The sequence below is a fragment of the Crotalus tigris genome, unplaced genomic scaffold (assembly GCF_016545835.1).
Source record: "Crotalus tigris isolate CLP2741 ecotype Arizona unplaced genomic scaffold, ASM1654583v1 scf7180000017973.899353, whole genome shotgun sequence".
Lineage (NCBI taxonomy): Eukaryota > Metazoa > Chordata > Lepidosauria > Squamata > Viperidae > Crotalus > Crotalus tigris.
The window spans coordinates 794536-866624 of NW_024096753.1; the positions used below are offsets into that span (position 1 = coordinate 794536).

The window sequence follows — 72089 nt, forward strand, 5'->3', positions numbered from 1 at the left end:
GCTTCATTAGCTATTTTAAAGGAATATTTGTGTATTTTCTCAATTCTTTGGTAAAGCTACTGATAAACCATGAGATTAACAAGGCATATCATCAGCTTATTGCTATTGTCCACTAATGGTACTTCTGGAGAAGTAGTCTAACCAAATCCAAGCTTTAATTATCACCATTTGGTATTTGTTTTCTACTTAATTATCATATTCCTTGCACAACCCTACCAGTCACATAACCTCTTCCAAGAAAACCAACGTCTTTCTTTACAAAAGGAAAAGAGAAAATGCTTTGAGATTCCACGGGTGACCCTTGGTTGACATAAAATATTGGAGGCTAAAGATATTTGCCACTTAAACTGGTTCTAGGTTAGAGATATATATTAATTCTCAATATAAATGTTAAGTCCTTTGTAATTTACTTTTGTTTGTAAAACTTGGTTTGTATGGCTTATAACTTTACCAGCACAGAGAAAGCAATAGAATACAGGTAGTCCTCAACTTATGACCACAATTGAACTCAAAATCTCTGCTGCTAAGTGAGACATTTGTTAAGTGAATTTTGCCCCATTTTATAATTTTCTTGCCAGAGTTGTTAAGTGACTCATGCAGTTGCTAAGTTAGTAACATGGTTGTTAAGTAAATCTGGTTTTCCCCATTGACTTTGCTTGTCAGAAGGTCACAAAGGATGATCACATGACTCTGGGACACTGCAACCGTCATAAACGTGAGTCAATTGCCAAGTGTCTGAATTTTCATCACCTGACCACAGAGATGCTGCAACAGTCATAAGTCTTTTTTTCAGTGACATTGTAACTTCAAACAGTCACTAAATGAACTGTTGTAAATTGAGGACTACATGTACTTCCAAGTAGGTGCTGATCATCATATACAATATACATATTCAGATAAATGAATAAAAGTTAATATTAAGCTATGGTTAATTGCAGCCAAAGGCTTGAACAGATATAAAAGAGTATAGTCTATAGCAGTGGTTCTTAACCTGGGCAATATTGCACCCGCAGGGGGGCGATGGAACGAAAAGGGGGTGATGGAGCAAGAAGTTTTGGGGACACTTTTGAAACTTTTTCGTGCAGTGAATCGCTGTATATCTGTCATACAAAAACATCAGATCGCTCGCTATTATTGGATTTAATTGTGTTTTCAAATGTTCCTCCAGCTAGCTTCAGTACAGAACGCCATACATATGTGAAGACACATCGCTTATCTTCATGTGCATTGCACAGCAGTATCTACCCATACAGTGGCGCACCATTGGCCAGAATATGGGAGATATGGGAAAAAGACTGGAAATAAATATTTGCATTGATATGTCGTGATGACAATTTTAAAGAAAACAAAAAAAGTGTTTGCATAAATTGAAGAATTATTTCCTATGTTGTGATTGAGAGGTTATGTTGGGGGAGGGGGGCGATGACAACTTCCTCATTGGCTCAAGGGGGCGATTCGTTCAAAAAGGTTAAGAACCACTGGACTATAGCATAAGTTTAGCTAAAACTTTTAGGACAATCTGTATGACATTAGCATTATTTAATACATTCATTACTTTAAAAAGGCATTTTAAAGCAGTATTTTTTAAGACACCTAAAAGTCCATAATTGGAAACCAAGTAGATATAGTTCCACTGTTTCAGAATTTTTTTTTATCCAGTGCAGTCTTGACATTTCTTTTCATTTTGCCTAAATTAAAAAGAACAGATAGATTAAAGAAGTGCAGTAATACCATCTGATTCAAAGTAGTATTCCTTTCAGGTGCTGGTTAAAGCTGATAGTTGTTCAAACTCTAAGTCAAGTCTCAACTATCCCACTTCCCATTTTAGCAGCCACCAGCATTTTTTTTTTTAATGTATGCAGAGCTATAAAAAAACAGAACACTTGCTCACCTGCACAGTTGTCTGATAGAAGCCACAGTGGCATCAGGACAGCTGTGATGTCATTTCCCCTCTTTGCTTGTCTTGGCAACACTCACGCACAGCTGCACATTAAAGCAGTATTTGATATGCCTTTCATAGACTAATCAAAAGTCCTTCACTTGGTGATAATTCCTTTTAACGGCTCCCAATCAACATTCCAACTGAGATGACAAATGTTACTTTCTTATATATAACCTGCGCTTTGGACAGACAGCCATCTCCAAATCTGATGTTGTTCAGATGTTTCTGACTAATTCCCACCACACTTTTTCTCCAGCATGAATACAGCTGCTGCTGGTGTGTGTATGTGTGGGGGGGGGGGGTGTAAGAAGTGGGATAAGAAGATAAAAAGGGAGTTTTTCATATATTCAAAAAGAAAATCAGTAGGGGGCTTCTTCTCTCCATGCATGTCTCTGCCCCAGTTTTTCTTGTTGCATACAGTTCATTTAGTGACGGTTCAAAGTTACATCACTGAAAAAAGTGACTTATGACCATTTTTCACTTACAACCATTACAGCATCCCCATGATCATGTGATTAAAATTTAGCCGCTTGGCAACTGACATGTTTATGATGGTTGCAGTGTCCTGGGGTCATGTGATAACCTTTTACGACCTTCTGGCAAGCAATCAATGGGGAATCCAGAGTCACTTAACAACTATGTTACTAATTTAACAACTGCAGTGATTCACTTAACAACTGTGGCAAGAAAGGTTGTAAAATAAGGAAAAACTCAATAAATGTCTCACTTAGCGACAGAAATTTTGGGTTTAATTGTGGTCATAAATTGAGGACTATTTGTATATGGAAAAACTCCCTTTTTATCTTCTTACCTCACTGTCTTTCCTTTTTCAAGGTTTATCTGGTAGTCATTTGTAATTCAATACAATGAGCATCCGTGGGGCAACTGATAAAATCCTATTCTTCCTATGTCCAAAAAAAAAAAAAAAAAAAAACCAACATCCCATAAACAACCCCTATCCATCCTACTGAGGATGGCAGTCTGAACTGAGTTAAACTGTTTCATAAACTAAAATGGGAATAGTTCTGTAGCAAGAAAATACATATCTTGGGGCACGAAGCTAGGTTATTTCACTCATTGTCTCTACCTGACCCTTCAATCTGGCAAAACAGCATTCTCTGATTCCCATCTACAGAACTAGTGTCATCTAGAGCAGGGGTCCCCAACCCCCGGTCCATGGACTGGTACCAGTCCATAGAAAAACTTTTCTCCATGGAACTGGTCCCTGGTGCCCAAAAGGTTGGGGACCTCTGATCTAGAGGGACGATGGAAGTTTGCCTTTTCTATCACTGTGCCTGCTCCCTGGAACACCATTCCCTCCACCTCCAATATTAGTATGGCCCTATCTCTGCTAATCTTTTGGAGAGTCCTTAAAACCTGGCCGATTAGGTAAGCCATTTTTTTCATTTTATTCCAGTCCAACCTCATTTTTAATTTTCAGCTTGTATTCTTACATCAATGTTTTTGATGATGATCTATGTCTGGCACCCAAAGCTGCCTGTGTGAGATGGGTGCAAATAAATTGAATAAAATAAATAAGTACCAGAACATTCCTTTAATGTTTGTTCAGCCTTTTCAAATCGGACAGTCCCAAAATGAGCTGGAACTCTTTATTTCAACAACCCAGCCACTAATAGGTACAGGATCTCTCAGATTTACCTTCTAACTTACCAGTTTTCCACAAGGGATTTAGACTTTTCTGTGTCGGGTACTACTAGTCTCCATACCATTGCTGTCTTCTGATTTCCTGTACAGAATAAAAAAGGGTGGGTTCAGGTTTTTTCCACCATGGATTTTTTTTTTTTTAAGTTCAATATGGGCTTTCATCTTTACATGGGTTTTTCCATTGTTAACTCTTGCTTGGCTAAACTTTTCCAGCAATAGAGCAGAATAGAGACATGAGAGGTGGTTTAAAAAGTAGAGACTAGCCATCCGTGAGGAGGCTTCATATCTTCTAGAAATACACTATATAATTGAGACCATATCTGTACATATCTGTAAAGGAATAAAGCAATCTTCACATCTCCTTCTATAAAAGTGCAAGTGAGGGAGCAAAATTCTAAGCTTCAAACTGTAGGTGATCTTTTTCAGCCTAGGGGGGGAACAGAAAATGAGAGCTTCTTCAATGTTCTTAACAAGTAAGCACAGCTAGTCCCGTGTGGTTACATAACAATGCATATGAGGCATTGACAAGATCTAGTGGGATTTCCTAGAGTACTTTTTTGATGTATTCGTGTTCTATTTTAATTTGGTTGTTTGTGGCATATTTCTCTTTAATGCATTGATTTGAAATAAAGCCGGTTGAAGGCTGAATTAGAAATTTTCTCAACATCAGCTATCAAGTTGAGGATCAAGATATGGGACTGACAGAAGTACACTGTATTTGGTTAAAGAGGTTTGTTGAAGGTCAAGATGTAAACAACATCTGGAATGGAAAGTTATATTCAAATTTGTTGAAGGTCAAGATGTAAACAACATCTGGAATGGAAAGTTATATTCAAATTTCTAGATTGGATGGATTTAATGCCTCTAATAAGCTTACACAAGACCTCTACCAAAGTCAAGAAATAGACTGTAAAAGTAGGCTGGTTATAGTCTAGTTGGATCTTGTAGATAAGAATCAATCAGGAAGTCTGATCCCACAGATGTGGGACCAAAACCCTGGACCTCAATATAAAAAGTATATAAAGGACTGGTTTTTGAAATGAGAGTCACAAGATCTCCTACATAGATTGTCCAAGTCATAATAATTTAAAATTTAGACCTTATAGGATAAGTTAGAACAAATTATAAACTTAATGTGGTGCATCTGTATTCTACTTTTATAAAATAATCATCTGATGTAAGCATTAGATTTGCATTTAGATTTCTCTGGTTTCTCAGGTTCCATGTTATCTTTGGCCTGTCACTTTGCCAGAAAAAAGAGAACCCAGGAAGGGCTTCAAAATATGGCATGAATTTTCTCTTCAGAGACAACATGGGACTGAGAACTGAAGATACAGTTGCTGCCCTAGAAACATGCTTGACAATGAATGAAACTCTGCACATTCAATACTCTTGAGACTCTGACAGTTGTCAGAGTCAGAACTTTGCAGAAGAATCTCTAAGTCAGAAGTCAGAATTAGAACTTTGTTTGTTATTTATACGCTAGAATGGTTTCAAAATGACAACTAGTTTGGTGATATTTAAAAGGATGGTTTTTGTGTGCGTGCTGACTAGCTATCCAGGCTTGTAGGATTAAATTTTTCTGGGAAGACAGTTGGTTCACTGGGTTGTTCATCCTAGCAACTAACTAGTTCACAATCACAGGAAATTAAACCCTAAGAATTATTAGGCTTTGTATTTAGTAGGTTGCCTGAGTGAGTGGTTGAGCATAGTATAACAAGAGAACAAGAAGAAAAGCCACCATTTCCTGTAACAGTTTTGCTCTAAGCAAGTCTCTGGTCTCTTGCAAATATGTATATGCAAATATGACTTTGCAGCATGGAAGCAAAGTGTATTTTGCCTATTCAACTGCTTTGTTCATTAAAAAAAAATCTCCTTTTTTTGGATGATAGGGAGAAACAGTCTGATACTACTAGTACTATTTTTAAGCAAAATAACATTTCAAGTGAATGCCTCTTAAATGTGAAAAAAGATCAAGCTTAGATTAAATTAGAAGAAGCTTGCAGTAGATTTTTTTTCCTATTTGGCAAGTAGAGTCAGTAATGTTCAAACGTGACTGTTTGTACTCAACTTTCATTAGCAGACAAATAAACAACTTGGTATTTTTACATTTAATAAGACTCGGCATATGTTTGAGGCTCAGTGAGTTTCCTACTAACCCTCCTCCCACTCCATTACTACACAAATGAGACAGAATTAATACTTGAAGTCCAACCCCCATTAAAATTGAATTGTAATGGTGTTGGTTGTCATCTGTTAGTGTTTCAACTTATTGCTTTAACTTTACAACAAGAACATTATTATTACTTACAATGTTTCTACTTGTTCAAATTCTTTTTCAACTTCTGTAAAAAGAAAGAAATCAATGTGATTTGTACTTTCTGTTGGTATATTTTACTCACTTACTTATTTAATATTTCAAGCCTGACCCAAACCTTTGAGTCAGTCTTGACCCCTGGTGACTGTCTAGACTAAATGTTTTCATTTTTTGGAAGTAGTTTGCCATTGCCTTTTTCTTAGGATTGAGAGAGAATAACTGGCCCAAGACACACAGTCGATTTTCAAGACTAAGGTGGAACTAGAACTCACAACGTCCCAGTTTCTATCCTGATGCCTTAACCACTAGACCAAACTGTGCATAATTTTATTCCTTTTATTTATTTATGAATTTAAGGGATTTTATAGTCAGTTGTATAGTTAATATAATGGATTAAAATGACTGCTTACAAAATCTTTCTACAAAAGGAATCATGCCTCAAGATAACAAAAGATATTGACTAGAAAGGGCAAATTTCCAAAAATGGAATGTTACAGGTGCAAGCATGTTACATTATGTGAAATACTTCTCCCACTAATCCTGCAAGATAAAAAGAGCTGCTATTTCTTCCTTTAGTGTGCAGAAGACCTTTGCCCATTTAATTACCGGTATAGTTAACAACCACATTAGTTTAATATTAATACCTTTCCTCTCTATAGTTTGACTAGGTGATTTTACTGTGTATTGACTTAAATATTGTTAATTTTTTTAATACAGCCAACTATTGAAATCTCTCGGCTTTATATAATAAAGATGTAATAATATAATAAAACATAAAATAAGAATTGGAGAAGTAATAAAACTAAAGCAACAAATTAAAACCCTTGATAAGTGATAACTCTTATAAAAAGGGGGTAGGTATTGAATATTTTTTGGAAAAAAATCATTGTGACAAGTAGGCTTTTGGTCTAAGCTACAAGGACATCATGCATGTCATGACATCATCTCATAAATGGCACAAAGTATGCAGTTCTTATGCAGGATGATGTCATGATATACATGGGATTACTGCCTATCCCCTCACCCATATCCATAGGAGTGTATTCCAGCCATCAGGCACAATTATAAAAGAAGGTGCCTGAAGGTGAATCTCTTCAGGTGATATCAATGAACATGAAGTAGGAATGAAGAATAAAGTGTTCTTCTGCACTATAATCTGCAACCAAGGTAATTTGTATTTTCATATATACCAATTTTATGGCATGAGTTTCCCTTTTCAATGGCCACAGATATTATTTTAGGATTTGCAACATTTTTCTCCCAGTCCACCATATCCCTTTCTGATATGCAACAAAACCCCAAAATGAAAATGCAACTCAACTCCTTGCCCAGTTCAATTCTAAAACATGAAATATTTAAGCACATACAAAACCTTTATCTTGTTCAAAAATATAGCATCTTCATGATTCTACTCATCATCTGATTTTCTACTGAATAACACTAAACCCAGATATTTTGAAATAAGTACCATTTCCTTAGAGATGTTTTGAGAGGCAGATATGTCCAGTTACTTGTGCCCTGACTATGAATGGCTTTCAAAAGAAGAAGAAAATCATCTGGTAAAGCAGGAGTGGCAGTCAAGGACTTAAGGGCATAATGTACTGTCTGATGTTTTTCCTGCAATAATTGCTGAACCCCCCCCCCCAGCAAATTCAGCAATACAATTCGCTAGCGACATATGCTAGAATTTCACACATGGACAAAATAAATCATTTGCTTGCTGGCTCAAAATTGAAAATACTTTTTTATGGAGAAATCATTTTGTCCAGCTTCTTCCCACTGAAAGCAACCCTGTCAGCAACATCTGCGATGCCAAAATGATAACATGCATACAGATGACACTCTTTTACATTGATGTTTTGATGTCTGATATATGTACCTAAGTCATGCCATTTGTGTCATGGTGTAGTCACATTTTATTGTGTGGGCCACTCTTGCTTGCAAGAACTCTGTTCATTTTTTAAATGTAGCACTGGACCATTACATGAAAGTAAAGTACAGTCATCCACCAAGAAAAAGTTGCCTAATGTTATGGTTTACTGCAATCTTTCCTAACTTTGCATGCTCCATTCTGTTGGACCTAAGTTCCTACAATTCCTCTTACATTATGTATCCTGTCTCAGGAATTATAGACATTATGGGAACATATCAGCTCAGACTTCTGGTAGAGGCCATATTAATGTTCCACATGTCATTATACATCATGACACAAATTATACCTCTGCAAATTATTTTATCTGCATAATTTGTGTGATGACATAACACATAGCCCCTGAGATCCCCAAGAAGCTCTAGTCATAAGCATAAGTTTACCATTCATGTCATCCTCTGTTCTTATCACACACAATATACCAAATAAAAGAAACATACTTGAATATGTTATTCCTCCATATCTTACCAGTATTCACTTCTTTCTTTTTGGAGAACACTTCATAGATAAAAATAAGTGCTACTAAAACAATAACTTCAGCAGCTATCACAAGAAATGGTTTGAGAGGTGTCAGATAGGTCAGGACTTTGAGAGATACTTTTCCTTTGCTTTCACCTAGTAGAAATCCAGCTTTGCACCAGTAAGACATGCTATCTAATTCAGAAAGATCAAAGATCTTCAGTTTGGTAATGTTCTTATGTGTCTTGATAAAGCTGTACTTCTCTGGCATCAGGGTAGAATTAATAACAACCTGACAGGAGAAAAAAGAGTGAAGAAACTTCATCATAAAGTCATACATCACTAGAAATTCTAATATATAGATATTTAAATATATAAATGAAGATTTTAGGAGGAAAATTATAACAGTGAAATATTAGAGATGTGAAAGGGAAATTAAAAAAAACCCAACAAAATCTATGAACATTTGATTCACAGTCTAGCTTGGGCAAATGACTTAGGCTTGGGCAAAATGGCTATATTACAAAAGCATGTCTTGAAAAATATCTTGAAATAATGGGGGTTGGATTCCTCCTGTAAAGGAAACAGAACTTTACCTCTCCACTTCCATTATTTGAATACCAGGTCCAAAAATGTGGGTTAATGTGGATTTTCCCATTTCCAACAACACAAGTCAAGACCACGGAGTCACCCACATAACTGATTATATGCTCAGACTTTACATGGACTTGAGGCACTAAGGAAAAACAAAAAAGAATTGTGATGTCGTATGAGAAGAGCACTCTTTCTTCCCCTATCCTTACCTCTTTCTAGATAGGGACAATTGAAAGGATCCTGTTGTATCGTATTACTGTGTGGTTTGGAAGCATTACTGTTTCAGACAGGAAGGCTGTGCAGAAGATAGTGAGGATGGCAGGAAAGATTAATGAAAGTTCACTTCCTTCTATCCATATAAGTGACGCATGCTAGGGTCCTCAGTATTGCCAGGGACACTACACATCCTCTTTGTTACCTTCTTAGAGAAGACTTCATGGTTCCTGAAGCAGAACAACTATATTCTGTAATAGCTTTATATCATATAGAATCAACCTTGTTGACTCTCAAGATTCTTTTTTCTGCTAAGTATTCAAAATGGACTGTTTAATACAAACACACACACACACACACACACAATTTTTGAGAGTGGGCATCAGAATTACATTTTTTTTAAAATATATTTTATTGGTTTTTTAATTTTAATAAAAAGTTCTTAAGACACAGCGTGGTGTTTGGGTAAACAAACATTCCAAAGTAAAAAACATAGATAAACCGCTCAACTTAATACATTCACTGTCATCTCTCTATTTCCCACAGATAACATAATAAATTTAATATATTCCATTTCTAGCTTAGATTCCTATTACTACTCAACCTGTTTTAAAATTTTATCAATTTACAATTACTATAATCAAATATTGTTTTACATCAACAAATTATTACTTCAAATATCTCTACCAGATATGTTAAGTTCTTAATCTCTTTCATCCCTCTTTTTATAACCAATCTCATTCATTTCTTCTTCCAATAATAACTAACTTAATTAAGAAAAAATAATGTTAAACCTTAATTCCTTTCAATTCATTACACAAACTTCAAATTCCATCCAATTAATTATCATACCTTATCAGATATTGTTATACACAAAAATTACCTAATCAATTTAAGCACTTCAAAATTCCATTCTCATAACTAAACGTTTTTTCAATTCCAGAACATACATACATACATACATACATACATACATACATACATACATATATGATTATATATTTTTTATCCTTAATACAATCCATAAAGCCAAGGTTCTTTTTTGTTTTGTTTTTTTCCACCCCAATTTTAACTTTCATATTTCTATACCAAGCAAATTTCCATAAAGCAAAAAAATCATCTAACTAATTTAAATACACATGTATATAATTGAATTTTTCTTACTTCTAACTCTAGATCATTATCCTTAAAACAATCCATAAAACCAGCATTGCCTTTTAATCCATTAAACAGTTTTAGATTTCTTTTTCAGTCTAATTCTGGGTTTTTTTCTATGCCACACAGGCTTCCATAAAAGTGCTTCCCTTTCAACCAATAAATCCATTCTTGTTGCTTGTAATAATCTTTGAGAAAATATAAATCCCTTCTTCTGCAGTAAACGTCTTTTTTCCCTTTCAACCAATAAATCCATCCTTGTTGCTTGTAGTAATCTTTGAAGAAATATAAATCCCTTCCTCTGCAGTAAACGTTTTTTTTTTGTTCTCTTTGCAGCGCCATTGCTTTGTAGTTTGAGATCTTAGTCTTTGCTTCTTCTGATTCCCTAAGTTGCTGAAGAGAGAGTTGTCAGATGAAATAAATTCCTCTTCTATCTCTGTAGATAGAGTGCTGGCTTAGTTACTGTAGGAAGGTTGGTTGGCTGTGTTGGAGTTATTGTTTGTGGATTGTTCAGCTGTTTCATAACATCTTGAGTAGCTGAGGTGCTGGCTGTGTGCCCATTAGTCTTTTGTGTTGTAACGACCTGGGTAATGTGTTGTGTGATGACATCCTGAGATCTAGTGTAGTGATATCCTGAGTTCTGTGTTGCACCATCCTGGGTGGTAGGCTGTGTTGTAACATCCTCAGCTTTAGCACTGTAACCTCCTGAGTTCTGTGGTGTGATGTCCAGGGCAGAAGGCTGTGAAGTAACATACTGGGCTTTGGTTTGGCTCCGAGTTTGCAGTCTAGCTCTGGGTTCATGGTGTGTGTCCGTTTGCTTTGTGTGGGGTCTTTGGTTATTCGGGTTTTCTCCCGCGTCAAATTGGAAGTGTCTTGGCGACGTTTCAACGAAGTCTCATTCATCATCTTCAGGCTGGTGTTTTCAGCTTCGTGCTTCTAGGAGCAATGTGTGATCGCAGCTGTTTCTTCCTTTTAACTGCCAGTGGGGGTATGAACTGATTGGATGAGAGCTTGGCTGTGCTCTGATTGGATGGGGGGGTTGGCTGTCTCTGATTGGATGGGGGGTTGACTGTGCTCTGATTGGTTGGGGGAATGTTCTCTTTGGGTGGGGGCTTTGTTGTGCTCAGGTTAGTCTGATTTGCACGGGGATGTGAGATGGTGCACTGCATTGCTATTGTTTAGTTTCTGGTTTGTGGTCATGCCTCATCATCGGTGTGGGTTTGGGTTTGCTTTTTGCATGGACGTGTGGTGGTGACATCCTGTGTGGCTTTTGTGAGTGTGGGTCTGGTGTCATTCTTTGTGTTAGGGACTCGTTTGTCAATAAGGGCGGGTTTCCAAATGGCTGGTAGGCAGGAGGTATCATCTCGTTTGTTCATGCTGTGTGGGTGTTTTTCTATCTCGATGGCTTCTCTGATTATTCTGTTATTAAAGTGCTCAGTTTTGGCGATAGTTCTGGTCTTTTTAAAGTCAATTTCATGTCCTGTGATTTTAAGGTGTTGGACCAGGGAAGAAGTTGGTTCCTCTTTTTTGACTGAGTTCTTATGTTCTTCAATGCGTGCACTTATTCTTCTGTTGGTTTGTCCAATGTATGTGGTGGGACAAGCGGTGCATGGGATTTCGTATACTCCTTGATTTTCTAATTTAGTTTTGTCTTTGGGGTTTCTTAGGATGGTGGATATTTTTCTGTTTGTGCAGAATGCTGTCTTAATGTTGTGTTTGTGGAGGATCTTGCTGATTCTGTCTGTGGTGCCTTTTACGTAAGGGAGGAGGGCTTTGCTGTTTTCTTGTTCTCTCTTGGATTTTAGTGGGGGTTTCTTTTTGGATTAGTTTGGTAATCTTATTTCTTTGGAATCCATTGGATGTAAGTACATTAGTGAGAGTGTGTAGTTCAGTTTTTAGGTGTTGTTCATCAGCTAAGCATTTTGTTCTAGAGATGAGTGTCTTGGCTACGGAGTTGATCTGTGCTGGGTGGTGGTGTGAGAGAGCGTGCAGATAGCGGTTTGTGTGTGTTTTGTTCTGGTGGCCTGAATATTTTCCCTGTTATGCAGATAATCTAATTTAACATGACCCAGGCTTTTTGTACCAGCAGCCAATAACTGTGGAAACCTAGTTTCTGCTATTTTTCTCATTCAAAAAACAACAAGCCAGCAAAACCAAAAAGCAGTTTTTGCAAACTAATTGTTAAAATTCCTGACCAAGAGAAAACAAAAACTTGAGCTTGCCAGAGCCAAGTATGAGGAGCTATTTAGAACATCCTGGTTCGAGCAAATTTATTTTGCTCACACCATTACCCAGCCACAAAATATAGCAGTGTGAAATATATTGCTCGTATCTCACTGATAGATTAGAGCTGAACAAATACAGCATAAAATAAAATGTATCTGATCATTACCACTTTCCAGTCTGATTAACATTCGGCTGCAGAGAATAATATTGCTGGCTATGATTTTTTTTTTTATCCTAATGAAATTTTCCTTCTTAGCATGCATTGTTTTATGATTCACACTAAGCAATGAAACAAATGCCTATGAAACACTTAGTTATGATTATGTGAGGATGATAGATACACAACAACCCATTACATTGTTCTTGATTTAGCACTTTTGCAGCAGTTCTACTGCCGAAACTACAGTATATGGATTAGTATACAAACAGACAATTTTAAACATCCTTGACTATCAGTGTTGATCTTTAATCCTTCCATACTCAATTTTTTATTTCCAAATGTCCATGCTATCATGAAAAAGCAATTTTCTTATCAAAATGATAGAGCTTTTCCTATCAGAATATTGCAAATCGGTCTGGAAATGCATAGCTATTTCTGCAAATGAATAGGGCTTTGCAGGAAACTACCCATATCAGAAATTCCCTTGAGGTTGTAACATCAGACTTCAAGAACTGACCCAACTAAAAGAACAGTGAAGTCGAATTCTTTTGGTGTCTGATGCTTGATTAGGGCTTAAATTCACATTTAAACTGTACAGTGTCCAAACTCTAATCCTATAAAACATCATTTTGCAAAGAGACAAGTAGAATAATTTCAATAGCATTGAAAGTGAATATATTTACAGCCCCAGCAGTGATTCTTCAAAATGCATTTGCTCAGTTTTAAAAATCAGTGGCTGTATATAAAAAAACAAGGAATTATTAATGTTTAATGGATAGAGTCCATTAATCTGCATCACTGTTCTATATTTAGTCATCTCAATAATTCATTAAGTTACATCTTCAGTGAAATATCATTTTACATCAGATGATATTGTATTATCGGTAAAAAGGAACAGCAACAGTAAAAACTGCTGCGACATTCCACGCAGACTGAAGAGAGGGAGGAATAATCTTAAAATGAAGAACAAAAAGAAATTAGATTTAAAGGAACCAGTCTTGATATGTTTTAAGTTATGTCTTAAAAGAACTTAGTATTTTGATGGTGTATAGCAAAATTACTCCTTCACGTTAATGAGAAAAATATATCTTTTGAGTTTGATTTCCAATTGCTTCATATTCATTACAAGCAACGTTTTGTTAGCCTTGTTTTTTAAAAAAAAATTGTGCACGTTGCTGGTAGCACTGAGGACTTCTGTGGTTGGTCCAGTTTTTTTCCAAGTTTTCATGGATTTTTCAATTGGGATGGTGGAGAGCTTATAATATTAATACAGATAATCCTTGACTTATGACCACAATTTTCTATTGGTGAGACATTTGTTAAGTGATTTTTGCCCCATTTTACTCCCCTTCTTGCCTCAGTTGTTAAGTGAATCATTGTAGTTGATAAGTTAGTAACCCAGTTGTTAAGTGAATCTGGCTTCCCCATTGACTGCTTGTCAGAAGGTCGCAAAAAGTGACTACATGACCCTGGGACACAGCAATGGTCATACATATAAATCAGTTGCCAAGCATCTGAATTTTGATCACTGGTCATGTGGATGCTGCAAAGGTCATAATTGTGAAAAATGGTCCTAAGTCAATATTTTTCAGTGCTGTTGTAACTTTGAACAGTTACTAAATGAACTGTTGTAAGTTGAGGATTGCCTGTATGACAATCTATGGAGATTCTCAATCATCCAGGTCATGGTTATCCAAAAGGTGCTTTTTCCAAAAGGAAACCGGACTTTCTTTCTTTTTCTTTTGAAAAATTTTTGCTTCTCATTCAAGAAGCCTCTTCAGCTCATGAAGCTTCAGAAAAACTAAAGAAGCCTCTTGGATGAGAAGCAAAATGTTTTCAAAGGAAAAAAAAAATAAGAAACTCCAGTTGCCTTTTGGAAAAAGCACGTCTGGAACTTTAATATGGCAGAGCAGAAAACATGGGGGCCAATTCTCTGGTTTGCTGATAAACGGTGTGTTTTGGGAAGGGTAAATTCTTGGATCTTACCTTGTAAAACAAAGGTAGCATTTATCTCTGGTTTAGTTTTATAAATGCATGTGTAATTCCTCATCTGGTCTTGGTTTCTGACTTTTACCCTTAAAAATAGTTAAGCAATTGATACTTAATAAGTAAAAAAGTAAAAACAAAGAAAATAAATATGAAAACAGTAATTGAAAAATAGTACAACAGCAATGTTCTGGATTGATAAATGCTGACATGCAAGCAGTTTGTTGAAACAAATGCAGATTTATGATGGCTGAAATATTTAGTCCAAACAGATCATAGTTCAGATAACTACAGGTGGAAAGGACCTCAGTCATCCTCTAATCCAGGGGTAGTCAACCTTGGCTCTTTTATGACTCGTGGACTTCAACTCCCAGAATTCCTGAGCCAGCCTTTAAGAAAGCCGTTAAAACTCTCCTGTTCCGGCAGGCCTGGGGCTGATGTCCCCGGGGGGACGGGATATGATCGGACTCGTGGTATGACTGTATTATTTTATTGTTTTATGATTGTTTTAACTTTGTACGCCGCCCTGAGTCCTTTGGGATTGGGCGGCATATAAATATTTGAAAATAAATAAATAAATAAATCATCTTAGTTGCTCTTCTCTGTGCTTTTTTTTTTCAAAGTCTCAACATCTTTTTTATAATGTGGTGACCAAAGCTGAATGCAGTATTCCGGGTATGGCCTTATTAAGGATTTTTAAAGCGGTTCTGCATGACAGTCTTTTAGCCACTTCAGGTGACCCTCCTAGGGTGACCCTCCATGCTAAGAGATTGTTCCTCTCTACTTTAAACAATATCAATGTGTAACATAAAAGCCACTTACGTGTATCGAGTGCACCATTTGGAGTGAGTTTCGTTCCTCCTGATGGTCTCCGAACTGATAGTTGCATTTCCTAAGTTCCAAATAGTCTCCATTTTTTCCACGTTTGTGGTGTTGCTGATGACCAAACTACACATTAGTTCAAGTTCAGCTGGACTCTCTAATGTGATACTTTTTGTTTGAGAAACTTTGGGAAATTCTATGGAGAAGAGTTAAGAGATAACACTTCCTGATTAAAACAAAAGAATTGCAAAAAAAATGAGTGTATTATTCAAAGAACTTTTCAAAACAATTAGCACATTCAGATGAATTTGGCAATTAAAAGCTTTAGCTTTCTAAAATATTGCAGTCCCACATGCCACACTGAAACTTTGTTTCAGATACTCTACAACACGGGTGTCAAACTCGCCTCGTCACATGATGTGTTGCAACATACCATGACTCTTTTTGCATTGCCAGCAATGGGGTTGGCATGGCTTCGGTATGATGAAACTGGCCAGCAATTTGACACCTCTGCTCTAGAAGAAGTTGAATGGCTCCTAAAAAGGCCTTAGTAAGACAATGACAGGAAAATATTGTATACCTAACATTTCACTCATAAAACAATTGCCATGGTCTCTCACTAGATCTTGAGTTATTATCCTATCTTTTAGCCTGTGCTTAACAGTGGGCATAAACTATGCTGTCATCAGAATCCATATGCACCAGAATTTGCTATTGACTTTGAATTTGGAAGCCTGTCACAACTTCAAGGAGAACCAGTTCCAGATGAATCCAATCTAATTCTTCACTCCTGATACCCAAATTTAGGAGAATGCTAAATTGCCACATCAGTATATCTAGTTTTACAAAATGAATGATAGCTGAAAAAAATCTAATTGTTCACCAATTATTTTTTAAAGATGTACTTACTTTCAGAAATTCAAATCACAATCCTGTAATTATTGCTTTCGTTTGAGGAAAAAAAACAACCAAGCTCAGAGAGAAACAAGGACCCCACAATTCAACTCTGAGCTACAAATATTCCCTTCTATTAGTTCAGATAATGCACTAAAATGAACAGGACTTTGGTTTAGCCATAGATCTTTTTCACTTGGAATGCACCCTGCACAGAACTATTAATCCCTAGCAGACTACGAAGGAGATGAATGATGCATACCATGAACTCATTGCTCAAATTACATCAAATTACATAATTTGCATAATTTTATGATAATCTAATGACATGCATTATGGTTTCTATCAGATGTCTACATGTCTACCACCAGGAAAGCACTACTTTATCCACAGCCACATCTTTCCCACCTTCCATCATTGAACAGAAAATGATGGCATTTTGGGGGGGAGAGTTCTCTTACAATGTGAATCAACAGATCATATATTGGTGCGATATGTCAAAATAGTGCTAGAAAATGATCATGGTGAATCATGAGCAGTCAGAAGTGGGAAGCTGATGCAGTAGAAGACATGGAAGGCAAAAAGGCTGTAGTGGAGTCTATGAAGACAATGGGAAAGATTAAATTCTGACAATGGAATCCAAGAAGGCCGAGCTGGGGATATGTCATTTAAAGGAAAGGAGGAGACAGAAAAGGGGAGAAGTCAGTTATGCTAAGAAAACTATTTCAGAGAGTCATTGTAAGATTGCATTGATGTAGTGGCTAAGTGGGACTTACCAATAAAATCAGCTACAGAATAGTAGCAGTCAATATGGCTCTGATCTGCAAAAGATCTACTGGGAAGCTGTAACTTAGAATCTTGAAGATTAACTGGTGCAAGCAATGTGATGTTAATCTGCTTTTGCTATTTTGGGCTTTGCTAAATCCTAATACCGTGAAAAACAAAAGGCTGAGTAGGAATCATTTCAAATCTGAAAACGCTGTCTTCCAAGTTCTAAAATAGCTTCCTCAGTCAGAGTGTTGGCCCCAAATAACTTCCAGTGTAAATGAAAACAGGGCTCTGAGCACCAGGCAAGAAATGTCAGATTCAAGATGATCTGTATTCAAGATACTATGCACCAACCTGCTAAATTCCATCTTTATCAACATCTTTATCTAATCTATATCATCTGTATATGCGTATGTACAGTATATGCATACATGTATGCGTATGCATTTGAATATGTATCTAATTCAATCAAATAAGAGCTGGAAGTCTTCTAGTCCAACCCCTTGCTCTAGCAGAAGATCCTATAGTACAATTTGAGACAAGTAGCTGTCCAGTTTCTTCTTTAAAACCTTCAGTGATGAAGCACCCGCAACTTCGGAAGGCAAGCTGTTCCATTGGTTAATTGTTCTCACTGTTAGGAAGTTTCTCCTTAATTTCAAGTTGCTTCTCTCTTTGATTAGTTTCCATCATTTCTTGTCTTGCCTTTTGGAGGTTTGGAAAATAAGTATAGGCATCTATATCTATATGTCTATCTCTATATCTCCTTATCTCTATATATCTATATCTATCTATATCTATACGTCTGCTGTTCAGGACAACATGGAGGATGTGGGTTTGTACATTTTCTGAAATCTAAAAGAAAAATATGTAAGAAACAGGCTACTTGCTCAGAGAAATTATGCTTTTTAAAAAAATATTCTCCCCAAAAATAACCCATCTGGCTACATGATTATTTAGTTGTAGTTCTTTGATGAAAATATGTGACCTATGATGCAATATCTGAGGACGGGGCAATTCATTTACTTTTTACTAGTTTATCTGTAAAATGTAACCCTTTGTAATTTCATTGTTGCTAATCGTTTTGACCTTTCTTTACAGGAAAAGATTGAAAAATAGTTTCTATTAATCAGATATTTTCCATATAGCTCATCCTTTTGGCCTGTAAAATCCATTTGCAAATATTCAACATGAGAAACTGGAGACTGAAATTCTTTTTGAATCTGCTCTGGCAAAAAAAAAAACCTGGAAACTTAACAAAGTTAACAAAAAGATATTGACCATTTTGAAGTGACTCAGAAAATCAAAGCAATTTAAATTCTTATGAATACAACTACCATATTAGGAGTACAGAATTCCAGATTACCTCTAGATGGAAACAAATATAAAGAAAACTCAAAATCATGATGTCATCTGATCTGGAAGTTCAATATCAAATAAACGAATTGCCTCAGACCTTTTGGTAGCCACACTAGACTAGGAGGAGAGCAAGCTGAGCTGGAAGTCAGGTTTAAATGTGTCATTGGTTTAGAGTTACTACATTGCCACAAGAGACCTAAGTCCGGTTTCCCATGAATTCTGTTGACCCTTATCTAGCACCAAGTTAGTTTCGATCATTAGTTGACTAGATTCTTGTATTAGTAGCAATGATAAACTCTTTTGTGCTTTGAACTCCAGAAATGTTCCTGGTTATTTGCGACTGATTATTATACAGTGAAAAATTCCATGCAAAATTTAAAGTTACAACCATGAAATGGAATGTTGCATGCTGATTTGACAACCTCTTGTGTAAAAAAAAAGCACCTAACAACCTACATAATGAAATGCTCACCCTTGCATAGGAACTGTTTTTTTTTTCCTCATCAATTTCTGCCCAAGCTTTCAGCTAGTTAAACAAATTGAATCAAACATTCTTACTGTATTTTAACCACTGCATGGTGGCACAGTGGTTAGAATTGCAGGCTAGTTCTGTCAACTGCCAGCAGTTCAATTCTCACCGGCTCAAAGTTAATTCAGCCTTCCAGCCTTCAAGGTCGGTAAAATGAGGACCCAGATTGTTGGGGGCAATATGCGGAGTCTATAAACTGCTTAGAGAGGGCTGTGAAGCACTGTGAAATGGTATATAATGCTAGTATTAAATTACCTCAAATTTTACTGCTGATTCAAAAATACAATAACTAAACATCTCCTTTCCCCCTTGGGTCATCATTTCAGAGATATTTCCTTACGTAGACAGAGAAATAAAATGACCAAGAATACACAAAAAAGCAATGGAGTGGGATCACTTCAGACTCCCTACTGGCGTCCCCTGTGAGTTTCCTTGTGGGAAGCTGACAGGGAGTATCAGAAAGCTCCCTCCCTCCCTTGAATTCCTGCCAACTTCTACATTTACTTTGCTTTGCAAGGAGGAAGTCCATGTAGCCAGCAGCAGGTAATTGGCTGCTGCTGGATGGTAGAGATGGAGGAGGAAGTGAGAGGGTGCAAATCAGGAATGGTACATAAGGATGTGAGAGAGGCACAAGCATGGGATGGGAAGAGCATGTGGGCGTGGCCAGAGATGTCACAGAGAAAGGCAAGAGTGAGTGGGAAGGCAGTAAAGGTCAGTAGGGTGAAGAGGTGCTGCACAGGTAAGATAAGGCACATAGGGAGGCAGTGGGGGTCAGAGAAATCATGCAGAAGCTAGCCTAGGTTGAGGGAGTACATGGGGGGAAGGTGGCATGGGTCAGGGAGTAAGCATGGAGGATTCCTTCCTCCCTATTTCTCCCTTCATTCCTTGCAGATAAGTGGCTGCTGTTGTTGGGGGAGGGTTGTTGTTGGAGGAGGATGTGAAAGATTGTGAGACTGGTTGGGGAATTGTCACAGAATATTAAAGATGAAGATCACATGACTGCAGCAGAAGCCTGGGAGTGCAACTGCAGCCAGTAGCACTGGAATACCCACAACCTTTCAAATTTCATTCCCTCAGGGTCATAGATCCCAGATTTTGGACACATTCTGTAAGTTATCCCATTTGAGGTACCTTGGTTCAAAAATTGTTGCCTTATGATGCATGGTTTCACCCAGATAAAGGTTATGAAAACATGGTCATAACATTAAGTAGTACATACTGTAGGTTAGCCTACATCTCTCTTATCAGCCAATATTCAAGTTGAAGGTTAAGAAAAACATACCCTGTATGATAATGGTATCATTCAAAAAAGGGAGCTTCTCGGCTTGACCAAAGGTTTCCATAGTGGAAGAAGGACCTGTTTTAAGAAAAAAGTGACTAGATTTATTTCAAAGCAACATCACTGAAGACATGTCATGCTCATCAGCTTATACTATGTGTTATCCTCTATTTAAGTCTATTGCTAATGAGGTTAGGGTTTACACATATTAAACCATTACTTACCATTACAAAGAGAGTAACAAAGGACCTTTTGCTGTGAAAATGCCATATAAATCTCTTATTTATAAAAAAAATTCTAATAATTCTAATAAGCCCTTTTCTAACAAATATTCCTTGGAAATAAGCAATAATCTAAATTATGAGAAAATATTGATTTAACAGAACAATAAAGTGTAGGGGAGGTGGAGAATCTGTTAAATCTATAAATCTACTAATGTTTAATTTATATTATTTGTGTCAATTTATATCATTTGTGGTCTTACATTAATTGATGTAAATAGCATACCCTCAATTTAGTGGACAAACCTTCTATTTAACAGATATTAGCCCATTGAAATATATCTGTTGTATCTGAAGTCTTCTAAATTAAAGTCCACTAAACTGAGGATTTATCATACATCAGACTTTTACTATTTTTCCTTTTGTAAGCCGTAAAACACACTTACCATATCACAAAATAATAATAATTACAACAATAACAGCAATAAAAATATATTAAACTTATATGCCACCTGATTCTAAATGACTCTAGGTGACTCACATCAATTGAACAAATTATAATCAAATTAATGAAAGATAAAAAATGGCAAGCACAATGAAGTAGGATTGAATCTAGATGATTCCCATTCCAACCTACCCAACCTCTAGGTACTGGGGCATTAATAGTCTCACTTGGCTGACAAAGGATCAAAAAATATAATTGAGTATCATCAGCTTCTTGAGGAATCTGAACCCCAAACCAACCAATGGCATCACCAGATGATCTCACTCAACAGTTTCATGTAGATGTTGAAAAGCAGGAGGGAGAGAATAGAACCTGCATAACTTCACAAAAGAGGGGCCTAGAAAGTGATCTCTCTGTCCCACAACAAATAACAACTGGAACTAACCCCAGAGAAGAGAACTTCCATAAAATGGTAAAGCCAATCCAAAGAGCTAGCTAAGAAAAATGCCAAGGTTAACAGTACCAAAAGTTACTGAGAAACCAAGCAGCACAAAAATGGATGCACTACTGCCATTGGAAGAGCCATGGTGGGGCAGTGGTTAGAATGCAATACTGCAGGCTAATTCTGCCAACTGCCAGCAGTTCGATTCTCAATAGCTCAAGATTGACTCAGCCTTCCATCCTTCCGAGGTCAGTGAAATGAGAACCTAAATTGTTGGGGACAATAGGCTGACGCTGTAAACCACTTAGAGAAGGCTGTAAAGCACTGTGAAATGGTGTATAAATCTAAATGCTATTGCTATTCCTTTTGCTTCCTGGCTAAGGTCATCAACAAGCACAACCAAGGCCGTCTCAATGTTAATCCCCGCCTAAAACTCAAATGATGCATTCGAGCAGGGGTGTCAAACTGCTGGCCCGCGGTCTGAATGTGTCATCCAGAAGCTGCACCCACCCTATTGCCAGCAATGGCAAAACCGTCCTGATTCGTCACGCGACATCATGTGATGTTGCGAGTTTGACATGTCTTCATTAGAGGCATGGCAAATTTGTGAGAGAGAGTTTGAGAGGTGCAATGCAGGCCAGGGATGGCGTGCAAAGGTACAGGTCAAGGAGAATGCATGAGTGTTCACAGGGATGAATTATCTTGCTATCCCCACTTCCCAGGCAGTGTATCAATTGGTTGTGATTACTTGTTAATTGTTTTACTTGATTGTTGTTTTTATATTGCTCTTTCTGGATTATTGTAAGGCCTTCAGAATCTCTAAAAATGAAACAGTATATACATTAGAGCAAGTTTCTCCCACCTTGACCTACACATTGAAAACAGGAATAACCTTATTTAGGAACAATAACAGCATTAGTTCTTTAAAAGTTTTAACAAGTCTTCTGATTCTGCAGAAGTTGGACTCTTTTTAGTAACATATTGTCTATAGTATTTGCTAGCTGTTCTATATTCTCCACCCTTCCTGTAGGTGAGGTAAAATTAATGTGAACAAATGTGTTTTATTTTAGAATACACATCTTTGCTTAGCTACATGGAAAGAGAAGTCCAACAGAGTTGAAGGGTTTCAAAAGAACCCTGCTGGGTCTAAAGGAAGACCTGTCTTCAGGACCAATATCCTGTCTCACCCAGTGCCCATCTAGATGCTTTCAGGAAGCCTTTAAACAATGTTTGAAAACAAGGTGCCTGCCAACTGACAGGAAATCTGTTCAGGAAACCATTCAGAGACATAAACATCTAAACTTCCCTTAAGTTTAGTACTCAGAACCACATTATAAAATGAGCACCAATGAATCTGAGCCACTTCAGTGAAATCACTTGCCCATGTGTTCACATTCTTTCTATCATGCTACAATAATCTTTTGCAACTTTTTTGTACAACTTGATCACAAAGTGGTAAAAGAGCTTATGCACTGATTCTGTTTGTCAGTGAACAATCGTATTCCTTACAATCATATCTCTTAACTTCAATTATATCTCAAAGGAAGTCAACACAAGGAAATTCCTCCCATGTAGCCTTTCAAGATTTATTTGAAAAAAGGGACATCCACAGAAGTGACAAATGATGGAGAAATATGTAACGGAAAACAACAAATAACAGAAAAAGAACCTCAACCCAGGAGCAACAACATCTTAGTCATTATGTGCCACCATCTAGAGAAATTATTTTTTAAAAAAACCCTAGAAGCTCCCTTTATAGAGAAGTTGGACAGCAGATTTTGTAAGTTAAACTATACTAAACATGGATTGGCCAGAACTTTAAGGACAATAAGCTTTCTGAAGAATACACACTCTCTGGAATCTTAGCACAGACTCCTTCAGAATACTTTAAAACCTAAAAACCTGTAAATCCATTCATCACATCCATTCAGCATTGATTGGCATTTCTACATTCCATCAAGATGATGAGAGAAATAAGGAGAGGCAAAAGTTGGGGGTCCTCCTTCACATCACCGAGGGTGTGTTATAGCCTAGAAACATCCAAATCAGTAATTATCCAGCTAATACATCTGGTTTATGTACACTAAGATGGGAGACAGCCAGCAGAGTAATATTTCTATCAATCTAAATACTGTATATTCTGCAGCCTTCAGAATTTTGCTACGTGATATTTTCAGCTCACCAGAGGCTAATTCCCATGCTGCTTATATCTAGCAACAAAGCTGTTTCATATACCTGTCTGGATTGAAAAATGTAGCCCACCCATACATGACAAACAGCATACTTTAGCTGACAATGTTTTAAGATACATCAATCTTAAAGTGTTTCTTTCCGGGAAAAAAAGAGTCCAAATTCCCAAGGATGAAGGTCAGTTAACAGGAGTGTGCTTGAGTCCAGTCACAGGCAGGCATAATAAGAAGTGAAGTTCAGCCACATTTGGAAAGTCACAGGTTCTTTGACCTTTACCTTACAACTATCACTACAATTTGAAATAATACATGAGTGAAAACTGAAAAGTTCAGGAAGAAAGTTATGGGTTTTACCTGTGCTCGAATATTCCCAAGTTGTATGTCTAGAAATTTCTGACGTTTTCTGACTGATATTTTCTGATGGAGTAGAAGTCTCTATTTTTAAATAAAAAATAAAATCCATAATTAGTTACAGCAATACAGATTGTGTATTTCTTTTAACAGATTTATGGTAAAGAATAGGTGAGAACAACATGGTGGTAACTCTTGCTATTCCTTTTATCAATTTCTTGCAATGTTTTATTAATATTTGGTTGGTTGCTTAACAACTTTCAAATATGTTTTAGTGGACATGGCAATCTTTAAGTCAATTTAAAAGTCCCTGTTATGATGGGTAATGGATTTGTGTTACCAGAAAAAAAGCATTCACCTGATCTTAGGTAATTTATTCAGGTTTGGGAAGCATTACTTTAGACCAGTGTTTCTCAACCTTGACAATTTTAAGACATGTGGACTTCAACTCCCAGAATTCCACAGCCAGCAATGCTGGCTGTGGAATTCTGGGAGTTGAAGTCCACATGCCTTAAAATTGTCAAGGTTGAGAAACACTGCTTTAGACCAACTTCCATAATGGTTCCATAATCACTAATTAAATATCTCTATCCAACTTTACAGAGCCTAACTAAATCAGTTTTTCAACCATATTTATGTGTGATATTTTTTCCATCATGGAAAGGAAATAATTTTGAAAGATTTCTGCTGTTCCTTCTCTAAGTTGCTTTTTTGGCAACTGTATTCCAGGGTTCTTAAAATTTATTTGTAAAGTTGAAAAGTAAAACAATTAATGTGCATTAGTTATTACTCACAATATAAAAAATACAATATTGATGCAATGACTGGCTAGGTGGGTGGGTATATATGTATTTTCCTCTTGTTAATCAAGACTATAATAAAAGTTGTTTGGAGATTTCTACACTTTAGGAAAACTAACAAATTTATCAAGAGATATTGACACAGAAGTTTCTATATTTAACCTTTATATATAACACAGCACAGTATATACAGTATACTTGAAAAATCTTGATTTTTTCCCTCTTCTTCCACTTTTTCCTGAACACTTTCTTGAAAGGAGGCTGGGAGATTTTAAGAAGGAATCCATAATATCCAATATCTCAGGGGCTGCCACAAAGAAGAGGGAGTCAAGCTATTCTCCAAGGTGCCTGAAGGCAGGACAAGAAGCAATGGATGGAAACTGATCAGGGAGAGAAGCAACCTAGAACTAAGGAGAAACTTCCTGACAGTTAGAACAATTAACCAGTGGAACAACCTGCCTCCAAAAGCGGTGAATGCTCCAACACTAGAAGTTTTTAAGAAGAGACTGGACAGCCATTTGTCCGAAATGGTATAGGGTTTCCTGCCTGAGCAGGGGTTGGACTAGATGACCTCCAAGGTCCCTTCCAACTTTATTATTATTATTATTATTATTATTATTATTATTATTATTATTATTATTACTACTACTACTACTACTACTACTATTATTCCCAGTGGTTCTGCATAGTTTCTACCTTCAGAGCAGTCCTGAACAAATGTTCTAATTGGAAGAGATTGTGATCCTTTTGGAAGAAAGCAATCTGCATGCTAACACGGCTGAAACACCGCTTTTGCCTTGTAGAGTCACAGAGTAGAGGAAATATTTCATTTCTGTTGTCTGGAGCCTCTTCATCATGTAATGCCAGAGACCCCAGTTCTCTCTTCTTCGCCTTGCTGCTTGCAAATAACATTTTATGCTGATACCAGACAGATGACCTCATTTCAGATAGGTCCTAAAGTGGAATGAAGACAGAGTGTCTCATCAGAATCCATTATGCCTTTGTCAATAACTGACTAGGAAATTAAATCAAGCTGATACTCTTCACTGCACAGAATCATGTCTTCTTGTTTCTTGTTTCTAAGGCAGACCGGTAGCCTAGTCTCCACAGATCGGTTTAAGTTTGTATCAAAGCTTCCAGCATGCTCAGATGTTCTCATTCAGAGAAAAATGACAAACAAATAGTGCATTCTACCATTAGGCAGAGCCAAGCAGCTCCCTTTAGTTTGGAAGGTACCTGTGAATTAGGGAGACCATAGATCAGTGGCGGCGAACCTATGGCACGCGTGCCAGAGGCGGCACTCAGAGTCCTCTCTGTTGGCATGCATGCCACTGTCGCCAGCAGCAGGTGCATCAGGCCATCACCGCTGCCCAGAGTAGGAACTCCGCCCAGCACACAAAGGAGGCAAAGTGGCCAACTAGCAAGCTCAAGTGGAGGTGGTAAGAGCAGAGGTCACCAACCATTGTCGATTGGTGGACTGGAAGAAAAGGGAGGGGGAAGCATTTTACATGCACAGGGCCGCAAGCATGCACGTGCTGCAAATGGGGTGGGGCTACTGCCTGCATGATACTCGCCTTCTCCCATTCTTGCATGGTGCAGTGCCTTGTATCTGTACCCCGTGGCGTGGTGACTGCCATTTTTGCACCTTGCAGCATGGTGGCCCATTTTTGCACCCCCAGTTTTTGTGTGCCAGAGGCGGCACTCAGAGGTACCTCTCTGCCCCCCCCCCTAAGGCCACCACAATGTTGATGCGGCCCTGGCACTTTGTGATAAATAAGTGGCTTTTGGGTTGCGGTTTGGGCACTCGGTCTCTAAAAGGTTCGCCATCACTGGCATAGATAGTCCTTAACTTACAATCACAATAGTGACCAAAAAAATTGTCATTAAGCAATGTGGTTTAAGGCAAACATTGCACAACCCCACCCAATTTTTTGACCATCTTTGCTGGGATCATTAAGCAAGACATTACATGACTGCAACTTCAACCTTCCTTGCTAGCTTTCCCACTGGCTTTGCTTGTTGGAAGCCAGCTGGGAAGGAAACAAATGGCAACCATATAACCGCAAAATATTACAATGGTTGCATGAGGACTGGTCATAAGCCATTTTTTTCAGTACTGTCAGAACTTTGAATGGTTGTATGTCAAGGAATATCTAAATACAGAATGATCGGTTTGTTCTTCTGAAGTAGTGAAATAAGAAGAACAGCATTTCATTCTCCACTTTAGCCAACAAAATGTCTTAGACTGTAGTTTGGAATGTTAAATATTAGGATTTACTAATATTTGGATTCTATGATTTTTTAAAATGTTTTAACTTTTTTTCAACTTTTTTGAAATATATAAAAATGTTTAAGCCATTTACAGCCCTTAATAGAAGTGGCTGGTATATACAGTAATGTAACTACCATAACTATTGGAATATACTAGCACGAAATGATATGCCAATATTCACATGCTATATTGCATCAATATATATATATATATATATATATATATATATATATATATATATATATATATATATATAATGATGCAATCTTCGATCTCCGGGAAGAGTATACTCCAGTTATTTATTGTTAAAACCACATTATAACCATTAAGTGTGTGTGTGTGTGTGTGTGTGTGTATGTGTGTGTGTGTGTGTGTGTGTGTGTGTGTGTGTGTGTGTGTGTATATATATATATATATATATATATATATATATATATATATATATATATATATATGTCAGTTTCTAAAGATTGTGCTGCATTCATTTCAAGTGAATTACTTGCCCCAGGGTCATTTTATATGAAAGCATATACAATAGTTTGTGGAATTCATTGCTACACATATAGTGATGACCACTGACTGTTGGATAGCTTTAAAAGGATAAATTTCATGGAGAGGTCTATCTATCAAGGACTCTAAGACTTGAAACACAACATTACTTCTGGGTTGGGGGCAGCATGCCTCCAAATATCAACCCCAGGAGAACAACTCCAAGAAAGAAAGTAATGTCTTTGTTAATAGCTTCTGAATGCCGCAAGGCTTTTTGGCTACCTGCTGGGCTAAAATTGATATTAGCCTGATTCTGCAGAGCAATTCCAGCATACACTTGTAGCAATGGAGACTGGCTACAAGAAGAAACTTGACATCAAGGCCCCATGATGTTTTCAAACATTTGCATTTAAAAAAAAAAAACAGAACAAAGCAACCAATCAATGGATAACTGAAGACAAAGCGCAAATTTCAAAAAAAAAAATGTAGACAGACCACAAAGCATGAAAGTATATGAATACATAGTATAGTTGCTGCTTTGAATGTTGCAAAATGTAATGTTGGAGGTGGTAATTCTCCTCATGTCAAAAAGGACAGGTGAATTTCATAGATGTGGATCAGGAGTTTTGCAAAATGTTATCAGAATATCATGACTATTAATCTTGATGGCTATAGATAATCTCCAATACATAAAGTCTCATAATTCTTCTTAATTTGGCTCCTTATTCTATGGGATAGTAAGATTTCATCCTACCCTATTTGCGACATTTTGCTTGATGAATGTGAGAAAATGTGAGAATGTGGGAGGCTCCAAATATGATTCAAGATAGTTTTTCCTAACATTTTTACCTCTGCCACACTTGTGCATAACTCTTCAGATAATCATTTTGGATGTTCCTCTCTCAATCCTGAACCAGCATTTTAATCTGCAAGTATATCTCAAAAGTAACATCGGAGAAAAATGCATGCATAGAGGGGTCTAAAAGCACTTTAAAATACTTTGCCCACAACTTTCTTTAAAAATTCTGGAAAGTACTAAAATGTGTCAAATATCTTCAAGATGAATCAAAAAGGCAAAACATAAACTAACAAATGATGAGCAAATTAGTGAAGCTGACTTTCAGTTTTACTTATATTCTTTTTCTGTTCTGCTGATAATTGAAATGTTGGAGAGAGAGAGGAGACAGAATGTAGTGTCTTCAAGTCAGTTTTGATTCCTGTCAACCACCTACATGAGTCCCTGTAGTTTTATTGGCAAGGTTTTTTGGAAGTGGTTTGCTATTGTCTTCTTCCTAAGAATGAGAGAGACTGACTGGCTCAAGGTCACCCAGTTGATTTCATACCTATGTTGGGCCTGGAATTCCCACTCTTAGTTTATAACCTACAACCTTAATCATTACACCAAAGTGACTCTCAGTGATATAGAGGTACAATATTAAAATGGCACCCACAAACAATGGTTAGTGATGTGTTTTATTATGATAAGAGTTTGAGGGGGGCATCTAGGTCAATCCTCCTCTACAATCCATTTTAAAGCATCTCCAAGAAATAATGCTCAGCATCTGCTTAATCATGACATGATGGAAAGAAATAACTCAAATGTATAAACACTGCAATGGATTTATTATTGAATTTATTTGAAATAGAGTCAATAATAAAAGAAAAAGTTTCAGCATTTCTACCAGGGCACTAGTAGATCAATAAAAGAAAATGGGGAAAATGGAAAGAAATACTTATATGGCCAATTTTGAACTGGGAATCCTCCATTGTTAGGAAATATAATAATACTATAGCAAGGAAACCCTATTACCGGAACAATAGCTGCAGCAGTGAGTAGATGAGTCAAATCAAGAAAAATGTAAGCAGGAATAGTTATCTATATGTCTAGTAGTTAAAGCACCAGGTTAAAAAACTAGGAGCTGGTGAATTCTAGTTGTGCCTTAGGCATGAAAGCCAGCTGCGTGACCTTGGACCAGTCTCTCTCTTTCCATCCAACCCACATCACAGGGTTGTTCTGGAAAAAATAGAAGGAAGTAATATTAGATATGTTCACCCTCTGGAGTTATTTATAAAAATAATAAAAGTGGGATATAAATAAATATATTATCTATCCATCCATCCATCATCTATCGTCTATCTCTTACCCATCCATTCATTCATCATATTCATCTTTCAGGTAAGAGTATATCTACAAATTTATGCAAGAGGGGGAAAAAACAGCAAAATCCATCCCCAAACCTTTGACAAATATACCATTCATGTGTAATCTCTACACTTCTGCAAGTAAAGTGTGCAGGGTCACATTACTTATAATATATATATAATGGCAAAGTTAAGTTTTTAACAAAAAAAATGTGTTAAAAGTTCTGGTATTTTGCCTACACGCCCTTAACTAAACATACCACAGTAGGGAGTAATTCTTTTCTTTTCCTGTAATGTGTTTAAACTTAAGAAATCATTTACACTAAAGAGATTATAGCATCTTAAACCCAAATACTTACCAATTCATGGAGTACAACCTTCAACTATCACAAAACTCATGCAAAGCAAGCTAGGCAGTTTTTTCTAACATTATCTTGGCCTTTCCTAATGCTGCTAAAATTAATATGTTATTAGACTAACTTTTAAACCTGGTTTTGTTTAGTTCAATATTATTTAGCTTACTTTTGGTTTATTTGATTAAAACTAAGCCACTGAACACCAGAGAACGTACCAATAAAGGAGAATATTTGTAGCTTAGGGTTGAAATGAGGGGTCGTTGGTGCTCTCTTGAGCTTGCTTGTCTTCTTGCAGATATTTTGTGATCCAAACTAGGTAGCATCTTCAGTATTAGCAATGTTTGATGTTACCTAACCAAACTCAGAGAGCACCAAGGACCCCAACAGAGAATGTTGCTAAACTCCTATTCAGTTTCTCAAAGACAGGCAGTTGGGCCTCTGGATTCTATAGACCAGCTTTGAATATCCAACCACAGTTACTTAGGACACTTTAATGTGGATTCCTACATAAACTAGAAGGTTTCACTTGATGGTTTCAGCTGCTTTAGGATAAACCACAAGCAGGATCTGAGGCAGTACCTCTCCTTAGTCCTGCTTTCCAACAATCCCTGTTAAAGATAATCTGTTTCTGAACCAAGAGTTTCCTTAGAGTCTTAGCAAGTAGAAAGTTACCTGTAAAGCTGAATTTTAAATCAATATTCTAATCTATGCCAACAATAAAGCCCTTTTCTAGGTGTGGGAGCTTGTGAAACCAAAATCCAACCAGCTCCACACAAAAAAGAAGTTGTGTTCATATACATACATTCATGCTTCAACAGTTGAAATTCTTTAGGCTGTTGATGAGGCTCATGTTTGTAACTCTTTAAGTAAAAAAAACCTGCAGCAACAGTCTTATAAACACTGAACACCAGAGTAGGAAAGGGAAGTGAACAATAGCTGGAGGAACCAGAGCAATCGATGTTGCTGACTGTTACATAACTAAAGCGGTGGCTGTCACCGCTTTAGAATTTCATTTAAAAAAATACTAAGATATACAACTTTGTTCCCAGAATAATTCTTGGACAATCCCAAAATAGGTATGAAAGAAGAAAATGTTCTCTCTGCTCAAGTCTGGTTTTATAAACTTCTATCAAATGTCCCCATGGATTTTTTTCCTAACCAATTGTACCTTAACATTTTCTTATATTAATTAATGTCTTCCCAGTTTAAAGTGTACCTGGATTTGATAATTCAGCATAAGCAATAAATTGATCAGCAAATTCTAAATTAATTTGCTACCCAATGAAGATTATTCTGTCAAAATTGCCTATCTTTAACTGCCATTGATCCTGGTGAAATTAACACGTTTTCTATTCTGAAGAATGTTTTTTTATAATAGGTATCTTGTAATGAATAAATATTGGCAACGTGAACTAGGTATGGTCAAGAATTCTATCAATGCTACAGACTCTTGTTTAAAAGGTATAACTGATAAATAGAATTACTGGCACACATTCTTTCTTGATTAATCTTATTCCACCAGAATTTTTGTCACATCCAATTTTGTAGTGGTAGTAATGGAGGTAGATATAAATGTGGCTGAAACAAAATTGGATAAGGTCTAAATCCAATTAAAATCAAGAGGATCACATCTAAGTATGTATGTGTGGGTGGGTGGGGGAAGGGTTGTTGTTGTTTCTGCCTTTGAGTCACTGTTGACTCCTGGAGACTGTCTGGACAAATCCCTACAGTTTTCTTGGCAAAATTGTTCAAAGTATCCTAAAGGTGCTTTTTTTCAAAGACAACTGGACTTTCTTGTTTTACCTGAAGATGTTTCACTTCTGATCCAAGAAGTTTCTTCAGTTCTGATTGAATGGTGGAGAATGGGAGGATTTATATCAGAACTAAAGAAGCTTCTTGGATCAGGAGCAAAATGTCTTCAAGTAAAACAAGAAAATCCAGTTCCCTTTGAAAAAAGCACCTTTGGAACAACCATGGCCTGGATGAGTAAGACTCTCCATAGACATTGTACAAAGTGTTTTGCCACTGGTTGTTTCCTAGAGCTGAGAGAATGACTGGCCCAAGATCACCCTGCTGGCATTGTGCCTAAGGCAGGAATAAAACCCAGGGTCTCCCAATTTTTATCTGGAAACCACCAGGCTCTGGTAAAGTTGAACTATATGATTATAATTCTAGTTCAAATAATTTAGTCTGAATTTTATGCATGAGTTTTAATTTCTTAAATCTGCTTATTTTCCTGTAAATTACCTTGCAGAAATTGATTAAAATATGTTAATCAAATGTACTGTAAAAACTGAGATCATGAAAAGAACACTTTTCAATAATTATTATGTATGCAATTAAATTAACAAATGTTAATCAATTGCTCCTTGAAAAAGTTACTTTTTTTTAAATCACTGAACATAAATCTTAGTGAAACATTATCCCAATTCATTTTCAGATGGAAATGACGATAACACTTTCTAGAGGTTTGCTGTGATACCAACAGGAAAAGCAAAATATTGTGTAAGTGTAGATGTGCTTATTATGAAGCAACATTCAAAGGCACAGCAGTTTTTGAAATGTGTCTTGTGCCAAGAGAAAGAATAGTAATAGATATATAGCACAACTAGCCATTTTTAAAGAAAACTGACCTCCTGGATCTTTTGAGTGCAGAGAAACTTATATAAGATACTATGCCACAATTAAACAAAACACTTTACGAATTTATGGGATTTTCAGTATAACATCTTATTGGGATAATAAATAAATCATGTTTAAGCAAGCCCAGATTTTGTGAAAACCAGGTCATTGCATTTCTGTGGTTGTGGTTGCATCATAGCAGCTGAACTGAAACAAAGCAACATATCTATTTGTAGCTGATTGAACTGGGAGAGAAGAAATTAAATTTTTAACAGTTCTTACTATGAATATTTCTCAAAAGAGGGGATGGAAAGATTCTCAAAAATATTAATTTCTGTCCTGAGATTAAAGCCCATTTCAGCCTTTGTTCTATAAAAGGTTTAACTTTTAGGAACAATGTGAATAATCCCTGTAGTTTTTAAAGTAATAATATGGGAATAGCTTTTAATTAATTTTAATTTCCCAGCTTAAGCTACAATCCTGGGATATCCTGGTGTTTTATCAAGTACTAAAATTTGCTTGGTTGGTTATTTTGAGATCAGCCAATGATCAGCTGAATGTTGCCACCTGAATTGTAGCTTTGTCCATAGTATCCTCAATACAGTCACAGAATTACTGATTGGGGAGAGATCTCAAATATTGTCTTGCTTCTGGCCCGGTACCAAAATGCAAAATTCTTCCTAAGTTTCAGTCACACCCTCCCCACCAGTTTCAAACATCCCAAATTTGTTGGCTTGGTCTATCATCATCTATGTTTTTCAAACTACATCACCTCTTAATTTTCTTTTTGCTGGACTAAATGCGCCCAACTGATCAATTATACTTCTTAGACTTTGTTTTCTCATCCATGAGGCTGTGAGACTCTCCTACACATATGGCTGATAATGTCTGATAAAAGGAATTCTTCTAATGCCAGCCTTCCCCATCTTTTAACAAGCACCAATCAACATCAAGAGTTTTCAGAATGCCTTTGTCCCAGTATTGACTTTAGTCAAATAGTAAAAGTGAGGAATCTAACAGGCTTGCAGAACATAAACCTTTATAGGCTAGAGATAAACTAGAGTCCATTTCACTAGTGCAGCAAGGGTTCTCTTCAACAGGAACATATACTGTGGAATAAAACATCCAACAATGTTCTAAACTAAAAGAAAAGAAATCAAGGAATGAGATGTGAAAGAGCTGCTTTATTAAGAGTAGTTGCCAGTGATTATCACAGCAATGCTAAGTTAAAATCACAGGAAATGGTGCCTGAAGAGCACCATCTTCTATTCTCAGCAACTGTTGCCCATCTTTAGGTACTTCACCATTCACTGGCGGGCGAGCGCACACACACACAACACGCACACACCTTCATTCAAGTAAATTAATACATAATTTAGAGGCAGCGAGGTTTGGGGACTATGGTGATCTCTTACATACTGTTACATAAATCCAACCATGATCTAAAATGTTCATAATCACAATCTGTTTTCCGGGCTTGGCCGCGAGGACGGGCGCGGGAATCGAGTCCCAATGCCGCAAAGCAGGCAGGTCGGATGCATTGATACCCAATTATAAAGCTAGGAGACGGGTTCTGCTCAGCGTCTTTTTCCCAAAGAAGGAGCCTTGCTCGTACCGGGTAAGTACTTTTTTCCCCCCTTCTTTGGCTGAGAGTGGATTCTACGAAGGTGACTTAGCAGTCCCCTTGGAAGACGACCCGAGGATGACTCCGCCTGGGTCGCTGCAGAGCCTTCCAGCCGCCCTCCGACAAATGAAAAGAAGGGACCCACGAGTGGACGAAGGAAATGAAGTACCTGAAGTTTCAGCCTCTGAGGCACCCCAAAGGGCCAGGAGCAGGACCAGCTGTAGCACGATCGCGCCGGAGCCCCTCATAGTGCAACCGGCCTCCGAGAAAGCTATGCGCCGCGTTTAAATGCCGCAGCGCCCCTAGCGGCCCTTCTCGGCTCCTGCAACCGCTTCTCGGGTTTCGGTGCTCCAGTTGGCTTGGCGCGGATCTAATAACCGGAGCCTGACGTCAAAAGAGAAGCCGGCGGCTATTGGGGCGCTGCCTTGAACGGCGAGAGAGAATCGCCTTCCCGTCGGACGCTCCGCTGTATCCCAGCACAGAGCCCTTCCGCTGAGGGCTCCTTCTCTAGATTGCAGGGGCTGCGGCTCCCACCAGTGCCAGTGAGGGTGGCCGCGGGCCAAAACCTCGACAACCCTTGGGGCGGGAGGGTAAAGGTGGGGATGGGTCGGCGGCTCATAGCTGGGAGAAACGAGCCCATCGATAGGGCGCAATCGGGGCTCAGTGATCGAACACGTGCTTGGTCCAAGACCGGGGCATCTTCTGGCATTAAATAGCGGAGAATGAAAAGTCGTCAAAACTGGGAAAGTTGGACTCATAACCCGACTAAGAGATCTGGTGCGTGATTTTTGGTCCATGATTGTCTGCAAGGACGACGACATTTCCCCCGTCCCCGGTTTATTTATTTTGTTTCTCCAATGTATACAGTTGTCCTCACCAATGTGTCTTTGGGCGGCTTAATTTACTAAAAAAAAAAAAGTTCAAAACACACACAGAGGAAAAAAAAAAAAAAGAATACTGGACCAAAATAACCAAAGACATGACAAAAACAAAAACCATGAAAGAGTATGGAAACCATAAAAAACATAAATCAGCAGAACAGCACAATCCGTTTCCTTAACAATACAGCCCATTTCCTTACAGGCACTTTGCAAGTTTCACACCAAGCGTTAGAACTCGATGTGTTTGTATAGTATTTCTTTATTGTTTTAAATAGGGGAGCTGATTTCTAAGCCTTTCAGAATTCTAGATGTGAAGCAAAACATGGTATCATCTCTACCAGGTCCTTTTGTTTAAAAAAATAAAATAAAATTGCTCCTGATCTTATATATTTTTGGTCAATCAAGGAACGATCCAAATAATGATTGACATAGATAGAGCTTGGAGACAGGAAGTCTCTTTCCTTTTATGGGAAATAATTGTTGCCCCATAAACCAAGAACAGAAGCAATGATATCGAGGGAAGTCAGCTCCCCAGAGAAGGAAATATTAAAAGGCAGAAAAATATATTTCCTCAAAAGGATTTTAAAAGCAGAAACCAACCCTGCCCCCAAGTTTCTCTGTCCCAAACAGAAGCCAGACTTTTCCTTCAACAATATAAACTGTGATTTAGACAGTCAAGGGTTTGGTCTCTTCGGATCAGATACTGAGAGCTGTGGAGGGTCAAGAAAGTCAAGATTACAGCTGCAACCATGCGATTAAAAGTGCACAATTTGTATATATGCACAATAAAAAGGGCAGGGCTTCAGTTTTATTTTTTTAATTTATTTTATTTATTTATTTTTACCCTGCTTTTTTATTATTATTATTATTATAAAATATTATAAATAACTCAAGGTGACAAATGTACCTAATCCTCCTCCTTCTTCCTATTTTCTCCATAACAACATTCCTGTGAGCTGGGTTGGGTTGAGACAGAATGACTGGCCCAAAGTCACCCAGCTGATCTCATGAATGCTTGGGCCCTTGAATAAAAAATTAATAAAGCTTTGAATTATTTAATTTTATAATGCCTTCCTGCAATTAGCAATTTAAATATTAGAGAGTTGTGTTGTGTATACAAACTTAAGTGAACCTGTAAGACTTTTACCTTTGTGTGTGGGGTATGTGTGTCTCTTCCTATTGTCTTACAACAGGTCTTCATTTTGAAATAGAGTTTAAGATTATACTACAGAACTGTTGCCCATATATTTTAAGTGTCACCATGATGTAGTAGACCATCACAATAAAATAAACTGATATGACCTCTCAACTCAGAATCCCTGTTGCTCTGTTTCAAGGCCTAAGTATGAAGCCAACTGACATGTCCTTTCCTTGGCTATAGAAAAGACCGACACTGCATCCAGCACTTAAAAGAAAAGTCTGGGATGAATCTAAAAGCCATTTCAAAGTTCCAAGCATTTCTATCAAGCCTAAATGAGAGTACCTTGTTGGATTTCAGCATGCCTCAGAATAACTAAATAGGATCAATTGTGATTTAATGGCAAATGAACTGTTTGGTTGTGTCCATGAAGTCACTAAGAATCAAGTTTGAATAAAGAAACTTTGCCTTTTATCATTAGACAGAAGATCCTAGCATGCATTCCAAGCTAGACCAAAAGATAGCCAAGCAAAGTATACTAGTGTTTATTTCTTTGATATATATCTCATTTTCTTCCCAAAGAAAGAAAAACCTGCCTTTTAACCCTCCAGTAGGGTTTCTTGGATTTTAACCCTTCAGGATTTTAGCCAAAAAACAGAAATACATTGGCTGGATCAGAAGTTTATTTTTAAAAAAAGTGGGGTGGACATAATAGAATAATTTCTCAAGATCAGGCTTTATAGACCTGTTGCCAAAGCTTCTCCACACCTGAACTAAAAATGTCCTTTTTTTTCAAATTAAATGTGCAACAGGCACAACATTTCCCATTCCAAGAAGAAATGTGCAATCCTGCTTGGCAGTACAGTATAGAATTCAAGTAATGCAGAAGTATATTCTGTTAGTTGGTTGTTGTTGTTTTTTTAAAAAAAGTCAAATCTACAGTGAGAAGATAAAAATAATTCTAAATCCCAGCCAAGTGTATTAATTTCAGGATTAATCCTTGGGAAGTATTCCAATCTGAAACCTGCAGAGCTGGTGCCAGTCGGCTGAGACGGTATTAAACTTGATGGGCAAATATCCAGCTCAATATAAGAAACGTTCTCGTATTACTATTCTAGAAAAATAAGACTGTTATGTAAAATTGTCAAGCTTATAAAATAGATCAGATGGCCAAAAATCTTCAATATCATTAAGGTTGCTGTGCTTGATTTTAATTATGGGAAATGAAACTGAAGACAAATATACATAGCATAAGTAAGTGGTAGTTTGGGGTGGTACAAAGTATGCACACAAATCCCAATTACAATCTATTTTGGGACCTCCCATATTACACTGCCAACTCCCCCCCCAAAATTGCTGCAAATACTTGTTTTCCTGTATTGCAATCATATGCATATTTATTCAGATGGGTCCTTAATTGTGTCAAATTTGGAGGAATAAAAGGAGAGGATTGCTATTCTATAACCGGAAGTAAGACATTGTTTCTCTTACTATTTTATTAAAAGGCACGGTTAAAAAGATACAAACTATACAAACTAAATGTATAAAAAAATAGATATTTTATTAAGTTTTTATAGTTACAAATCTTTAGTGCTTAATAAACATGTCTGAGTTCATATATTTAACATTAATAGTAATACAACTTCCATTTCTACTCTCTATTCCATTTTTCTAGCCATTTATAAAAAATTATCCCATGTTTGAAAATATTCTGTATCTTCTTTCCCTTTCATTTTCAGTGTAAGCCTATCCATTTCTGTACAATCCAAATTTTTCCTAATTATATCCTCTTCCGGAAAAAACAACAACCAAAAAAATAGAAAGTGCAGAAAAGAATAATAGAAAAATAGCGAAGAAAGAAAAACATAAAAATATAGTAAAGAAAAAGAAAAGAAATATATAAATTTCTTCATCACAAGTATAAACAATTTTAATACCTTATCACCTTATCTTAAAATACAAAAAATGAGGTCTTCTTTCCATATTGTGGATCTTGAAAAGTTAAGCATTGTCTGGTCTGGTTAGAGAAGATTTAAGCAAGATTACTTGGAGAAAAGACACCAGCTTTAGACTGCTTTGGAAAGTTAAATCCATTTCTATATTATGTGGCCTGTATTTGTGCATGAAATCTCCAGGAGTTGAGTGCTAATTGAGGAAGTAATTATGTTTACATTGTCAAAATAATTCTCAGGAAAAAACATGCTCCTAAACTATTGGCTATTTCTTTGCTTTCCTCCCAACAGTTAAAACACTACCTTTCTCTTTTGGCAGCCAAGCTCAAAACAATATGCATGCTGGTTTCTGACAAAGGACTTTTCTACACTGAAGCCTTCAGTGGCCTGTCTCTCACACAAAAGCTGGATGCAAATGAGGCCAACTTAAGAAATTCTTTTTTTGAATTTCAACCCATTTCTTTATTCTTACTTGATGTTTTGTATGCACCATGTTTATTAATAGTCCTCGCTGGAGGATTCTGCTACTGGTATTTCCTTACCTGACCCAAGATGAAGAGAAGAGACTAAAGAGAGTATAGGATTACCATTTGTGGCTAGAGCTTAAAAGGGAAGGTGCCAGATTTCCTTTCAGTTTCATTGGTTATTAAAAGGAAAAAAAACAACAGACCACATTCCACCAAGGAACTTGTTCATTGTTTTTGTTATTGTTGTTGTTGTTGTTTAAATGGAGGGCAGTGACTAGTGATTAAAAAGTAAGAGGCATTTCTGTTATAGCAGTGTTTCCTAACTTTGGCCATTCCCAGGCATGTGGACTTCAAGTCCCAGAATTCTATAGCCAGCATGGCTAGTGAAGGAAAGCTCTGAGAGCTGAAGTCAACAAATCTGGAAATTGCCAAGATTGAGAAACACTGCACTACAGATACAAATACCAAACTGAAGTGCAAGCATTTGCTTAGAAGGAATTGAAGTGCAGAATGCAAACTGAACTATTTGGATGTGGACCTGGACAACAGAGGCAAAAGTTGTCTAAAGAGTTATATAGCTGGGGATTTGTTGAAAATGATATAATATGTTCCTGCTCTCCATAAATGATGGATGTCTCAGTGTCATGTTGGGGTAAAACTGGAGGCATGGTTCTGCCCAAAGATGCAGTCCTTATAACATGTTTAACTCATTCCAGCAACAAGACCAACAGAAAAATCACATTTTGCTCTGTTGGATCCACACATTTTATTAACTATGGTTTATTGAAGGCTAGATTTAAACAAAAATCAAAACCATATAATGAGTTTCTCTGTTTTGTAGGCCCAATAAAGATTAATGCATAGAAGCATTTGTCAACTGTTGTTTACCGGCAACAGGATTAAATAGCTAACAGAAAGTATTCAATATTGCAAAGATGCTGGCTGCCCTTTCCTTTCATAGCCAGATTACTGATTAACAGTCAACGGGAAACTATTATGTTTCAACAATGGGAGATAATGGCTAAACAATGAAGTTCTTAATAGCTGTGAATTACCAGTGAGATACCCATCAGAGCTTGGAGAAAGCACTTCCTTCTAACATCTAGTTTCTGCCTGTCTTTCCTGCTGCCTAAGACTGTAAATGACTCAAATATTAGAAAGCAATTTTCAAACTGCAATTTTGTCTTAATCTGAAGAAGCAACATACTAGTGCTGTCTTTAGAAAAACCTCTTCTTAATTATCTTACCAGTGGGGAAAAAGCAACATAACATCCCAAATATCTATTAAAAAATTACAGAAGATTCTCTAGTTGGCACTTGCTGCATTTTGCAAAATCCACCAAAAGCACCATTAAATAATACTTGCCCTGGTAAATGATACTAATTTTCTAAAGCACGAGTTGGATCCTAATAATAATCTTCATCACATTTTTTTAAATTTCAGGATGACTGAACCACAAGTTGTTTTTCTGCCTCCTCTTGTACTTGTGGCTAATTATTAGAGCATTTGTGTAGAAAAGCCATAGTTGTGGTCAGTCATATGGCTCAAAATGGGCAGGAAACATTCCCATGGCAACAAAATTATTCTTCCACAACAAAAAATGGTTTAGTGCTGGAACAACAATCTGCAGATAATTAGAAGTATGTGCAGCCTAAGGAATAAAAGATAATCAAAGAAAGACATTAAAAACAAAAGGAATGCATACTAAAAGGAAGATACAAGTACAAGAAAACATATTTCAACTGTTAATTCTATCTATCTATCTATCTATCTATCTATCTATCTATCTATCTACTTACCTACCTACCTACCTACCTACCTACTGGGATCTATCTATCATCTCTCTCCATCTCTCTATATCCCCATGCATGCATCTGTATCATCTATCCTCCTTAAAATTCCATACTGTACCTCAGAAATTAATACATATGTTCCCAATTCATTTTAGAGAATGCAATATTATATAAAATGAATAGAAAGAGCATTAAATAACTTGGCCAAAGGAATCAAGGAAGGCAATATAAAAAAGGAAAGGAAATAGTGTATTGCTAAATTTAGTTTACCATATTACCATTCATTAAAATCTTCAATAATATTCTTTCTTTGCAAATTATCCTTGCTTCTATCACATTCATATATTGCTTAATATATGTTCTCTTAATATCTCATCTCTCTCTTTTTCAGGATTTCATCCAACTGCAACTTTTCAGTTTTCCTCTTCAGAACATATTCATTTTTCCTTCATATATTTATTTTGGAATTTAATATTCATTTATTCATTGTTTATTTATAAGTTAATGTTTATTCATTTATGACCAAAGCACCTTTATCTATCTCTTTTGTACTGATCACTCATTTTTACCTTCAATTCACATTCATTCAAAAAGTCCTATCCTTTTTTTAAACCATACAATCTTCTCCAGTATCCCATTCCCACTCCATACATCTTATTTTTCCATTTCTCTAATAAAGCCAAGTCTCACTTGCATTCAACAAAGTGAGCAAAATTACACTCTTATGAACAGAAACTTTTGCTTCTTTCAATAAACCTTACTTGCAGTAGATCTGATATTATCTATTATCATTTTGCTAATATCTGTACCATCTTAACATTTCTCCATCCTTTTTCCCTATCCCATCTTGAGCAAATATATCACGAAAGTACATAGAGTCATCCAATTTATTGTCATGTACATATAATTGAATAGTTCACTCTTATTTTCCCCATCAAACACCATTACCTACCTCTTTCCAACATTAATGTTTAGATTCACATTCTCCTCCTGCATCATAATCAATCAAACCAACCATGCTTTTACATTTATATTATTTCCTCTGTTATATGTACAAATGAACAGACTTATGCTTAAACTATATGCTTGACTTAAATAGTTTTTTTTCCTAACCAGATATTCACCATTCATCATTCTCATTCACTTTTAGGGCAATGAATGGCCCAATAACTTTTTCTGTACTTATTTGTCTCATGTATTCATTTCTTCTGGCATAATAACTTTTCTTCCTTGATGCAGAATGATTTTTTTTCTCAAAACTCATATTAGTTTCCTATCTTATCAGTCTTCATTTAATTGATTCCTACTTTCATAAACATGTCCTACTTTCATAAAGACATAGCCTCTGCCCTAGAAGAATGTGAGATGTCCTGATGCTGACCTGTTTATCACTAGCCCTTATCTGCTGCTACTTCCTGAGTGATCATTGTATGGCCCTGAGATCTCTTCCTATACTGTTGTGTATAGGAAGAGACCTAAACTGCAGTTATGAGCCATAAAACTCAGATTTTCAAGTTTTCAGCTTTATCTGTTGGATTGTAAAATTTTATTCTCTAAGGTCAGAAGTTAGAACTATTAGACAGGTTAAAATGAGGGATGAGAACCAGTTTGGTATAGTGATTTGGTATAGACTTGAAATCCAGGAGATGGTGAGTTCTAGTCCCTTCTTAGGCAGAAAGTCAATTGGTGACCTTGGGCCAGTCACTTTCTCTCATTCCTAGAAAGTAGGCAATGACATAATACAATTCTGAAATCTTACCAAGAAAACTATAAGGACCAGTTGAGGCAGTCACTAGGAGTCAACAATGACTGAAAGATGTGTGTATGCATATACTCACATGGAGCTGTTAGAGTCAAAACTGATTAGCAGTTTGTCAAAGCAAGAACATCCAATGTTAACAGCATTTCATCTTTCAGAACCATGACATAGTTAGTCCACATTTATACATCTCCTTTGTTCTGCTCCCATCCCATCCCAAAACTGGTAAGAAATCATGCCTCGCCCCCACCCCAAATCTTGCTGTCCCATAGCTTGCCCTTACTATAGTACCTGGAATGAGACCTTGCTGTTCTGTTGACCATACAGCTTTAATGTACATTAATTGTACTTGATTGGGGCCATGACTGAGGGTTTCTTCAGCTAAAGTTGTGCAATACTGCCCAACATCATCCTCCAGATGAAAAGTCTCCTCCACTTATCACGTTCCATCATCTGGTTGTTTTATGATCTGCATTTTATTTTCTTCGTTCTTTTGCACTCTTTTTCCCCAATTCATTATGACTATGGGTCAATCATGAAACCTTTCAATCACTAGGCAGCAAAGAGTTAAATTGTTTTGTTTCTCTTGATGGCCATCTGGTGGTTGGTGTGTCTGTGTGTGTATGCAAAATGTAGTTACAGCATATGCCAGTGATGGTAAACCTTTTAGAGACTGAGTGCCCAAAAAACGCCCTGCCTCCCCACTCACCCCCGCTCTGTGCCCAACCCACCCGCATGGTCACCCACCACCTCCACAGCCCACTGCAGCAGATTGCCCAGGTAGCCCAGCAGCGCCATGGTGGCCATGCCCTCCGGCCATGCCCCACAGCATCATCTGTGTGTGACAGAGCACAAGGGCAGAATCTTGTCCCCGCTGCCTGGCTGCCATGCCTTGGCTGTGCTGCTCTGCGTGGTCCATGATTGGGGGCAAGTCTCCAGGGGGCTGCGGGGGGAAGGGGGGTTGCGGTGATGGTGCATGTGCCCACAGAGAGGGCTCTGAGTACCACATCTGGCACGTGTGCCATAGGTTTACCACCACTGGCATATGCTGTTGAACAGCTGGGTTTGAGAAAGATGTTTTGCTGCAGGGAAAGTTATAGGAAATGTAAACTATCCTAAGAGCTTAAAGAGAGAAAGTGCAAGCTGGCCCACCACTTGTGCATGGGCTGCATGAGAATGCATACAGGCCCATTGCTCATGCAATCCAATTCCCATTTTCCCACCCCGGCTGTGCTGCCAAGTGGCAAAAGTTGGGGATTATGAAGTCCAGAAAAGTCCAGTTTAACATGAGGAATTTTTGTGTTACCAATATATTGAGTCAGATATGGTAAGTTTTGAGGTCATTCTGACATTTATTAAAAAGCATATTAATTATTTTATCATTTTTGGAGTCAGACTCTTGTGTTCTCAAATATATAAAGATAATAGCAGTAAATCAAGAAAAAAGCAAAATTAGTTGTGGGATGGAAATAAGAATCAGGGATTAAAAATAAGACAAGATAACCTTTATTGTCATTTTTTACTGTGGGTACAATGACACACATCAAAAATGAAATTTAGTTGCCCACATTCAAAGTGAACACATTCATGACACATACCTAAGCATACTATATACAACATATACACTATATACAACTATATTCAACATATGTATAGACCTATACCCCTACATATACATAACATATGAATATTAAACACTGTCCATCTTGAATATATAATGGAAGGAGGAAGCTTGAGAGTTCGCAAAGTTTATACTGTATGGAATGAAACTATGACTGAATCTGGATGTTCTGCTTCGTATGCCACGAAGCCTCCTCCCAGAAGGTAACAAGGAAAACAGATCATGGAGAGAATGTGTAGTGTCCAGATAATCTTATGGACCCTGTTCAAGCAACGCTTCTGTGCTATGTCCTGGATGGGAGGGAGGGAACTCCCAATAATCTTTTCGGCCATCCTCACCACTCTCTGCACCTCCTTCCTGTCTGAAGCAATGATGCTTCCAAACCAGACTTGTGATGCCATATGAAAGGATGCTCTCGATCGTCCCCCTGTAGAAAGTGGTAAGGATAGGGGAAAGAAGATGTGCTTTTCTCATGCCACACAGAAAATGCAGGTGCTGCTGTGCCTGCTTCACCAGTATCTCACTGTTTGAGTGACCAAGCCAGCCTACTTGTTAACTGCACACTCAGGAATTTGATGCTGGTAACCACAAGTAATAGCTCATATTCAGATTGAAATGACTATTAAATGTCTGGCAATTTCTTCATACTAATAGCTTAAAACATTAATTACAAAATAATAAAAGAAGTGGTCTTGTATATAGCCTGTACACAAATATATACTAATTAACCTAGAAACATAAAAAGGACTCATTAAGGATTATGGATGACAGTTTGTGTGTATGACAACAAAATTGGATACAGTATGAAGAAGGTTAAAGTCCCATTGTAATATTGTAATGTTTGTTAAAGAAAAACAAGCACTTAAAATGTTCAGTGTGATTCACATTTATGGGGACCAAACGATACAATTAACAGAAACCCCAAATTGCTTCAGAAAGGGGGGAATAGGAAGCTCTCCATCCTGCTCTCCAGGATGGAGACAATATAATGTACCCGTTTAGTTTGGAATAAAGTTGAGCAAAAAGTTTTCTATCATTGGAATGTTTTTCATATTTTGTGAACATCTAAATAATTGTGGTGGATATAAGTACTGTACAATAATTAAGAGTTTGAACTTAAAATAAGAAAATCCAAATTCTAGTCTTCATTTGTTGTAATTTTGGTGTAATTTTTGGGCAGACTGTTTTACTTAGCCTAAGTCTCAAGATTGAAACATTATAAAATTATGAGAGATCCCCACCTTCTGCTCATAAAAAGGTACACCATGAATGCAATTAATAAATATGACTGCTCTTACAATCTTAGTTAGTACCATTTCAGCCACTGAATCCAATACCCTGCTCAGAGCAGAAATCCAAATTAAAGCAACACAGAAGAGGCTGTTCTAGTCTCTGTCTGGATTATACAAGGAAAGAAAGTTCGCCATTACTCTAGTAATTGTTTTTGTGGGAAGAATCCAGAGAAAGAAATATTGTGGGGAATATTAAAAAGGCAGAATATATTTATCCAAAAGAATAATGGAGAAGATCTTTAAAAAGGTAGAAACTTCTCCCTCCCTCCCCCCCCCAGCCAGAAAACTCAGCAGAAATCAGCTTTTAGAAATGCAGATGTAATAATCTATCCAAGAAGGTTGGAGCCAGGAAGCTAAAAACTGATGAGATTAGGAAGACAAAGACTCCTAAAAACTACATACCCCACCCAAACTCTAAAAGACATGACCTTTGGGAACATAATAGGATTGACCCACTAATACAAAAAGGGCACACTCAGAATCAGACCAAAGTACATGACACAAAGCCTCAAACAGGAACAGGAAACAACCTCAAAAGCCCCAGAAGGTATAAAAATCCACCAGTCCCAGCAACATGTGGTCAGCTTTCCCAGAGTCACATTGCTGTCTGGCTCTGCTCTTTAATAAACCACAACCTTCTTTCTAAAGCAGTCTCCATTTTGTTTATTCCCGTCTTGGACTGGACCCTGATGAAGATTTTTCTTTCAACATTTCTATTGTCAAACTGCTGTTACTTCTAAGATTTTTTTTTTCTCATATTCAAGAGGAATCTATATTCCAATATTACACATCTTGCAATCTGGACAAGAAAAAGCAAGCCTTGCCTTTTTCCCCCCATCAAACATCTATTTAGACATTAGAAGAGTTATGACTCCAGATTGTATTTGCCTAAAAGTTGTATTTGCCTTTTTTGCAGTCACATCTCAATGTTGACTCATATTCAATTTACAATCAGCTATTGTTCCATTTTTTTTTATAAACATTTATTGTCCCTGCCTGCCTGCCTGCCTGTCTCACATTTTTATGGCCATCCAGGAGATCAGAGAAGAAGAACAGGAGCCATGTTAGTTTATGGTAGCAAAAACCAGGAAGCGTCTGATAGCATCTTTTCTGACTGGCACATTTTATTAAAGGCACAAGCTGTGAGCCGCCTTAAGTCACAAAAGTTTATCTCTTTTAATGAAATTGGACAATCAGATTCCTTCTGATATTTTGCCATCCTATGCCTATTTGGTTTTCATTTCGTTTATTAAATTTATTGGCTGCCCATCTTACCACATTTGTTTCCTTGGTGAAACATGCTGCATTTGTCACTGTTAAATGTCACTCTAATATTTTCAGGGCATTTCTCCAAGTTATTCAAATCATTTTGAATTTTATTTCTATCTTCTATGCTATTAGCTATCCCATTCAATTTTGTATCATCTTAAAATCTGGGATGAATCACCTCCAACTCTTCACCCAAGTAATTAAAAAACCAAAGGACCCAGGATTGATCCCTAGGGCAGGCATCCTCTTAGAGTAATTTCATTAAAAGCTTTTCATTATTACAGAAGCTTCTAAACTCTATAGAGCAGTGGTTCTCAACATCAGGAACTTCCAGAATTACCCAGCCAGCACCCAGAATTCCCTTCCTCTGATGTCTAGGGAATTCTGGGAGTTGAAAGCCACACATCTTAAAGATGCTGTGGTTGAGAAATACTGATCTAGAGGTTTATGTAGGGTGAGTGATGTAGCATGTGTCCCACTTCAATACCTAGATTCTATGTACAGTACCTATCATATATATCAGCAGGCTATGGAACTTTATTTGGCATAGCAATCACTATATAGCAAGATCAATACAATTGTGAGTAGGCAGATCTGGTAATGTTTATCTGCTTTGATTTGAAAATGAATGATAGAGATGTCTTGATATTTACCCAAAACATTATATTCATCTTTGGATGGTTCAATAAATAATGCTTTGGACTTCTCTCTTTTTATTTTTCAATTCAACTCAAGGTGCCACACATATCTAATATTCCTTCCTCTTCCTATTTTTCCCCACAACAGCAAACCTGTGAGGTAGGATGAGCTGAAAGTGACTGACCAAAATTACACAACCATCTTTCATGCCTATAGCAAGATTAGAACTCACAGTCTGGTGCCTTAACCACTACTAGACCAAACTGGCTCTTGCTGAAATACACGAGCATTGAGGACATGGACAAAACATTTCAAGGGCAATATTAGCGAAGGCAATTTTTCCCCCACCTGAATGAGGGGACACACTGTGACACTTTCTTCCTTCACTGAGATTACTCTATTTTCTTGCTTTTTAATACTCAAGAAAAGCAATGAAAATAGTATGGGTTCATGAAAGGAAAGAAAATCTAATTTCCATATAAAGCAATACCTTTATTATAAACAACATAACCAAAACAGACTGCAAGTTTTCTCCTGGAAAACAAGGTTTTTTAAAAAGAGAACAACTTAATATTTCAGCCATGATATTGCATTTTATATCCATCTCAAGAGGAAGATTGCCAAATACATATGGTAGTTACTGGTAGCTGATAGCAGCAATATCTAATATTCATATGCAGAACATTTGACCATCTCTTTTAATTCTGGGAACACTAAGACAAATACTTCCCATTCTATATCCTGCAGTGAATGATGTGAATTAAAGAAATGTTTCAGCCTTTATTTTAACTAAGATAGACAGTAGTTTTAGGTGAAGTTTTTGGAAAAGGGGATGACCAGGAGGTCCTCCTGGATAAGTCAATACTGGTTGGAGTATGCTGATAGATTAATAAACAGCTAATAATCATGACATATATTTCTCAACTTTTCAAGATAGAACACCTTCCTGGTCAATAGGGATGAGCAGATTTCTTATAATCTCCTTTGATTTATTGTACAATGTCCTTTGATATATTATGCAAAGAACAGGGAGTCAACCTATTCTCCAAAGCACCTCAAGACAGGACAAGAAACAATGGGTGGAAACTAATCAAGGAGAGAAGCAACCTAGAATCCCATAGGTGCTTTTTTCACAAGGCAACTGGGCTTTCTTCTTTTTCTTTGAAGACATTTCACTTCTCATCCAAGAAGCTTCTTCAGCTGTGACTGGATGGTGGAGAATGGAAGGATTTATACCTCTTGCAGACAGCTGATCATTTGCATTCTTTTAAAAAGTCATTGAGGTCACCTGGAGGGTCATCTGAGTGGTGCAAATACATGTGGAGCCTTCATGGAACTGCTGAAAGGACTGTATTGTAGATAGATGATGTCCTATCCTGTTCAGTTTTGACATAGATGGCCTCTTTGACCCCTCTTTCAAACCAGTGGTTCTCTCTGCCCAAGACTTTGCTGTCTTCAAAAGAGTGGTCTTTGTCTTTTAAATGAGATGGGCCACTGAATCTTGTCCTGATTGGTTTGTTCTCCTATGTTGTGCCATGAATTTATGAAGTGATTGTTTTGTTTCCCCAATGTACAGATCTGCACATGGCTCACTACAATGTACTACATGTACCACATTGTATCTGGGTGTTTTATCCTGGGTGTTTTATCCAAGGGTTTGAAGTGTGCATGTATATTGTGTTGGCTAAAGATGTCCCGAGCTTGTCCAATGTTCCTGCAATATATGGAATGACAATGTTGCCTTGTACTTTTTCTTGCCCAATTAAACACATCAAGGAAGTCCTCAGAATATGTGGCTATCCCAAGTGGGCCTTCATCAAATCCCCAAAAAGACCCAGCAGGAACTCCTTCATAACAGATGAAGAAGAAAACAATAAATGAAGCAACATTGTCATTCCACATGTTGCAATTAGGGTTGGACTAGAAGATCTTCAGGTTCCTTCCATCTCTGTTATTCTGTTACTGTCTGACACTGCAGAAGTATGCCATTTTGTCTTCTTGCAGCCACACATTCTGAGGGCTTCTTTGATGTGTTTAATTGGGCAATTGCTTAATTAATTGTAGTTTCCATGCATCTGCCACACTTTTACAGAAGCCGTGGTTATCAGCAAATTTTTTGGGTTTCTCAGAGATCTCAGCATGCTGAAAAGTCTAAGTAAAACTTAAAATATCTCTGCAGCTCTTCTGATCAAGGGTGGTCTGGTCATATAAATCCTTCCCTGAAAGTTGAAAAAACCTATGCCTTTGTGTTTTAAGCAGGTAAAAGTCGTGTCTTGGCAGATATGAAGTAGTGGCACAAAACCTTTAAGTCACAGCCTGGGGATGAAATAAGATCAATATCATGAGATGAAACAATACATGGATTGCTAGAACTTTTTAGAATTGGGAAAAACTTCAAATGAGAAGTGGGATAAAGATAGGAATTACATTCCAATGAATCTGGAGGGTTGCTGTTTGGGAAGACTGCAAGCAATATTGCAATTGGGATTAAGACCCCTGCAATTAAGATTCCAAGGGTCTTGAGCTGTAGATAATGATAGGACTTATTACAAAGAGGCACATTCTCTGAGAGTATCACAGTCACCTGTTATCTGACTGACAGCCAAAGTGGTGCCTTCTTTATGATTAGCAGTTATCCATTAGGCAAACAGATATTAGGCAGAACAAATTAACGTGGTTAATTTATCCACAGTCTTCATGCAGAAATAAGGAGGCAAATATTAGCTTTAAATAAATCACAGAAGTCATGTTTTGGATAACTTAATAAAACTTTACCTCAGCATACTGGATTATGTTAATCCAATTGTTTCTGGATGGTGTTTTTCTGGAAGGCAATTCCTCTTCTGGACCAGAAGCTTCTGGCCTTCATTCAGATGACAAAAGCAGTGTTGTACTGTCACATCACAAGCTCTATCCCTTTGAGACATGTATGGCACACTTACAAAAGGGATAGGGCTTGTAGCATTGTAGCACAATGTTGCTTTTATCATTTGGCTACTGCTTGACCCCCTGACCTCTATGATGCTACATTTGCATATGTCTATGGATTATTAAAAACACAAAGTCACCTTAGAGTTTCACATTTATTGCTGCATAATATTTCACAATATGTAAAAACAACTTTAAATGAAATAGCATTCTTGGCTTTTGCTTCAAAATAACTTAATACATCCAACTCTCTGGAAAACAAAGAATTAATCTGCATTAGATTGTGTTGTTGGTCAGGTAAAGATGCCTCAAGGTAAACTTTCAACTGACTCAAGCAGCTATTAGAATATTCTTTGTAGTCAAACTCAGGAAACAATGGTCAATTAACAAGAGACAGAGAAAAACAATGTATTCTGCTGACATGCTGCTTTACATATTAACTTGACAAAAACAATGGAAGAATCCTCCATCTTCTTCAATTAGCTAAAAAAATCCTTCTAAAGCAATCATGGCTTCCTTTGATCAATGTATGACCTGTGGGAAATTTGGTCTTTTTACAACAACAAATTTTGCAAACCAACCCAATAATCTCTCTTTACAATCAAACAGTATCCTCTGGCAAAATACATCCTATTTACAGCACATACTATAAGACTTAGAATTGAAGAATAGAATAACAGAGTTAGAAGGGACCTTGTAGGTCATGTAGTTCAACCCCTGCCCAAGCAGGAGTCCTTACACCATTTCTGACAGTTGGCAGTCCAGTCTCTTCTTGAACGCCTCCAGTGATGAAGTACCAATAACAGACAGTCTGTTCCATTGGTTGATTGTTTTGTCTTTGCTAGCCATACCCAGTTCCTGTAATCTTTCTTCATGTTTTAACCTCCAGTCCCCTAATCATCCTTGTTGCTCTTCTCTGCACTCTCTCCAGAGTCTCAACATCTTTTTTTATAGCGTGGAGACCAAAATTGATTGCAATATTCTAGGTGTGGTCTTACTAATACTTTATAGAGTGGTATTAGTACCTCATGTGATCTTGATTGAATCCCTCTGTTAATGCAACTTAGGATTGCATTGGCTTTTTTAGCTGCCGCTGCATACTGTTGGCTCATATTTAATTGATTGTCCACTAAGACTCCAAGATCCCTCTCACAGTTGCTGCTATTAAGCCTGGTTTCACCAAATCTATATGTGTACTTTTGGCTTTTCTTGCCTAAGTGTAAGATTTTACTTTTCTCTACATTGAATTTCATTTTGTTAGATAGGGTCCACTAAGCTTTCAGTAAGCAAGACTGGGAAACTCTGGTTTTCATTCAGGCTGAAATCAGGGGATCAAATTCCTTCACTGTCAAATATAATATACAAAATGATGTGGCTAACAAATATAAGGTTAAATCCAATCCACATTTCCCTGGATTCAAGTAACTCCAGTTCTTCTTCAAAAATCTTCTCTTCATATTGGATAACATCGAACAGACTTTAAACATTGAATTTGCTTCATTTGTTAAACTGAAGCCCAGATGTCCACCAAACACAATCAGGTACTTAAAAATAATAGTGTAAGGAGGGTATCTGCATCCTATAAGTTGCCCATTGTCTTTATCAGTGTTGTCTTTAGACTGTTAAACCACTTCCTTCAGAAGAAACAAAGGTTTTCAGTGAGAATCAAGATACAAATCTCCTGGTGCCAAGCCATCTTAGTCTTGCTCTATGGATCTGAGGCATAGACCTTGAAAAATAGACCTAAATACTACACTGTAAAGCTCATGTATTCTTATGAGATGTCTATGGCATATCCTGGAAATTTTCCTACATCAGACATGTCAAACTCGTGATGTCATGTGACGTCACGCAACGTATTGGAACTTTTTCATCATTGCCAGCAATGGGGTGGGCGCGGCTCCAGTATGATGAAACTGGCCCGCAGGCTGGCAGTTTGACACCCCTGTCCTACATGAACATCTCAAGAAAGATACCTTCAGACAGAGATGCAGTGAACAATTGAGGATGAAATCCAAAAACACATATCAAGGTCACCTGCCTTGCATGCCACTGTAAGAAATGGCTAGAATCTTTTTCCTGTTCTTTAAGATGTTCACTAAGCTCACTGGTCCGTAGTTACTTAGTTTTTTCCTCTGTTTGAAGATAGGACATTTGTCCTTTTCCAGGCCCTTGGCACTATTGCCCATCTTAATTTTTCAGAAATTATACAAAAGGGCCCCAAAATAAGCTTCATTCATTCATGGTAGTCTGATGTTCCCTCACCATCTGTTTCCTTTCTTTGGGCTGCTACTTTCCCCTTTGTTAATTATTATAGTTAGATGAATTTAAATCATATTCTCCGCTGAAGAGAAGCAAAGTATACATTGAGGAGATCTCACTATCACCTGCTAGCATTTTGCCATTTGTTTTCATTGTCACCTGTTACATTCTGCTCTCTTTACTAACAAAATAAACTAGATTTAGCATGATTTTGAAAAAGAAGAGTTTCCTAACAAGTTTCTTTCTGCTCAGACTTAAACAGGAGGTAATGGTTCACATTTTAATCATAAATGGCAGAACAATGCCCCATCTTATAGTTATTATTTCTCCAAGTCTCAGCAGCTTCCACTGAAGGCTCTTCCCCAAAGATCTGGACGAGGGGATAGATGGGGAACTCATCAAATTTGCAAACAACACCAAGCTGGCAGGAATAGCCAACACTCCAGAAGACAGGCTTAGGATACAGGAGGAGCTGGACAGATTTGAACACTGGGAGCTATGAATGAAATTCAGTGGTGAAAAAAGTAAGGTTCTACATTTAGGCAAGAAAAACCAAATGTACAGGTATAGTATAGGGGATACCTTGCTAACAATAGTAGTAACTGTGAGAGGGATCTCAGAGTCCTAGAGGACAATCATTTGAATATGAGCCAGCAGTGTGCTGCAGCTGCCAAAAAGGCCAACACAGTGCTAGGCTGCATTAACAGAGGGATAGAATCAAGATCACGTGAAGTATTAATACCACTTTACAATGCCTTGGTAAGGCCACACTTGGAATACTGCATCCAGTTTTGGTCACCACGATGTAAAAAAGATGTTGAGACTCTAGAAAGAGTACAGAGATGAGCAACAAAGATGATTAGGGGACTGGAGGCTAAAACATATAAGGAACGCTTGCTGGAATTGGGTGTGTCTAGTTTAACAAAGAGAAGGACAAGGGGGGACATGAAAGTAGTGTTCTAATTTCTCAGGGGCTGCCACAAAGAAGAGGGAGTCAAGCTATTTTCCAAAGTGCCTGAAAGCAGGACAAGAAGCAACGAATGAAACTAATCAAGGAGAGAAGCAACTAGAACTAAGGAGAAATTTCCTGACAGTTAGAACAATTAACCAGTGGAACAACCTGCCTCCAGAAGCGGTGAATGCGCCAACACTGGAAGTTTTAAAGAAGAAACTGGACAGCCATTTGTCCGAAATGGTATAGGGTTTCCTGCCTGAGCAGGGGGTTGAACTAGATGACCTCCAAGGTACCTTCCAACTTTTTTATTATTATTATTATTATTATTATTATTATTATTATTATTATTGTTGTTGTTGTTGTTGTTGTTGTTGTTATTATTATTATTATTATTATTATTATTATTATTATTATTATTATCATCATCCCTGCTGCTGGCTCAGGAATTCTTGGAGTTGAAGTCCACAGGTCATAAAAGGGCCATAGTTGCTCACCCCTGTTCTATAGGAAGTACATGATAGATCCCACAGTTGGTAAAGACAGTTCTTATGAGTGTACAGACTGTAACCAGGCATTATTAAATAATATAAGTATACAGACTGTTCTTGTGCATTATTAAACAAAAATGCAACAAAAATAAATAGTAATAACACTATGGTCCAAAGAAAACAATAGAAAATTAATCTTCAACACTATACAAATATTGACAGCCCATATAATTTAACTTAACAATTAACATAAAAATAAAAATACATGTGTAAATGAAAGAGGCACAAAAATTGGGAATATGTTCTTGCAAAGTCTTGTCAGGAAACCAACTACAGTATAATTCAAATGCTGACGAACAGCATAAGGAGAAAAAGTAGAAATACAAGATTTTTCTCCTATTCCCATAAAATATAGTTAGCAGGTTTCAATCACAATACTTTCCCATGTAATAAAACAAAAACCTATAGAGGTGCCTGTATCACCTCACTTGAAAAAAAACCAAAACACTGTGTATTCTAAACTGCCACAAGATGGCAGAGTAGAGGTGTAATTGTGCTGGCTTGTAAGAAATCTTGGTTACTTACATCTGCCTTCTTCCCAGCATAAAAAAGTTTTTCTATTGAGACCAGAGGTGGTACTGTAGATTAAGTATGCATTTTCTTCTTTGGATATATTGTCTCTTGCAGACTCATACTTCTTCCTTTCCCCTTAAAAACTAGAATCAAAGCCCTGCTCCAGAATCTTGCTTGAGGACAGTTTATCACTGCCTACAGAGGTCTGCAGACCTGCAGGTTGGCTCAGTTTGCTATGTCCCTATATAAACATCTTGAGAACAGCAGTGGAAGATTAATGTCCTGCTTTTATCTTCTACTCTTGAGCATCTTTGGAATTTCATAGCTAACAAACCTCTGTAAATCAGTTCTGATGCAATTTAAATCATCAGCTTGCTTAGAAAATCAAATTGATTCAAATAAAAGTTTTGATTTAGAAAAAGGGAAAAGGTTGACATAAGTGAAAAAGCCCATCAAATTGATTTGTAGGCATCCACCTCAATTCAATACTCGGAATTAATTTAACCATTAAATTTAAAAGTGATTTGATTCAGGAACTGAACCAAATTACCTACAAACTGAACTTTTCAAGTGAATCTTAGTCTTCCAATTGGTGAAATTTGCATTCATGAGGCATTATAGAAGTAGTGTCAGGGTGTGATGCGGCCCTGTTACCAGCTCCTTTTACAATTTCTGAAATACTGTCATGCAAATGCAGGAAAAGGCATGACTCCTTCAAGGAGCTGCAGACACATGGGTCAAGAGAGGGCATATTTGCTATATCAGAACCACCTTTGTCTGCTTTAGATTTGAATGCTGCATATCTGTAATGTCTATTGCATAAGTGTTTGTTTATATATACACTGTAGATGTAGGTTTGTGAACGATAGTTAAACAAAATTGTTTAAACAATGCTCAAATATGAACCAAAAATCTTTAGAGAATAGAAACTATGACGTAGTGATCAAATAATGCAAATTAACTGAATTGGGTCTCAAATCTTTGTCAGAGAATTGTGCAGCAAGTGTCCAAATGGAGTCAGAATCGCTGACACAAACTTGTACTTTTATATAAATAAATATATTTTACATCTATATATACACCAAACAAGATATTTTACATTTATATATACACCAAACAAGATAATCAGGCAAAAAGAGCATCATGAGGTAAATCACAGAACACACAGAGGACACAAAAGAAAAAGGCGGGGAGGGGGGACTTCCGGTTTTGCATCGTAGTGCACAGCCACGGGATTGCAGAGCTCCACTTCCCACAGCTAGATTCGCCCTGCCAGAGGACCGTAAATGGAGAAAGAGGGGTGCTCTGATGATCGCGGAGTGACAACGGTTGGCCTGCTTGATCCAGGAGAAGCCCTCTAACCCAACAGGAGAAAAGCTGGCCACAGCTTGCTGCCAGCCCAAGCTACTTGCAGCCGAAGTCCAAAGGCACTAACCAGAACAACGGTGAACAGCATGCTTGAAACTGGGTGAGGAATTCGATCTTCTCTCTCTTATTTTATATCAGATTTCCTTGAAAATATTCCCAAGAAGCAAAAATCCTTCCAAAGTGAGAAGGGAGAGAACTACATCTCCACCCTACCATAGATGGAAGCTGTGAATTAAATTCTTATGGGGAACAAAAATATATTGAAATCAGGTAAAAATTTAAAAACTAAGAAAAGTGCTAAAACTTCATACCTGAAAAACTATTGATGAAAACAGGACATATAACAATTTAATAAGATGACTTCTACAAATACAATTGAAACATAAGCTGATTAGAAAAGATGTTATATGTTGATGTTATTATTATACATACACATGCTAGAAAAATATTTATACTTTGTATGTATTGAAGGTATTAAGAATCATATTTGTTTAATGTACACAAAAGGAAAACATTACTGGAAGAAGAGAGGATCAAGGAAATATATTATTAACCAACATATTGATCAATTATAGAAATTAATTATTGATTGTTTTTAAATATATAAATCCAGATAACACACTGTTCACTAATCTCTAAGGATTGTTATTGTAAAAATTAATAAAATATAATAATAACAACAACACATTGTTATTATTATTATTATTATTATTATTATTATTATTGATGATGATGATGATGATGATGGCAGGAAAAGGGGGAAACTCCCCCTACATACCCATAGCAACCAATCACAGTGCAGATTGCCTCACGCAGGAGCCAGCACTCTCTAACCAATCAGTTATAACTGTGTGTTCTGGTTCACTGCACAACCTCACTGCTCCAGCTACTAAATTTAAATATCTCAACATCTTCAACCAGCATCTTCAAGATCTCCAGCAGATCCAAGAATTGCCTTCCATTCTGAAAACAGTAAGGTTATCAGATCTGGGTTGAAAAATCTGGAAAACCACTAGATGGCTGCAAAGTGACAGAGAAAACTGACTCCATGCTACAGTCTCCTGGCTATCCAGAGCTTTGCAATCTAGAACAGTTAGTTTGGGAAGACACAATTTTAAATTTCACACAGGGATCCAGAGTCCATATCACAGTGTGCCTGAGGATACTATTTTTAAAATCTTTTGTTTTGAATAAGAATTTTAATTTACTTTAAATGCTTGGTGCAATACTGTCTAGTAGCTTTGTTTCACCAGTCGTTAAACATACCAGCCAAGAACACATCCATGGAAGAAGTGATCTATGAAACAGCACATTCATCTGAGCCCTGCCCTGTGTAAGTGACCCTGAATGGAATCAACTGAACATTTCCCAGAGGCCAAGCATAGTACAAAGCATAGTTCTTACTAGCATCCACAATTAATAGGTCACATAGATGCTGTAAACAAAGGAATCAATAGCAATTAGGGTGAAATTAGTTATACAGGACTTTCTTTCCTTACAGCTACTGTTTTGTGTCTTTGCCAGTCAATCTCCCTGGTCACTTCACTTTAAAGCAAATTGCTTTGACCATGTGAGGGAAAGAAGCTGGAATTGCTGTCTGCAGTTGAGGGAAGCAGCTGCAGTCAGGCAGAAGAAATCACCATCCTCAAGGATCGGCTCAGCTCAGGCTTTCTTTCAAGGCCATAGAGGTTTACAGTCACAGAAACTGGAAAGAAGAAACCAGAGAGAGTAAACTGTAAAAGATGTTTGTGTGTGTGGAAGGGAGGAATGAAAGAAAGAAAGAGCTCATTCATTCAATTATTCATCCAACCCCCCCACCCCTTTATTCAAAGCAATGACCATGGCAAGTTCCAAGCATCTTGCTAATTGAGCCACACATCTTTAGGAAGATGCCAATTCCAGGTCTTTAGCCTACAAAAGCGTGAGTGTATAGAACAGAAGTGAGGAACCTTGGCCCTTTTATGAATTATGGACTTCAACTCCCGGAATTCCTGAGCCAGCCATGCTCACTTATAAAAGGGCCAAGGTTCCCCACCCCTGGTGTAGAAGAAGAAGGAGATAAGAAGACAACAGGAGGAGGAGGAGGAGGAGGTGATATCTGGGAATGTATAACTGTTACAGGCAAACAACAGAGCTATCAGTCAATTGCCAGGACCACAAGTTAAGGTAAGCAGCCAATTGTGATGTATTTCCTGCCTGAATCTTGACTACACCAGGGGTAGGCAACTAGACCAGGGGTAGGCAACCTTGGCTCTTTTATGACTTGTGGACTTCAACTCCCAGAATTCCTGAGCCAGCATGGCTCAGCTTGGAAACCTCTCCCTTTCCCCTCAGCATGACTGGCTCAGGAATTCTGGGAGTTGAAGTCCAGGAGTCATAAAAGAGCCAAGGTTGCCTGCCCCTGAACTAGACAATGAGGCAAGAAGCAACCCCACCACCAATACAAGAACTTTTGGAGGGAGACAAAGATTATAGGCTACTTTACAGACTTTGAGACTTTTGTTTGTTTTAAGTACTGAGTATTAAAGGTGCATTTACATACATGAACTTGCAAAGCCTAAAAGGTGGAGTTAACCAGAGCAACAACCTATTGTTTGGGGAAGGTGTGTGCCACAATAAAGCACACTATTCCCATCCAAAAACATGAAGCCTCCAGACTACTATATGGTACAAGAAAGGAGCAAAAGAATAGAATCCTCCCTCTATTATAAATAGGGCTTGCATTTCACATTTGGCAGCTGCTGGCATTCTTTGTAATAGCTTCCTTAATTCATTTAATAAGCACAGTTATCAGAGAACTGCAGCCTTCAAATATTGTCTGTAAGTGTTCATATAGGCTGGGAGAAACCTGACACTAAAGGCGATTAAGTAAAAATGTAAATGAAATTAAAATACACAGTGTTAATGTTATTCCCCATGTATTTAATGGGACTATGCAATTGGCATCACCACAAAGCAGCTGCCTTCTCATGAATACTTGACTGACTTCTGAACTGCTAAACTACAGTCTTGGAAAAAGATTTAGCTGCTTCAAGTTATGGCAGACCAGCAGTATGTTTATGCTTCTATTCTTGCTAAAATACCTTTGGAGATTGAATTGAAAGCACTGAAAAGCCCTAATATTTAATAATTTTTGACAAGTCTCTATGACCCATCCAGAATCCTCCAGGTTTGGGGACAGATTAATACAGCTTGCCTTCAGATGCTGTGGGTGCTTCATCACTCGAGGGTTTTAAGAAGTGACTGGACAGCGACTTGTCTGAAATGATATAGGAACTCCTGCTTGAGCAAAGGGCTGGACTAGAAGACCTTCAAGGTCCCTTCCAGCTCTATTCTGATTATTACATGTACCTACAGATCCACAAACTCATTCAGTTCCTCTTGCAACTGATGTCAAACATTATTCTTACTTCCAAGATGGAAAACTCTCTTCCATCCAATTCCGGAGCAGCAAGCTTCTTGTAATGGCACAGGAACAGTAGAAAAAATCAATTTCTTTCTTGTAAGTTGGCAATACCATCGCAAAGCCATATTCAATATGCATACAGACATATCATCCTTTTGGCTATTAATTATTAAAGAGAGACCATACAACTCTCTGGATATTCTGATTGAAGAAAAGACCTTGAATTATTTTTTTGCAGGCTAGTATAAATAGTATAAATCCAAAAAGCACCTCTCTCTGTTTTTTTTTTTTTTTTTAGCATAATAATTTCTGTTTACACAACTTTCTAAATTAAACAACTCCTTTTAGGGACCAAAGAAGGGTCACATATTCACTACATATAAGAAACCATCTTGTACATTTATTTATAATAATTTATAATTTTGTAAGCTTTCTCTTTTTATGTAATACTCCCAATCTGATCAGATATTACTATTAATAGCATATAATACCTAGAGATACAGATATTAATTTTATCATTATTAAATACTTGAATGTTATACCTAACGTGGGAAATTTGACATATTATGTTTTCTAAGATAAAACAGTGCCCATATAATTGTGTATGCTATATTTTACAGTAAGCAATGTATAGCCCTCCCCTACAACAAAACTTGTGAGGTAAGGATAGGGGTGCAGAAGACAGCAGGATCATGCCACTGAAGTTCAGAATAAATCCCTTTCTTTCCAAACCTATAGAGAAAAAGAAACAAAATAGAAAGTGAGATTTCTTTATTGTTTAACCCCAAGCAATAAAACTGTTGACTGCTCCTGGTAGCCTTCAGATCTCAAACAAGAAGGATCCTTTAAATATAACATGTGTATTTGTGCTAGATCTAAAACTCCTTTCCTGCTTTGAATCCGTATCATATAGCCTTCTGATTTGAACTTGTAGGTTGCAACACAAATGTTTTGTGTATAAGCTCACTGCTTAATTCCTGTCCTTTTTCCTATTTTCATGTTTTGGGACCTACCAAAATTACAACCCTGCCTATGGTAATGCTGCTGCTGGGGTTCCATAAATCTGCAGAATAATACATTCAATAGTGAATCATTTTATTTCAGTTAATTCTCTGCTCTTCTGATAACTGTAGATTATAGGGGAGGTTTCTGCGCTTTCAGTATCATGAAGTAGATGGGTGTTTGAACAGATGTTTTTGAATCCCCACTCCCATCCCTTTTGCATATGTATTGGAGGCAATAAAAATTTGTCTGGAAAGATCAGATTCTTAAACTGGTAGCCAGTGTGTCAAAGAGCACTGGAAATCAAGTAGGTTCTCAGGCATTGTCTTTCTGCCAACTGCGTAGCTTTTCTGATTCAGTTCATGAAAACAACATTTCCCCTGTTATGTTGGAGTAGAGAGGTTCATATCTCTACAGCAGTGGTTCTCAACCTGTGGGTCGGGACCCCATTTGGGGTCGAACGACCATTTCACGGGGGTCGCCAAACAAGGCAGTCCGCCATTTTTTTCCCCTTTTCCTTAGCTGTGCTACTCCCTTTTATTCTATTGGCTTTTGAAAGCCAATAGAATAGACTCTCTTGAATAGAGTCTAATTCTATTGGCTTTCAAAAGCCAATAGGAATTGTCCAGGCTGTCTCTGCCCTGCTGAGCCCGCCAAAAGTCCCATTCTGCAAACGGTGCTGCACCAGTTGAGTAGTCCTCGACTTACAACCGGTTGAGTAGTCCTCGACTTATGACTGGTTGGGGGTCGCGGCATTAAAAAGGTTGAGAACCACTGCTCTACAGAATCATGATTCTACAACCTTAATAGGGACATTAATAGGGACATTAAGGACCTTAATAGGGACATTAAGGAGACTGGTAAAGGTATTTGTGAAGATAACTCAAATAAGCAGGGGATTGTGGTCCGAGATGAAGAACTAGATTTTGATAGGGAGAAGTGTGAATCAGGTATTGCACATCAGTCATGCAAGAATAGAAAGGCTCCCAAAAAGAGAAGCTACCTTCTGGTAGGTGATTCAATTATAAGGGATGTAAATTTAGGAAAGGACACAGAGGCTTTGAAAGAGGTCAGGTGTCTTCCAGGTGCTACTGCCAGTAGGGACAAGAAGCGTATTTCTAAAATAATCAAGAATGGCAGCAAGGACTGTGATGTGGAGGCTATTGTACACCTTGGCACTAATGATCTGTCCCAAAAAGATGTACTCTCTGTGCAGAATGATTTCCAGAGCTTGGGGAAGGAACTTAGCAGAATAGGCTGTAGGCTTACTTTCTCAGAGGTTTTACCAGTGTATAAGGAGCAAAACGGAAAAGGCCAGCGCATAGCACAATTCAATATGTGGCTAAAGGAATGGTGTAAAGGGGAAGGCTTTGGATATATTAGTCACGATGTCAGTAGCTGGTCCAATCAAAAGATGTACAAAAGAGATGGTTTGCATCCATCAAAAAAAGGGACTGAGTTACTCGGCTATAAATTCACAGATTTTCTGGAGGGAAATTTAAACTAAACAGCGGGGACAGGGAGTTAATTGATACGGAACAACCCTGTCCCCGGCAATTTAAAAACTATAGGGCTATCAGTGCATGTAGCACAGATGTGTGTGTGGACAAGAATACCAACCTTGCTACCAATCAAAATGAAGCCTCTAATAGCGAGTGCCATATAAAGTGCACTAACCAAATAGGTGGTAAGACAATAGGGGAACTCAGGCACCACACAGGTTATGTAGAAAGGAAACACAGGGCCACCCACAAAGGACTCAAATGTTTATACACCAATGCACAAAGTATGAACAGCAAACAGGGTGAACTAGAAATTCAGGTTAATGAGGGCAGATACGATATTGTTGCCATTACGGAAACATGGTGGGATGAAACTCACACATGGAACACACAGCTAGAGGGATTTAAATTATTTAAAAGAAACAGACCAAATAAAAGAGGAGGTGGAGTTGCTCTCTATATAAGAAATAACTACATCTTCACAGAAATAGAGTACAACAATGATAAAAACTGTCTTGAATGCATTTGGGTCAATATAAAAGGGGGGGGAAATGACATTGCCATAGGTGTATACTACAGACCACCCAACCAAACAGAGGAAATAGATGAACTTTTTGCTAGTCAGCTAACTAAGGTATGTAGGAAGCACATCACAATAGTAATGGGGGACTTTAACTACCCTGACATCAACTGGGAGACAAACTCCGCACCAAGTGGAAGATCAAACAGGTTCCTGGCAAACCTAGCAGACAACTTTGTCTCCCAAAAAGTAGAGAATGGAACTAGGGGATTAGCCATTTTGGATCTAATTCTCACTAACAGAGATGAAATGATAGACGGTGTTGGAGCCATAGGAACCCTGGGAGGAAGTGATCATGCAATATTAGAATTCAACATTATAGAAGCACAACCAATAGAACACAGTCAAACTAGAGTCTTGGACTTCAAGAGAGCTAATTTCAATAAACTTAGAGAGGGCTTGGGAAGGATTCCATGGATGAGAATCCTCAAGGGGAAAACAACTCAAGAAGCTTGGGAAATTTTGAAAAATGAGATAATAAAAGCACAGTCTAGCACAATACCAACAAAGAGGAAAAACAACAGCTCTCAAAAGAAACCAGCATGGCTGCATAAAGAACTCTCTGACAAATTGAAAGATAAAAAGGACAAGTATAGAAAGTGGAAAGAGGGGAACATAACTAAGTCAGAATATCAGCAAATAGCCCGAGCCTGCAAAGATGAAGTGAAGAAAGCCAAGGCTCAAAATGAACTGAGGCTTGCGACCAAAGTCAAAAATAACAAAAAAAGCTTCTTTCAACATGTAAAAAACAAGAAAAAAGTGAAGGAAATGATTGGTCCATTAGTGGGTGGAAGTGGCAAGAAGGTGACAAGCAACAGGGAGAAAGCAGAACTATTTAACTCATTTTTTGCATCTGTCTTTACACAAAGGGAAAAAACAGACCAACCTATCAAAAATAGTGCCACAAAAAACAAAACAGAAACACAAGTTAAGATAGGCAAGAAAATCGTTAGTGAGCACCTGTCCAGCCTAGATGAGTTCAAATCGCCAGGACCAGACGGATTACACCCCAGAGTTCTCAAGGAACTGGCAGATGTGATATCGGAGCCACTGAACTATATTTTTCAAAGATCCTGGAACACAGGGGAACTACCAGAGGACTGGAAAAGAGCTGATGTAGTTCCCATCCTCAAAAAAGGAAAAAAAATGGATCCAGGAAATTACAGACCTATCAGCCTGACCTCAATACCTGGGAAGATCCTGGAAAAGATAATCAAACAACGAATCAACGAACACCTAGAGGCAAACAAAGTCATTACTAAAAGCCAACATGGGTTTGTCAAAAATAGATCATGCCAGACAAATCTTATTGCATTCTTTGACCAAGTGACAAAATTAGTGGATCAGAGGAATGCTGTGGACATAATTTACTTGGACTTCAGTAAGGCATTTGATAAAGTAGATCACAACCTACTACTTGACAAGATAGAAAAATGTGGGGTAGACAGAACCACCACCAGATGGATCCGTAGCTGGCTGACCGGCCGTACTCGAGTGGTCCTCAATGGAACTGCATCTATATGGAGGAAGTGTGTAGTGGGGGTGCCCCAGGGCTCTGTTCTGGGCCCAGTGCTCTTCAACATCTTCATCAACGATTTGGATGAAGGGATAGATGGGGAACTCATCAAATTTGCAGATGACACCAAGCTGGCAGGAATAGCCAACACTCCAGAAGACAGGCTTAGATACAGAAGGATCTGGACAGACTTGAACACTGGGCACTAACTAACAAAATGAAATTCAATGGTGAAAAAAGCAAGGTTCTACATTTAGGCAAGAAAAACCAAATGCACAAGTACAGCATAGGTGGCACCATGCTCAATAGTAGTAACTGTGAGAGGGACCTCGGAGTCCTAGTAGACAATCACTTAAATATGAGCCAGCAGTGTGCTGCAGCTGCCAAAAAGGCCAACACAGTGCTAGGCTGCATTAACAGAGGGATAGAATCAAGATCACGTGAAGTATTAATACCACTCTTCAATGCCTTGGTAAGGCCACACTTGGAATACTGCATCCAGTTTTGGTCACCACGATGTAAAAAAGATGTTGAGACTCTAGAAAGAGTACAGAGAAGAGCAACAAAGATGATTAGGGGACTGGAGGCTAAAACATATAAGGAACGGTTGCGAGAATTGGGTATGTCTAGTTTAACGAAGAGAAGGACAAGGGGGGACATGATAGCAGTATTCCAATATCTCAGGGGCTGCCATAAAGAAGAGGGAATTAAGCTATTTTCCAAAGCACCTGAAGGCAGGACAAGAAGCAACGGGTGGAAACTAATCAAGGAGAGAAGCAACCTAGAACTAAGGAGAAACTTCCTGACAGTGAGAACAATTAATCAGTGGAACAGCTTGCCTCCAGAAGCAGTAAATGCTCCAACACTGGAAGTTTTTAAGAAGAGACTGGACAGCCATTTGTCCGAAATGGTGTAGGGTTTCCTGCCCGAGCAGGGGGTTGGACTAGATGACCTCCAAGGTCCCTTCCAACTTTACTACTATTACTACAAGGAAAGGCAGACAGTGATTCACCAATATGCATCCTGAATTATTTTTATATAATTCAGATGAAGCTGCTACACATAAAGACAATTTGTCTCATTAGAGCAACATTGTTTGCCCTAAACAGTAGCTTATACAGTCAGGTATTTTTCCATATTTTACCTGATTGTTCATTTGTCTATATATGTTGCTCTACCAATATTAGTATTAGTGACGATCACTTGACTATGAACCACCAGTGTGCAGAGCAGCCAAAAAAGCTAATGCAATCCTGGGTTGTATAAACAAAGGGATAGAATAAAGATCATGCAAAGTATTAGTACCACTTTATAAAACCATAGTAAGACCACACCTGGAATACTGCAGCCAATTTTGGTCACCATATCACAAAAAAAGATGTTGAGGACTTGAAAAAATTCAGAGAAGAGCAACTAAGATGATCAAAGGCCTGGAGAGTAAAACGTACGAAGAACAGCTGCAGGACTTGGGTTTGGCTAGTGTAAAGAAAAGAAGAAATAGGGGAGACATGATAGCAATATTCCAGTATCTGAGGGGCTGCCTCAAGGAAGAGGGGGTCACTTTGTTCACCAGAGCACTAGAGGGAAGAAGGAGAAACAATGGTTGGAAACTGATCAAAGAGAGAAGCAAGGACAATCAACTAGTGGAACAGCTTGTCTAAAGAAATCATGGGCGCTCCATCACTGGAGATTTTTAAGAAGAGACTAGACAATCCCCTGTTTGAGATGGTATAGGTACTCCTGCTTGAGCAGGGGGCTGGACTGGAAGACCCCCAAGGTCCTTTCCAGATTCTATTCTATTCTATTCTATTCTATTCTATTCTATTCTATTCTATTCTATTCTATTCTATTCTATTCTATTCTATTCTATTCATAGCAGCAATTGAAGTCCCTGGATCATCACCCTACACTAAACCCTACACTAATATATGCTTTATTTAGTGCAAAGGATAAACTCAGCCAATTTCCTTACGTATCATAAACTATGGTTAATGTGATATATGGACCCATGTATAAATGAGGTGATCCTACCTTATTCAACAATATTTCATTAAAACAAATATACAAACCTTGTCAGTATATTTCCACTAACATTTGTCTTCATAGTGCAAATGTGTATACACATAGTCCTTGACTTATGACTGAAACTGAGTCTGGCAATTAACAGTTGTAAACTGTGATGGTTGTAAAATGGATCATAAGTAACCAACCTGATTTTTTTCTGCAGTGGCATTAAGTTGGTGCAGTGGTTGTAAAGTCATTAAGTAAAACCATTGTTTGCTATGGGCTGGGTTTTGCCGGAAACTAGAAATAAACACACTTTCTGGCAAAAAATGACATAAACCATGGTCACATGACCATGAGACATTGCAAATGGCCATCATTGTGGGACAATTGCTGAGCGTTCAAAATGTAGTCATGTGACCAGAAGGGGGTCTATCGTAACGGTCACTAGGTGATCAGCTGGAAGTTGAGGACTACTAATTTCAGGCACTCTTAGTCAAATTGTATGTCTCAGTGAATTCCTAAGTGGACAGAAGTGAGTTTAGTGTAATTCTGATATTTATATTTAAATATTTAAAGTGTTCCAGTGGTATTTTATATCAATATAACCAACATAATGCTGGTAAATAATCAAGGGATCTTTTATATTGCTGCCAGTCATGTGTGAAGTTCTCTCTTCCAAAGGTCAAGTGGAAAAACACAGTTTGTACTACTGATATACTAAATGTTAACAGGAAAGGGCCATTTCATTTCAGATAGCAACTTGCTCCAAAATAAGACTGCCACTGCCACTTCCTGAAGCAGGGACAGAATCTGCAACTCTTCCTCTAAACTTACACGTATTGGATGGGCAGCTGTCACCTTTACATCAGCTTGACAAAGTAGTATTTTAATGTACATTGTCATGCCTTGCTTCAGCCAAAGGACTAGAGATATGGCAAGCACCTGACACTGTCCACCTAAACTGTATATTCACTATTTCAGACTACTGGTGCCCTAAAAAAGACTGCCATTTTCCAAGTAGTTTCCTCAATCCCAGAAGAAAGAAAAAGTAGTGGTGGGTAGACCAGCTGATGCTGATCTACCCACGTCCAGTGTTCAAGAGATGGTGTGTGTGATGCATTGCAATTATTCACAGCTGCATTACAACTACTTAGCACAATATGTGTGCTTTTGAATTAGGAAAGCAGAATGGGCAGTTAAGCCAATTGTCCATCATAATAAGCACCTGCTGGGCAACATGGATTTGAAATTGCCCAAAGACAGGTTGTAAATGAGCACTCTGAACATTTGGTGCCAGTATGTGGGGAAAATGTAAAAAAAAAGAAAAGAAATACAAAAGACATTTTTAGGTTTCTGCCAATGAGCAAATCAGTGCTAAAATAGCCAGTGCTTGGTGTGATGACTTGTCCTGATAGAGAATCTAGACCAGTGTTTCTCAACCTTGGCAACTTTAAAACATGTGGACTTCATTTTCCAGAATTCCCCAACCAGCAGGTGAATTCTCTGGGCTGGTTGGGGAATTCTGGGTGTTGAGGTTTACTCCTCTTAAAGTTGCCAAGGTTTAGAAACACTAAAAGAAGGCCAATTGTCCCTTTCTGAAGTGATTAAGAGCATAAATGTTACTTCAGGGTGAAGTGAAAATATTAAATCATTGTACCTTGCTGAATGTATATCTGATATTGATGACCCGGAGGTGTTTTCCTTTTCTATCTAAATCCCAAGAAGCTATTCAGGTTCTAAATCTGATGTCTGATGTCAGTGATGGACAGGATAAGAGCAAACAAATCAAAGTATCTGAAATGGTATAGGGCAGGGGTGGGGAACCTTGGCTCTTTTATGACTTGTGGACTTCAATTCCCAGAATTCCTCAGCCAGCCTGGTTCAGGAATTCTGGGAGTTGAAGTCCACTACTACTACTACTACTAGTAGTAATAATAATAATAATAATAATAATAATAATAATAAAGTTGGAAGAGACCTTGGAGGTCATCTAGTCCAACCCCCTGCTCAGGCAGGAAACCCTATACCATTTCAGACAAATGGATGTCCAGTTTCTTCTTAAAAACTTCCAGGGTTGAAGCATCACTGCTTCTGGAGGCAGGTTGTTCCACTGGTTAATTGTTCTAACTGTCAGGAAGTTTCTCCTTAGTTCTAGGTTGCTTCTCTCTTTGGTTAGTTTCCACCCGTTGCTCCTTGTCCTACCTTCAGGCGCTTTGGAAAATAGCTTGACTCCCTCTTCTTTGTGGCAGCCCCTAAGATATTGGAACACTGCTATCATGTCCCCCCCTCATCCTTCTCTTCGTTAAACTAGACATACCCAATTTCAGCAACCGTTCCTTATATGTTTTAGCCTCACTCCCCTAATCATCTTTGTTGTTCTTCTCTGTACTCTTTCTAGAATCTCAACATCTTTTTTACATCGTGGTGACCAAAACTGGATGCAGTATTCCAAGTGTGGCCTTACCAAGGCATTGTAAAGTAGTATTAATACTTCATATGATCTTGATTCTATCCCTCTGTTAATGCAGCCTAGCACTGTGTTGGCTTTTTTGGCAGCTGCAGCACACTGCTGGCTCATATTTAAATGATTATCCTCTAGGACTCCGAGATCCCTCTCACAGTTACTACTATTGAGCAAGGTACCCCCTATACTATACCTGTACATTTGGTTTTTCTTGCCTAAATGTAGAACCTTACTTTTTTCACCTGTATCCTAAGCCTGTCTTCTGGAGTGTTGGCTATTCCTGCCAGCTTGGTGTCGTCTGCAAATTTGATGAGTTCCCCATCTATCCCCTTGTCCAGATAGTTGATGAAGATGTTGAAGTGCTCTGGGCCCAGAACAGAGCCCTGGGGCACCCCACTACACACTTCCCTCCATGTAGATGCAGTTCCATTAAGAACCACACGCTGAGTACGGCCGGTCAGCCAGCTATGGATCCATCTGGTGGTGATGCTGTCTAACCCACATTTTTCTATCTTCTCAAGTAGTAGGTTGTGGTCTACTTTGTCAAATGCCTTACTGAAGTCCAAGTAAATTATATCCATAGAATTCCTCTGGTCCACTAATTTTGTCACTTGGTCAAAGAATGCAATAAGATTTGCCTGGCATGATCTGTTTTTGACAAACCCGTGTTGGCTTTTAGTAATGACTTTGTTTGCCTGTAGGTATTCGCTGATTCGTTGTTTGATTATCTTTTCCAGAATCTTCCCAGGTATTACGGTCAGGCTGATAGGTCTGTAATTTCCTGAGTCCTTTTTTTTTTCCTTTTTTGAAGATGGGAACTACGTCAGCTCTTTTCCAGTCCTCTGGTAGTTCCCCAGTGCTCCAGGATCTTTGAAAAATATAGTTCACTGGTTCTGACATCTGCCAGTTCCTTAAGAACCTTGGGGTGTAATCCATCTGGTCCTGGTGATTTGAACTCGTCTAGGCTGGACAGGTGTTCACTTAGCATTTTCTTGTCTATCTTAACTTGTATTTCTATTTTGTTTTTTATGGCACTATTTTTGATAGGTTACTCTGTTTTTTCACTTTGTGTTTAGACAGATGCGAAAAATGAGTTAAATAGTTCTGCTTTCTCCCTGTTGCTTATCACCTTCTTGCCACTTTCACCCACTAATGGACCAATCGTTTCCTTCACTTTTTTCTTGTTTTTTACATGTTGAAAGAAGCTTTTTTTGTTATTTTTGACTTTGGTTGCAAACCTTAGTTCATTTTGAGCCTTAGCTTTCCTCACTTCATCTTTGCAGGCTCGGGCTATATGCTGATATTCTGACTTAGTTATGTGTCCCTCTTTCCACTTTCTATACTTGTCATTTTTATCTTTCAATTGATCAGAGAGTTCTTTATGTAGCCATGCTGGTTTCTTTTGAGAGCTGTTATTTTTCCTCTTTGTTGGTATTGTGCTAGACTGGGCCTTTATTATCTCACTTTTCAAAATTTTCCAAGCCCCTGGAGGATTCTCATCCTTTCCAAACCCTCTCTAAGTTTATTGAAATTAGCTCTCTTGAAGTCCAAGACTCTAGTTTGACTGTGTTCTATTGCTTGTGCTTCCATAATGTTGAATTCCAATATTGCATGATCACTTCCTCCCAAGGTTCCTATGGCTTCAACACCTTCTATAATTTCATCTCTGTTAGTGAGAATTAGATCCAAAATGGGACAAAGATGTCTGCTAGGTTTGTCAGGAATCTGTTTGATCTTCCACTTGGTGCAGAGTTTGTCTCCCAGTTGATGTCAGGGTAGTCAGTACTATTGTGATGTGCTTCCTACATACCTTAGTTATAAAAGAACCAAGGTTCCCCACCCTTGATATAGGGTTTCCTGCCTGAGCAGGGGTTGAAGTAGATGACCTCCAAGGTCCCTTCCAACTTTATCATCATCATCATCATCATCATCATCATCATCATCATCATCATCATCATTATTATAATGTAACCCAGACTAGGAGGTGATGCTTTTGGTCAGTTAAAAAACAAAGATTTTATCTTTGTGGCAAGAGGATTGTTTAAAACATTTGATCCTGACATTCTAGCACAGAAGGAGTTATAGCAAGTAATACAAGAGGTGGGGGATAGTTTTATATCCATCCAAGGTGCCCAAACCAGATGTGCCCATGCTCAAAACAGGGTTATGACTCTTTCTACCTGTCCCCCAACCTCCCCCATTGCATTCCATTGACATGCCTTGTCAAGCTTTTTTATCTTTTCGGTCACTTGTGTGTCATTGAATAGACAAGAGATGGCTCACTGAAAGCCAGTGGTTGAATTTTATACTTAAGCAAAGTTCTGAATTTTTGGACAAAGTGTATCCTAATTAATGGAATTCTGGCCATCAACTTAGAGCAATGATAGCATAATTCTTTTACTGCCAAAGACCAATTTTCCTCAGAGATGAACTATCAAAGTCATTACATTGGTTATAAGTACTTCTATAACCAGTTGTAGGTGGGATATGAGCAGTGGTGGGATTCAGATATGTAAACAACCAGTTCTCTGTGTGGATGCCACTTCTGGAAGTCCATTCTGGGCCTGGGCAACAAAAAATTAGCTACCGGTTCTGCTGAAGTGGTGCGAACTGGCTGAATCCCACCACTGGATATGAGACAATCATAGGCAAGATGATCTTTATCCTTTTCCTTTCCCTTCCAACTATTTCTTCCCTCTAATTTCCTTGGCAACAGGTCGCTATGGGAGAATAGATCACTCTTTACAAAAGTCTGAATTGTTATTTTGCAGAGTTAGAAAAGTAAGTCAAGGGTACCATTAGATTCTAAAATAGGGGTGGATATTATTAAACCTCAACTCCCAATATTTCTCATAATTGGTAGTGCTAACTGGATTTGCACAATGTTGTAAGTTGTCCATACCTGTGCTAAGACCTATTTTTAGTGTATAAAGGCTTTGTCATCCATTACTTTGGAAAAACTCAAGTGACCTGCAATAACCCAGAACTGAGGCAACAGAGGAAAGACAGGAATCAAAAACATGAACAACTTTTATTCTGGCATAGACCTCTGTCAATTTGAGAATGGTTGGAAGGCTTTTCACTAAGTCTGTATCTGTGATAAGCAGTATTTGTAACAAAACAGCCCTTGTCAAGATGATGCAAAGAATAAATCCAGCATGAAATAAAGCCATCTAAGCATGACATTGTATTACAGCAAGATCTAAAATACTGCTTTCTCATCTATTGACATTCATATTGTACGTAAGTATAAAATGAATATGTAATACATACCTGTAGTGCTATGAGAGCAGTAAGGAAGGGCCAGTGATGGAAGAGGTTTTATAAATGGATGTGACAATCAGGAGCCAAAAAGGAGACAAGAGTACTACTTGATAAGATAGAAAAATGTGGGATAGACAGAATCACCACCAGATGGATCCGTAGCTGGCTGACCAGCCATACTCAGCGTGTGGTCCTCAATGGAACTGCATCTATATGGAGGGAAGTGTGTAGTGGGGTGCCCCAGGGCTCTGTTCTAGGCCCAGTGCTCTTCAACATCTTCATCAACGATTTGGATGAAGGGATAGATGGGGAACTCATCAAATTTCCAGACGACACCAAGCTGGCAGGAATAGCCAACACTCCAGAAGACAGGCTTAAGATACAGAAGGATCTGGACAGACTTGAACACTGGGCACTAACTAACAAAATGAAATTCAATGGTGAAAAAAGCAAGGTTCTATATTTAGGCAAGAAAAACCAAATGCACAAGTACAGCATAGGTGGCACCATGCTCAACAGTAGTAACTGTGAGAGGGACCTCGGAGTCCTAGTAGTCCAGTGGTTCTCAATCTGTGGGTCGGGACCCCATCTGGGGTCGAATGACCATTTCACCGTGGTCACCAAACAACACAGTCCGCCATTTTTTTTCCTCCTTTTCCTTAGCTGTGCTACTCCCTTTTATTCTATTGGCTTTTGAAAGCCAATAGAATAGAC

General features: G+C 37.8%; 1 protein-coding gene across 2 annotated transcripts; it reads right to left on the reverse strand.

Annotated features, from left to right (window-relative positions):
* Nucleotides 1-1362: 1362 nt before the first annotated feature.
* Nucleotides 1363-34590, reverse strand: EMB (embigin). Of its 2 annotated transcripts, XM_039345687.1 has the most exons (11): nt 34418-34560; nt 25440-25697; nt 23947-24027; nt 20299-20373; nt 15470-15665; nt 14648-14736; nt 8910-9049; nt 8323-8605; nt 5919-5952; nt 3614-3689; nt 1363-1688 (listed from the first exon to the last, which is right to left on the reverse strand). In XM_039345687.1, exons 4-10 carry the CDS (start codon nt 20357-20359, stop codon nt 3632-3634), a joined length of 861 nt encoding a protein of 286 aa, XP_039201621.1. In that variant the 5' UTR covers nt 20360-20373; nt 23947-24027; nt 25440-25697; nt 34418-34560; the 3' UTR covers nt 1363-1688; nt 3614-3631. The 2 variants fall into 2 exon arrangements, with proteins under 2 accessions (XP_039201621.1, XP_039201620.1); XM_039345686.1 differs by lacking the exon at nt 25440-25697 and having other exon boundaries at nt 34418-34590.
* Between the last annotated feature and the right edge of the window lie 37499 nt (nt 34591-72089).

Coding starts and splice junctions, on each gene's coding strand:
- EMB (XM_039345686.1), bottom strand. CDS start 34,496: ATGAGGGGCTCCGGCGCGATCGTGCTACAGCTGGTCCTGCTCCTGGCC. Junction 9,050..14,647: donor TGCTACCTTTGTTTTACAAG/GTAAGATCCAAG, acceptor GTTTTTCCTTAG/TGCCTCAAGTCCATGTAAAG. Junction 3,690..5,918: donor TTTGAACAAGTAGAAACATT/GTAAGTAATAAT, acceptor TATTCTGTACAG/GAAATCAGAAGACAGCAATG.